Source organism: Ixodes scapularis, unplaced genomic scaffold, assembly GCF_016920785.2.
Source record: "Ixodes scapularis isolate PalLabHiFi unplaced genomic scaffold, ASM1692078v2 PGA_scaffold13__105_contigs__length_92229423, whole genome shotgun sequence".
NCBI classification, from domain to species: domain Eukaryota; kingdom Metazoa; phylum Arthropoda; class Arachnida; order Ixodida; family Ixodidae; genus Ixodes; species Ixodes scapularis.
This window is the reverse complement of record NW_024609839.1, coordinates 53,156,484-53,228,572: the sequence shown is the minus strand read 5'-3', so window position 1 is coordinate 53,228,572 and position 72,089 is coordinate 53,156,484. Positions and strand designations below refer to the sequence as shown.

At 47.6% G+C, this 72,089-nt stretch overlaps 1 protein-coding gene across 1 annotated transcript; it reads left to right on the top strand.

The window, feature by feature from the left end:
- The first annotated feature begins 14,050 nt into the window (after positions 1–14,050).
- Positions 14,051–67,740, top strand: LOC8033367 (neuroendocrine convertase 1). Its single transcript, XM_029995556.4, has 15 exons — positions 14,051–14,234; positions 34,677–34,781; positions 38,707–38,820; positions 41,152–41,260; positions 44,052–44,089; positions 44,280–44,356; positions 45,116–45,204; positions 45,738–45,920; positions 46,352–46,554; positions 46,667–46,767; positions 56,329–56,584; positions 56,951–57,065; positions 57,118–57,251; positions 59,844–59,990; positions 67,389–67,740. Exons 1-15 carry the CDS (start codon positions 14,070–14,072, stop codon positions 67,458–67,460), a joined length of 1,908 nt encoding a protein of 635 aa, XP_029851416.3. The 5' UTR covers positions 14,051–14,069; the 3' UTR covers positions 67,461–67,740.
- The last annotated feature ends 4,349 nt before the right edge of the window (positions 67,741–72,089 follow it).

Genomic DNA, 72,089 nt, shown 5'->3' with positions numbered 1-72,089 from the left:
CGCGGTGACGTCAAAATGTCGTCACGATTGAGTTCGGCGATGGAGATAACTTTGCAGTAGTCGGGCAGCAAAAGTTGCCAAAGTCAATGAAGATGGCGACGTTCATGCCCGCGGACGGGGCGGACCAAAGCGGACTATCGCTACGTTTTTATGTGTTCGCCGTTCAAGGTTCGTCAGGGACGTAATCGGGGAATACTGCCCGACACTCGCTGGTGCTGACATTTGCCGTGGAAGCTTTGGCGGCGTCGCGAGGGGCCCCATATGGTGACCGCCGAGCAGCAAGTGCTCTCTTTGAGCGTTGCTGGCGGCACGTTTTGCTGCGACGAAGACGTCACCGTGCGTCGGTGTGCTGCGAGTCGCATTCTTTGGATGCTACAGAGGCGATAATCGATAACCCGGGGCTGAAGGTGGGTGGGCTTCGCGCGCCAAGTGAAGACGGAAAGACGACGACCAAGAAGTTCAGCGATGCGAATTCAGCGGTGTTGTCGGTAAGTGCTCAATACACATTTTCTCAATGCGCTTGCACGAGAGCTCTCGGTAGAAAACGGGTGCCTCGTTCACCGTGATGAGTGTCGTGTGAGATAGTCGCACGGATTCAAGCTTACTCGTGATTGCATGTGTATCATCCAAATGTCTCGGGCCTCAACATCTGGAAATTGTTCTGCTGCAGCACGTTGTGTACGTTTTCATTTTACGATTGCAGGTTCAAACTGGTACAGTATCTTGTTCTTTGCTTGTGTTGTCTGAAACGTTTCTGCTGCTTTTCTGCCACACCGGGTAGGGCGCCTCGTCAAGCTGCAAGCCATGCAGCTTGACGTTTGACATTATATGCCCCATCTCCCACCTTTGTATATAAAGAAAAATAAAGAGATTATAAACTCAATTGACACCTCTTTGCTCTGAAGGCATAATTTTGGGTATTGTGCAAGACAAGTGGAATATCTCCACTTTTTTTTCAACTTTTTTATTATTACATTTTCAGCCTTTTTGGGATGCTATGCAACTACTATCTCCAAGTAGAGGCTGCATTAGCATATAGAATTTCTATCTAGTCTTGATGTGCTTTTGGACAACTGAAAAGGTTATGAAACATTCATGTCAGATACCGCCTCACTGTTGTGTGCAGGTGACAGCGACAAAACCCTGAAGCCGTGCTTGCACACCAATTCCTCGCAACCCCAATGGATGCCCTGCTGTTCTGAGGCCAAGCTTAACAAAAAGCATTGCTTAGGATTCTGTCGTAGAGCAGTGAATAGGATGCTGAAAAGCAGGTTCCGGGGGTTGCAAAGGTGCTGGGCACAGCAACATCATTTGACTTTCTGCACAATGCGGGCTTGTATAGCTCTATTTTGGGGCCTCTCCCTTGAGCCCCAAGAGTCCGACCCCGAGGATGGTTTAAGCTTTGACAGCAGAGGACACGCTGTGCAGTGCTGAAAATCTGAGAGGTGGCCACCCCTGCAAGTATGTGCTGCCTACCAGGGTCTCCCTGCTCAAACTTGAAGCCTGGCAGCTGTTGAGGCTACTACAAGCTTTGTCTCTCGTCACATCTGCGAAATATGCTTGTGTGTATCTGCTTGCAATGTTTTGTCATACTTTGTAACTTGCCAAATTAAGTAGACACGGTAAGTCCCTTTGGCTGCAGAGTGGTCTACCTAAAAGACAGTTCAAGCAGAGTTTTGGTATGGCACCTAAAAATGGAAGTTTGTAATAAGGTGATGTTTCTGAAAAAGCTTTTTAACACAATATTTTTGGCAGGTTAACCTTGCAAAAATGCAAACCGCATAACTGAAACGTCGAGGCATTAGAATAGAGAATAATAGAGGGCCTCCTCATGGGTGGCATCTTGTTTCCCATTGACTGCATAAGCATTCTGGCTCTAACAGTACATTGTTCCAAGCATAGAGGAAGAAAAGGTGAAGAATTAACTGTGGTTGCTGGTATCTGGACGATTGAACTTGCACCACCGTGTCACCGTTAATTGTGAAATTTCTGGTTCCCTGTATATGAAATATACATCGACATCTGAAGTCGAGATACGAGTCCCGGCACATAAACAATTGCACCGAGATTTCCTGACCCAAAATTTGTATTCGATGTATGACAATTTTGTCGGGTATGACCAAGGTAGTGCTGCAAACCTTTATTCCATGCTATACTGAAATCATGACAGACGCAAAATGGTGCCTAGGGAGCATGTTTTATTGTGCATGGAAATTCTGCACCCCCATCAGGGGCAGCACGAGTGTGGTCAGTGAAGATGACTGCTGGCTATCTGCAGCTGCTTGTCCCTCCACAGCCTGCAAACAAAGTACACGAAAAGGGTGAATGTTGATAAAAACAAGCATTTTTAAAGACTATGTTACAGAAATTGCATAGAACAAGAGAATCCCAGGGGTGTGGTGAGCAGTAGTGTATGGCATACCGCTGCTTTTATCTTCTTTTAGAACTCTTATGCAGTGCTGGAAATATCAAGAATGCGAGACTCCTGTAAGGCATTTTGTTTATGCGGGCACCTCCCTAACCAAGGAACTGCTCAGACCAGCAAGCTCATGCTGTGGGTCTTCCAGTACAACACGCAACCTATGAAGCAAGCAGCCTTGAGCAATGTGCACCTAGCATGATCCAATTACTTTGCAGCAGACAGGCCTGCTCTGTCCATCACATGAAAAATGGAAAGCGAAAAGTTGGAAATCACTCACTTCGAAACACAACACAAGGTCCGAAAATGAAAAGGAGCAAAAACAGAAGAGTCCTGCATTCACTTTCCTTTATGCTATAACTGTCTGTCATAACTGATTCCCAATGACAAGTTAACTGTTGTTCCCGTCAATGTTTTTGGTGCTGTGGAAGTCCAGCTCTTCCGCATTGCATTGAGCAAACAACAAAGACTGTGAGCCCAAGCTGCTCTGGGTGTAACTCAATAAAGCAAGGACGAAGAAACTTGGCCTGGAATAATTCATTAGTGCCATATGACACAGGTTTTCTTTCGACGGTTCTCCAAACAATGCTTGCCAGCCAATTTTAGACCTTGACTGCACTTCTCTACATCTAGGGCTTTCGTGCTGTAATGTTGGGTGCCCAGCAGCATGTGCAATGCAACCAGCTGCTCCCTCTGAGTGGGCAGGAGGTCCTAAACAGTGCAGCTGGGGGCAGTTCAGGCCCTCACCATCCAGGGTGGCAGTGTACAGCTGCAGCTGAAAAAGATTAGCACAAGTGACCGATGACCGGAGTAGCAAAATTGCGACAGGCAGCGCTATTGTTCCCGAGCGCGCCGATAGCAAGTGCCAGTCATGTTCCATGTCTCAAGGTTGGTGGCTGCCAGAAAATTGAGGGATAAGATAGCTTTCGGAATGCAAGCTTTAGGATGGGCTGCTTTGTGCCGGCCACCACCGTGTGTCGCGAATTTGCTGCTCCGGTCGTTGGTCGCTTGTGCTTATCTTTTTTCGCTGCAGCTCTACCTGATGACTGGTGCACAGCTGACATGACACAGTTTCAGTAGCACGCATACATGGTTTGCAGGTAATGTCATGTCAGTATAAAAGACAAGACCTTTGAGTACTTCCAAGGGCACCGTGTTGGTGACCACCACTTGGTACATGTCAGATGTGGTTAATGGCAGAGGCTGCTCATATTGCCATGCACGTCTCCGAGCAAGCTTGCCCGTGGCCGAATGGTTATTGTGCTTAGCTTGCACACAAAGGGCTGAGGTATGATGCCTGGCCGCACATGCACCTTTTTGTTATTTCTGTAAATGTTGCATTCTGGTTTAATTCAAGAATCCCATTGCTTGTTCAAAGTCAGAATGTTCTACGCACCAAACTTTCTACACGGATGTACATGAGGGGCTCGATCGTGCTAGTCCGCCGACCTTCGATGCCTGTGATGTTACCTCTTTGTATTTTTGTTTTCGGCACAAGTTTGCCAAATTAAACGTTTAGTTTCTGTTCATTCATCACCTGAGCATCTGTCATTCACGAAATTTTGGTGGATGTGCGGGACATTAACAAAAAGGTGCATGCGCGGCCAGAAATCGAACCTTGGCCCTTCGTGTGGGAACCAAGTATGAGAACCATTCGGCCACGGGCGCGCTTGCTCGGAGACGTGCGGGGAAATACGTGCTAGTGCACGCACTTGGGCTAAGCCTAGGCATAAGTTTAAACCGTCAAGTGATGATGACAAAGTTTGTCCAGTTCAGTATGCAGAAAATATTGCTCTGTGTGGTGGCGAGAACCATCTGCTACTTACTCTCAACTGTGACAGATTGTGATATCTAGCCAAAGGTGGAGGACGTGAATACCTGAGTGCAAAAAATGAAGAGAAGTATACGGAACTGCACACCAATGATTTTGCCGAGTTCGACAGGCAATGCCCAGCCAGGTGCGTCCTGCTTCCACAGCCCTTTGCAGCAAATATTTTTAGAAGTGGACCTTTTATATAAATAGCAGACACCGGTTTTGGAATTGGTGAGCCAGTTTTGTCTTAGTGTCATTCCCTTGTCAATTTCATGGCAGTGGGTAGATGTGGTGTTGCCGGGAATGTTCGGTGGAAGCAGGTTGCTGTTGGGAAACAGGACCGGAGGCACCGTCTTTTTCCTGACACAGTCTCATTAATTGGATCTGTGTCTTGTCCGACACAAAACTCAAGTAACCATGTGTGGATTGTCTCTGCGCCATGTGTACACTTAAGTTTTTGTAAGTCTTGCTGAGGTGTCACCTTGCTAGAAACATCAACACGGTTGGACCTACAGTCACCTTGGGAGCTACCGACCAGGCACAATATGTTAATGACAGCATCTTCTACATAGTTATGCACAGTGCAGGTCATGTTCACATTTTTGTGCAATTGCTGAGATGGGTACAAAAGCTGTCACTTTGGGCCACTGGAGCCAGCGCAGTTCACCATGATCACAGTGTAGCAAAGCTGCAACCCCACAACATCAATGGCCACCAGCATGAGGCTACCGACGACACTCATGCATAATACATGTCCTGACACAGGCGCAAACCACGTATTATGGAGATGAATCCAGACTGTTTTGTATACCTACCATTTGGTGGTGGTGGAGCTGCCATCTGTGCTGGGTCCTCACTAGCACCTTTGGCCACAGCAGATGAGTCCTGCATCATCCAATCAAACACAAGTTAATGCACAACAAATTGGCAGCCTTTCTGGTTCCGCGTTGATGTAATGCCCATTGCCTACACTTTAGAATTCAGGTATCGGAGTGCCTCATGCACAGCTCTAGAGAAATTAACTCGTCAGCTTGAGCGCTACGATCCGAGCTTTCAAAGAAACATCACGAGGCAGCACACTCGTGCAAAGTCAATAAGACCAAAAACAACACAGTGTCTGTTTACTACACGTAGCAAGTTTTAGGAGACCGTTACCGTGTTCTGCGGTGGCCACGGTACGGCTGGTAAGGCTTTAAGCGCGCTGAAAAGCGTGCTTCAAAGTTACAGCGCGAGCTCCCAGTAGCAATTTCGGTGCGCACGGCAACGGTACGCTAAAACCGCCCATTGAGATGCCATGCACTTACTTACCGACACTGCAGCCGAGATGCCGTGTGGCGACGGACGAGGCGCGTCCGCCCTCGAAATCATGCGCCTTCTTCCGTGTCTTAGCGAGGAACCTTTCTCATATGGGCCAAGATTCTGTCCTACTCGAGTTCAGCGAGGACACTTGGTTCACGTCCCCCACCAGACTGCCGAGTGGTAATCGTGACGTGAAAAAGCCCGACTTGACAGCAAAAATTCCAAAAAAATAGGCAAATCTTCGTACAGACACACGAGCACTTTACGTGCGACAACCACCGTCGGCCATGACGATTCATCACGATCGCGATGCAGCTCACGCATTGCGATCATCTAAATTGTTTCACTTACGTAGAAAGACATGATTCATGCGACCTAGACTTGACACCGGTAATTATATTTAGAATGTACCGCATTATACATTTTCAGAAGTTAAAAATGTTGCTTTTACGAGACCCTTCGATGCGGCGTTGCGCATTTCCCTCTAGGGACATATTTTGGGGACAAATCCCGATGAAGTTTCAACTCAATCGCCACTCTCCGTCGACGTCATCAACGCGCCGCGATGAAGTTCCCTGCCAGTTGAGTTCGCCGCCGATTGAGATTAGACTCCTCCCACCGGCGACGTCACGATGAAGTTTCTTCATCGCTTTTTCCAGCATAGACAGACAGATCCGGATTGGAGCACAAAATCCGAACGGGGTCGCGCCGCCTACGGATCCCCAGTGGAACATGACCACTGCTCCAGGATCGGCGGATGCCTTCCCGTCATTCAACTGCCCTGGAATCAGTCTTGTACACGTTACTAAAAAAAAGTAATCGATTACAATTACTATTACTCTTGGCTAAAAAGTATTCGATTAGATTACTTGATTACTCGACGGCAAAAGTAATCGGACATTACTTAAAGAAGTAATCGTTACTTTTCCGATTACTTTATTGTGTGAAGACACATCTTTAGCGCTCATAACAATGAACTACTTCCAACCTATATTTCACATTCGCACAAGTATTGAAGAAGAAAAACTGGCTCCCTCTTCGTGGTCGTTGCACTTTCACAATGCGGACACAAGAATAGAATTTGTTTGAAGACATTTAATGATTTGGGCGTTCGCCAGTGTGTGTGCGTGTGTCTGAAAGGGGGGGGGGGGGGGGGGGGAGCGGAGGGGGTTCTAGATCTTGTTAAGCTTGAGCTAAGGTTGTCGCTCAAAATTTCCGTCACTCATTTTATTATTCACATGTGGATTAGCTCGCATGTTATACAAAAGGGCAGCAGCTCCAGGATTTGAAACGGATCATGTGTAGTATCCATTAGTGGAAGAGATCGCCCCGACCACTTCTCAACTCGAAACATCGCTTGTCACAAAGACCACGTAGGGGAAATGGGGAAATATTTCAACTGCTTTGTTATATTTTGCATCCGCTTTAGGCATTCTTCGGTTCTGGTTCTCCTACGGGCTGCGAGTAGGTACCCTAAGCAGGATTTTTTTTATTTTTTATTTCTGTTTGTGTGTGCGTGAGGGGCTAGTTTGAACGAAGGACTCACAAAGCTACATTCTGCTTCCTCAAACTTCGTCCTGAATGGCCTTTGTCAGGCACTGTGGCTTCCCACTCCCAGTCCCAGCTCGAAAAAAAAAAAAAAGAAACGAAAAAAAAAAACGGACATTCCACAGAAATGTACATAGAAAGAGGTTGACCTCGTTTTCTACAGCTCCGCAAAAATCTTTCTTTTTTCCGTTCAAAAAAAAAAGCACATTTTATTTTTGTCATTTTATAAAAAAAAAGGCGTGTGCCCGGGGGGGGGGGGGGGGGGGGGGGGGGGTCCCATGCACAAATTGTAACGGTTACAAGTACTTTTATTACTTCAAAAAGTAATCAGATTACTCTTGTGATTACTGCCTAATAAAAGTAATCAACTGATGACAAAATTACTCCAAAAAGTAATCGATTACAAGTAATTTGATTACTTGTAATGCGTACGGTACAAGTCTGCCTGGAATCCCCTTTTCGCGGCCGCCGCGGTCGTTTCGAAGACGTTTTCGCTACGCGGCGCTAATACGTGTTCGACGCACGAGTGGCAGGAATGACTCAGGCGCTTCTAGCAAAGATTGCCGGAATGCCCGTAGCGCGGCAAATACCTTCTCTTCTCCTTCCTGGAAAACGAACCGGCTGTCGAGCCAATGGGTAAGCAAGCGGCCATTACGAATTCTTTTGATGTCGAGACTAGTGCCACTAAACAAGCTCTAGTCGAAACAATCTAGGAGCCCAGCCCGCCACGTGCTTCTTCTTCTTCTGAGGCGAGATGCCCCACGAGAAAAGAAGTCACGTGTGTGCTGTGTGTGCGCCGAGGGCTGGCCCGGCTGGCTTCCGGTTGAATCCGCCGAAACCTTGGGAGCGGCTTTTCTCGTGGCGAGTTCCACGGGTCGTTTTGGACCGCGCCGGGATCGACTTCTCCGGAGCGAGCCTATTTCACTGGGCGATCGGGATCGAGACGAACGTGTTCCACGGGTCGTTTTGGATTACCTCCCGCTCCAGATCTCGATCTGGATCCGAGAAAGTCGCTCCCCCGATTGTGGTGGATTCAACCGGAAGCCAGCCGGGTTAGCCCTTGGCACACACACGTGACTTCCTTTCTCGCGGGCATCTCGCCTGATCTCGCCTCAGAAGAAATGGTAATGGCCGCTTGCTTACTCCTTGGCTCGACAGCCGGTTCGTTTTCCAGGAAGGAGGAGAGAAGAGAAGGGTTTTGCCGCGCTACGGGCATTCCGGCAATCTTTGCTAGACTCTCCTGAGCCATTCCTGCATGCCGCTCGTGCGTCGAACACGTGTTAGCGCCGCGATTGCGAAAACGTTGATGCTTGAAACTTGGAACCAGCCGCTACCAGACACCTGATTTGTTTCAAAAATACCCAGGACGTTTTGGGGCAATGAATCGATCACATAGCAGGCGGTAGACAAGTAGACAGCGTTGAAAAATATTTATTCCACCGATTGTTATGAAGGCCGATGGTGTCGGTGTCGCAGTTTTGAAGCACTGTCAGTTCAGCTCAACACCACGTTACAAAAGACGGTTTGGGGTACTGCCGGTGCTAACGCAATTTCACAGTAGAAATAGGAATTGCATGAAAGAACCGGACAGAATCACTTCATACGGTGGCGTAAATCCCGAACATATATCAGCGATGTCACTTTCCTCGGTTAGGGCTATCTGCTTTGTCAACGAATGAAGAACATCTCGATAAAATAAAGAGCGGAAAATACTCCCCGTGTCAAGTTTTCTAATTACAGCCACTGGTTGATGTCGTACCGTGGTAATACCCGGCCCTTCGAACGCACTAGCACTTTGTAGAGTCACATTTCCAGCGATTCCGCGGCGCACACGAACGAAGGTAAACAATCAAGATGGCGGAGTGTTCCCCACCCCGTGTCGTCCTCGCCGTCTGCGCGGTGTGACAGGGTTGTCGGACAACAAATTGGGTAACACTGTTGCCGGGCGGCAGCAACATGTTGCCCGACTGTTGTTGTTGCCGCGATGTAACAGGGTCGCCGGCAACACGACTTCCCCGTGTTGCCGGATAGAGTTGTCCAACTGTCCTCTCAGTGTGACAGGGCCTTTACCCCTTGGCTCGACAGCTGGTTCGTTTTCCAGTAAGGAGAAGAGAAGGTTTTGGCCGCGCTACGGGCATTCCGGCAATCTTTGCTAGAAGCTCCTGAGCCATTCCTGCCGCTCGTGCGTCGAACACGTGTTAGCGCCGTGATTGCGAAAACGTCTTCGAAACGACCGCGGCGGCCGCGGAAAAGGGATTCCCCGGCAGTTGAATGACATGAAGGCAAATGCCCATCCCAGAGCAGTGGTCATGTTCCACGGGGGATCCATCACCGGCGCGACCCCGTTCGGATTGTGAGCTCCATTTCGGATCTGGTGAACTGATCTCGGCGCGCTCCAAAACACCCAGTGGAATTCGCCATCGGATCCAGATCGAGATCTGGAGCGGGAGCTAATCCAAAACGACCAGTGAAACATGTCGGTCTCAATCCCGATCGCCCAGTGAAATAGGCTCGCTCCAGAAAAGTCGATCCCGGCGCGCTCCAAAACGACCAGTGGAATTCGCCATTAGGGTCGCCATCTTTTACGATGCAGATTGATCTCTGGCTTCGTCTCGACCACTCAGTTAACTGCATCGTCAAAGTGCATCGTGACGACATTTTGACGTCACCGCCAACTGCATCATTTTACGAGCAAGCTCGAACTGCATAGGGAAAAACTACATTTCAACGTCATGTCACGTGACCCGAGAGAATAGCCAATCAGTGCACGATGCAGTTTTCTACATCATTTAGTTTGCGTTCCAGCATAGATAGATGGGAAAAAGAAAGCACTGCCATAGCCTCCTATATACTGACAAAGCCTGGCAGATCACCACAAAAAGCGGCCGTCGAAATTGAAAAGGTAGAGTGGCAGACAACGAAAGAGAGGAGATCCACGGGACGGGCGCCCCGCTGCGGCGAGACGCCGAAACACACTTGTCCCGAGCGATGGAATGTCCGCTTGTGCTCCTCGCGTTCCTCGCGCTACCGCTTCCTTTCTCGTCGGGCTTGAAAACCACGTTGCGGGTCTTCGCCGATGCAAAAACTGTGCGCTGACGACCAGGTTTCCTGAGAAATGCTCTGTGCCACCAGATCCTCGCGCTCCGTCGTCGAACTGCCAGGCTTTGTGAGTACAGAAGAGGCTATGGCACTGCTTTCTTTCACCCGGTCACAGCTGAGACGCTGTTCTAGCAAAACGGCCCAGGATCACAACTCGTGAAGTTTCCTCGCGCTTCGTTTTTGTGAGCCCCCCGAGATCAGTGTTGCGAAATAAAATCAAGCGAGATGCTCAGGGCTGGGGTGCTATGTTGCGCTTTTTGCACTCCCAGGAGACTTGGAAGAGGGAAGTGACGTCAACGACACAGGAAACGCAGATTGGATGTTGACAGAAGAAAACGAAATCAACACCCAACCTGCGTTTGCTGTGTCGTTGACATTACTTCCCTCTCCCTAGTCTCCTGGGAGTGCAGAAAGCGCAACATAGCCCCCCTGCCCTGCCATGTTTTTCCATGACCGGGATAGAGAGCGGTTTTTCTTGTGGCCCTCACTCTCGCTTTGTAGCAACGGGACTTCTTTAGCCGCGTGGGGGTGCGACCACACTACCATGCCCAACACTACCTGAACCATCCTTAGCAACTGTTCCCCGACCACTGCGAGTGAAAATGTGGGCAATTGTACTTGCTTGAAATAACTGTAGTGAGCCTATTGAAAAAAGCTTCGACTTAAGATAATGAAATTCTTTTCAATACAAACTCGCTTCTTGAGGAGATGAAGAGAAATAAGTGTTCCACACAAGTCCCTGCAGGCAGCCGGCCTTTTGAAATGTGGGTTTAATTACTCTAGAAACTTGTCCAACTCAAACCCGCAGCAAAGAAGACTATAGTTCCCGTGCAAAGGCCGCAAAGAGATCGCACCTGTTTCATGAAAACCATGTTTCGGGTCCTCACCGTTGCAAAGCTGTGTGCGGACGTCCAAGTTACCCGAGAAATGCCCTGTGCTACCAGATCCTCGAGCTCCAAGTCTGCGACCGGGTACTCTATGGGTACGTCGTCGAACTGTCAGGCTTTGGGAGTATAGAGGAGGCACTGCAAAGGCTGGGGCACACGAGCGTCTTGACTCAGACGCGGTTGGAGTCCCGCTCAGTTCGTGCGCTGGCTTTGGCAGTTTGGCAAGGTTTTCTTTCACCCAGTCGCAGCTGAGACGCTGTTTCTAGCAAGCCAGCCCACCTGTATAGCTTGGAGGCTGAGGAAACTTTTGGGACCTGCAGCAGTGTCTCTTTTACCTGGAAATGACAATTCAAACTAAACGGTGTATTTTCCGAATGCACAAGGCTGAAATAAAGAATATCAAGAAATAGTATAAACGTTCCAAATTACGGAACTATTGCTGTGCATATTTTTTGTAGTTCAATACATCTCATACAGGCAACTGAGGATAATTCGGCCGTTTTTCTTGCTACCAAACAAACTCATTTCCAGTAATTGTGCGTGTCCTAAAATATAAAACATGCCTGCATACGTGTATGAACTATATAATTAATTGACGAAGAAGCTATAGTTATGTAAAACAACCCTGTTTCAGGAGCACTTCAAAGGCCTTCAGACCCATGACCTTTAAAACATCTGCGAACCAGCGCATGCAGAGTGGCACGCGCAGAGTCGGGCTCGCAAGATGATTTACCGACCGTTCAAGGGCCTTTGATATAAATGCCATTTTAAATGCCTGCAAAAGGGTGTGTAATATTCACCTAGCTCATGGACATGCAAGGAACAGAATTTCAGCGTCGGAAACACTTACGCCGCCGTTTCAACGACCCCTCGCACGATCGCCTTGTGCCGTGAGGACCGACAGGGAGGTTCATCGGCGGAATTGCCTCCGTCGATAGCTTTCGGGATTTGTAACATAATTATAAAGGTAAAAGTGACAAACACGCTTAGAAGGGATACGGAAGCACGTCGGTATCGGCCTAACCCAGCGTCTTGTACTCCGGGTAAACAAAGTACCGCACGTCGAAGTGCTTACGGCACAGAACGGCCAACGTTGACGGTGCCTTCACCATCCTTAGTTTCATTGTCCGTGCACTTTTTAACCTCGATATCTTTGGGGGTGAAACCATGATACCAGCTTCTTTTCGGGATTTGCATTGCGGCACTAAACAGTAGGTCAGCATGATCGTAAACCAGGAGCGGGGGCAGGGAAGCGAGCCGGATGCGATATCGCAAAGCGGAGTCCTTCCCCTGACGTCATGGTACACCTCACCCGATCAGGGCGCGGCGACCGCAGCGGGGCAAAATTGTAAGCTTTTTCGAGGTGGCCCACCGTGGAAATTTAGCCTTGAAAACTCGCTTCAGCACCCGCGCAACATGCATGAAGCAAATGCTCGGCATAGTCCATTTCTGAACAGCCCGCTCGACCTGCAAGCAAGCCTGCCTTCCCCTGACGCCACGGAACTGAGAAGCGCAGGTATATTGGAATGTTTGTTTTGGCATCATTTTCACTTGCCGATTTTACAATAACTATTCTGAATTTCGTGATACTAAATTGCATACCGGAAAGGGTAAAGCCCGGTGATTCCGGAAGTATACTTAGTTGCAGTAGCTAAAAAAATCGCCTTGGCAAGGGATACTTCAACGAAATTGAAATATAACCGTCGTGCTCAGAATTAGGCTGAATATGATCCACAATATCCGTAAATGACAATCGCACGCTTGTATTTTCAGCCCGATGGCTGTATTTTTCGTTATAAACGGCCCGCTCTGGCAAGCGCTCGGAGAGAAGCCAGCGGAGAGCACGTGACATATGGCGCAATCGTGACGTAGATTGTCTCGGGACGAGCAAAGCTGCGGCAAGGCTGAAGTCCACAGGATTTCCAGCCACCAAAGTGGCCGAAGCACGCAAGCGATCGGGCCACCGCAACTAACCCCAAAGTTGCTTTTGTACGAATTTTGAGTGATGGTGTAATATTCTATTATCTTGTAGAGGTACAATAGGGACGCCTCGGACACACAAAAGAGAGTCCCAGTGAGAGGGGAGTTCCTCCTTCCCGTGTTCTCTCGTGGTGGCTGGAGAGCTCGCGGGCTGACGTCAGGTTCAAGGCATCGCCACTACCTGTCAAGGTTCCTAGACGGGCATTACAAAGGGGACTTCAGCGACATCCACCAGGGGCTCCTTGCTACTCGTTTGACCACGAGAGAAGAGGGGAGGGGGAACTCCCCTTTCCCTAACACTCTCTTTTGTGCGTATCAGATGTCGCTGCCCCTCAACAAGATTATAGATTAATCCGTCACTCAAAATTCGTACAGAAGCAGCTTTGGGATTAGTTGCGGCAGCCCGCCCTCTGGCGTGCTTCGGCCGCTTCGGTGGCTGGAACGGCTAAAACATCCTCTCGACGTGAGCCTCGCCGCAGCTTCGCTCGTCCCGAGACAATCTACGTCACGATTGCGGCGGATGTCACGTGCTCTCCGCTGTCTGCTTCTCCGAGCGCTTGCCAGAGTGGGCCGTATATAGCGAAAAACACAGCCATCAGGCTCAAAATACAAATGTGCGATTGTCATTTACGGATATTGTGGACCATATTCTGCCTATTTCTGAACACGACGGGTATATTTCAAATTTTGTTCAAGTCTCCCTTTAAAGAGTGTGTTTACTATCCGGCGTTTTCTCGGGCGTTACCGCAAATGCTTTTATAAGTTAGGCTTAACATACCGAGTTCCTCACTAATGGTGGAAGAGAGGAGTTCCTTTTTTGGGATGTCCAGCGATGTTCCCCGTGAGCAGGGTGTTGAGCGAGCCGGGGAGGGGGCAGGGCGTCCCGGCGGGCCAATGAGCGACCCGTGGCCGGACTCTCCAGACGTGGGTGCGGGCCGCGCCGACGGCGTCACTAGGGCCCGCCCCCACCTCCCCCCTTCGGACGGTTTCCGAACACCGCGGCGCGAGTGGCCCAGACGCCGTCATGAACGCCCGCACCGCCGCCCGGACGACGCTCCTAGCCGCGCTCCTGGTCGGAGTCGCCGCGGAAGAGGCCCGCTACCTGAACGCGTGGGCCGTGCGCGTACGCGGAGGGCCCCTGGAAGCAGCACAGCTAGCGCAAGAGCTGGGATACCGGTACCTAGGACCCGTGAGTACTAATAGAGGCTGATGGCCTCTACTCGTATTCACCGTTGAAACTGCAGAAAAAAAAAATATATGCGGTTCGTCGGGGAACGTTATTAATTTCCCCTGTCACGTGAAGATAAATCACATGTAGGTGTTCATCTTATAATAGTTTTATGTTTTTATTATCAAGACCTACACGTTTCAAACTCTAAAAGCATCGGTTCCTCCTCCGACAACCAAATCTAGGAAGGTGACTATACTTCGCGAAGCGTATCAAAATTGCACGAAAACATTTTTTCCCCTCAATGTGACAACGAGTATAGTCAGTTAAACGTCACAAAAAACAGTCAGTGCGAAAGGCAAAGGACACGCACTTGTCAACAGGTTAATAAAGCGCGAACAAAACGAGGACGATGAGCACCCAAAGACGTCAGGACAGGCGCTAACTCTCAACGACTGTCTTGTCGTCTACGTGTCTTCTTCGTCCTCGTTTGGCTCGCGCTTTTTAATCTTTTATTCAGTATACGTCAGACCCAAGTTTTAAAGGGCTTGTCGTGTCCCTGCCCGATGATGTCTTTCGGGCCATTATCTCCCGTGAGCACTCCCCCAGCGCTGTCCTTTATGCATCTTCAGTGCAGCCGACAAGTCACGCCCGTATACATATTTTTATACTCGTTTTCATCCCAACCGTAAAAAAAAAAAAAAAAAAAAAAAAAAGTTTGATTTTTTGCGAAGCATTACTAATTTGTCCCTTTGTGTGGAGAGGTATATATGTAGGTGAATTTTAGATTAGATGTTATCTTATAGAAAACGTAACCGTTTAAAACGCCAAAAGCATCTCCTTCTCCCTCCGACAACCAAATCTTTCAAAAACTAATTCGCGCGGCAAATAAGCAATGCGCAAAATCTTTTTTTTTTTTTTTTTTTGCGATAACCAGTATAGCTGCGACATCTTATCAAACGCAGGGTGTGGTCTATAATGATCACACGCGTGGTGCCTCGTGATTGGTCCTTCGACGTTCTTGTCGACCGATGCCGTAACCTGATTGGCTGCGAAGCGAAAACAAGAGTCACGGGACTCGCCGCGCCATCCGTTTCTTGGGCTGTCAGTGACTGGGTACTGCACGGGATCGGGCTTATCCGAAAGCCCGGACCGGCATTTTTGCTTTTTGGTGCGACTTTTTGGTGGATCTGGGTCGGGCACGGTTCTATCTGCGGGCCCGGGTCGGGCTTGGGGCTAAGGCCCGAGTCCAGCGAGTCGTGGGAAAACAGCTTTGACCTGATGAAATAATGAAAATCTCAAAACAAGGAATCTTTTTTTTTTTTTTTTTTTTGCCAAGAAGGTTTTATGTATTCCTGCAACAAGGTGCTAGAAGTGAAAAGAACTTTACCTCCGCGGGCTGCATTATTCAAGAGAGCAGAACGTGCTTAAAGCCAGATTCATTGGATAAGCTATTTTGCTCTGGCTCAAAAACCCGTACTCTTTTTATTCTGCAAATGAAATGTTTGTCGGAAGCTCACTTTTATTTTCTTCCCTCGCTAGTCCCTGGCAATTCTGCGGAATAAGGAAAAAGCAACGATTTTTACCGTGCCGCCCTAGAAGAAATACCGTTTATTTGTAGAAAGCTTCATGCGAGCAAATTGAGAGTGGAAATATAGTTGATCTGACATTTGTATATAGTGCCCTTCAACTCGTCTCGGGAATAAAAGTAAATCCACGTAGAAGTTGTCGTCTGTTGCTTAGCTCTATAGGCCGATAGATTCATTGCCACCTTTTGTTATTTTTTATTTGTTAGGCGAATATCACTCTGTGGCGTCGCAATTGCACTAACCTAGTTAATTTTAACACGAGTTATTCGTAGCTCCGTCAGGTACTAACATACAATTGGAAAAAGTTGCGTACCAGCAATACTTTCTTCCCTACTCCACGCGGCGAAGTTTAAACAACATAACATCAAAACCGAGCCCGGGCCTGCTCTATAAGGGGACGGGCCGTGCCGGGCCGGGTTCACATCAAATTCGGGTCATGGACCGGGCCTGTTTTAAAAGGTGACTGGCGGCCGGGCCCGGCCGGGTAACATAGAAAATGCTCGGGTTTGGGACGGGCCCGGTTTCACACACCTGGGCCAAGTTCGGGCGGGTAAATTACCATTACACAAGGTCCGGGACGAACCTGGGATGAAAGAAAAAAAGAAAGGTCCGTGCAGAGCCATAGCCTCCTCTATACTCACAAATCCTGGCAGTTCGACGACGGAGCCATAGAGTGTCCGGTCGCAGATTTGGAGCGCGACGATCTGGTAGCACAGAGCGGCAAAGAGCCATTTCTCGGGGCACCTGGAAGTCAGCGCACAGCTTTTGCAGTGGCGAGGACCCGAAACACACTTGTTCGCTCGGGAGAAGTGTGTTTCGGCGTCTCGCCGCAGCGGGGCGCCAGTCACGTGGCTTTTCTCCCATTCGTTTTCTGCCGCTCCACCTTTTCCATTTCGGCGGCCGCTTTTCGTGGCGATCTGCCAGGCTTTGTCAGTATATGGGAAGCTATGGCAGTGCTCTATCAGTGAATATACGGGTAGACACCGAGGGAGAGGAGAAGGTGAGAGCGGAGCGGGGACGGCGGAGCACAGAGCTCCGGTTGGAACGAATAGTGGATACACTCGAAGCTATAACTGCCTTCGTCCTTCACTTCCTACGCGTGCAGTCAGGTGCACAGTGACACTACCCGTACATGTTTGCTGCAGACGTAACGACAGAAGTATGTGCGCTCCAAGCATCTTGTAACCATATTTGTTTCATGTGAGCTTCGGACGTGTTTGCAGACAGCTTTTGTATACGACCAGTATGACACCAGCGTGATGCGAGTGAGAGGCAGACAGTTTCTATACACGTTGTGTTTTGGATGACGTATTAATAGTATGAATGCGCGGTTTTATTTAATCCTTCCAGAAGATGTGTGCAGCTCGTGCACACGTCAATCGCATGTTTTCGACAGCTGTGCTCACACTCTTTGTTGCTGCGGAGAGAAGTGCCCCGACGAGGGAAACAAACAGTGTGCAGAGCCTGGTAAAAAAAATCGAAAACAAGAGGCTATTCGGAAGGTTATTGTCGGCACTCAAAATGGGCACCGCAACGCGAAAGTGGTGATTCCGTCGATCCCGGCTTTAAGTGTAAAAGTGGAAACGTTTTGAGCTCGTGAAAATCTAATGTTGTCGGAGTTTTACCAGTGACCTTGAAAACCACACACACACACACACACACAAACACACACACATGACAGGAATAAACGAATTGGTGAACGGATGGAAGGGGGCAAAAAATGCCGAAACCTTACGAAAGACCGTATCGGAGCCAATTCAAGGCCGTATGAGTGTTAACGGCGATTCACACACCTGCGTCGAGTCCGACCGACGTACCGGTTGCTATGGTGACGCTTACGACGAGCCAATGGGGAGGAGCGGTGCTGAACGGCGCAATGCGGCTCAACGCCGTTGATGCAGATGTGGGAACCAGCCTTTGTGAGAAGACTCCCAGATAGACCATACAAAGGTGTGTACAAACCATGTCAGTATACGCACAGTTGTCCTTGAATGACCTCGTTAAAAAGCGAGGAATTATCACCTACGACGAAGCGGCTTCGTAAAAACGACACATTCAGGGTAACAAGAACGCGTTACTTTCGAGTATCGAGTTCCTCTTGAATCACGGTATCGTGTAACTCACCTAGTTACTCTTACAGTGAGTAACGAGTGACGGTATCTAGTTACTTTATTTTGGTAACGTTTACACGTCTGGATTTTGGGACGGCTCCGGGGGCAAGGGGGGTGGATGCTACACCTTTCCACAAGGGCGCCGCCATTTTGAATGTCGTCACTTTTGGTATCCGTGAAAAAATCGTTTTGATCTCTCCACGCCGCTGGAACGTGTTCACGAAAAAATGGTGATCGCCACACATTCTTGTTTTGCCTCACCTATATATTTTCTCGCATATTCAATGTTGGAATTTGTTTTTTTTCATCCCGCGTATTAAATACGGAACGTTCCACCTGACTGAGAACCAAAGGAAACGAAAACAACGTCTATAGATGTGTTTTGTGTAAAATATTTCTGGGAGATTGTTAAAGGGTGTTGGTGGGTGCGTATACAAATCTTTGCTCGGGCGCCGTGCACTAGTCCTTTGTTCGCCTTCTCCGGGACGCATATTGGCCGGCAGCCACGCAGTGTGCGCGGAATGCGCCTCACGAGGAATGCAGTGTCCGCTCACGGAGTCACGTCACCCGAGCAGGGTAGTATATATACATGCGGCCGCACGCTGCTGTTGCTGCTGCTCGTGCGGAAAACGGCCCCAGACGGCCGAGTCACCGCCACCGAGCGCGCAAACACGCCGACCGACGACAGCCAACACCGCCGACGGAAAGCAAGCCGCACGCCCTGACACGAACACCGGAATATAGTCTGTTTCACTTTATGCGCGAGCCAAGTCAAAGCTAAAAGCATGAGGTATCGTGCAGGGACGCTGAACGATCGTTCTTGTGGCTGCACGCGCCATATTCGTGGACTCATGAACATGGCACAATCGAAAGCATTAAAGTCACTGGATGCATCGGAGTGTAGCGCCATTGCCTTCCCCTAAAGCCTTCCCCTACCTGCTAGACGGACACAAGCAGATACCAACACACACATGACGAAACCTCACAATGTGATTGGTTGATTAGTGTCAGTTGCCATGGCAATCATCATTTGGTGATTGCCATGGCAACTGATTGCCATGGCAACTTCGGAAGGTCGTTGTGAACCAGTCGCACCCAAATCGTGGATCATCGTATACTGAGTGCATTCCTTGACATATAAGCGTATTTGTCGTTGCGCATGCGATCCACTTATCAATCATGCCTATCTCCACAGCTCTTTGACAATGGTATTGTTGTTCTTGCGTGTTTAAAGAGGGAACATAATGTTTCAATGCCTCCAAGCACCCACGCCGCGTGTGCTGGCGGTGCGAGCATGTGCTCTTGTCTCGCAGGTGCGTGGATAACACAATTTCGATATTCAAAAAGCGTCCCTCCATAGCTATACCCGTCACCAACGAATTTAGATCACCAAGAATGGAGAGGTCAAGGAAAAGCTGCCCATTCTATGAACCAAAATGGCGACCGGGAAGCTTGGCGCTACTTATACTGTAGCGCTACTTTTACAAAGTCCAGTAACATTAGGTCGGGCCAGCTTCGATGGGAGTTCAGGTTGGGCAATCGCACGTGTGCCCATATATGCTCTATTTCACCTTATGATGTACCACAGGAAAAGCCGCAAGCGCGAGCTCCTTCTGCACATCTCGGCGGCACAAGCTATGAGCTCGCGCTTCTTGCCTTCACTGTGGTACAACATAAGATGAAACAGAGTATAGCTTCGACCACGTGGCTTTGACCAACGTGGTCAAAGCCAACTGTACTCGGGGACAACTTTTCTTGGCGATGCAGTCAAAGTATTTGGTCGAAGGTACGGGCAAATACTTTACTAGGGGGAATACATTCCACTCCTCTCAATTACAATAGCCTCGGCGCGGACAGGTTCTCCGGGCTTGGCGAGAGCCATTTATCGTCAGAAAGGTCTCGGCTATCGATGATATTGATGCTCTATACGTACCAAATTCATTGTTGTGGAAATGCGCGAGACACGTGCCGCGCGCCACTTCTAAGAATAACATGGCGTCTAAACTCCAGCTCAGTGGTACGCTAAATACTTTGCTGCGCTGTGCCGCCATGATCTTCCCGAGGGTAGCACGTTCCACGTGTCTCGTGCATCGACGCACCCTGCACTACTTTTGAAACATGAAGGGGCTTTAGGTGGAATCGGAGACGACACCGACGCGGCCGCCGCGAACATCCACGTGCACTTGCGCGTGGACTGACGCGGACCTCCACTCCGTCAGGGCTGGATTCGGCGCTGTAGGCGTTCTGTCTCATGCAAATGAGCAGAGTGGAATGTATTCCCCCTATAGTAAAGTATTTGGTACGGGCACGTGTTCCCTTTCCCATTTGAAGCGCCGATTAAATCTTTTCTGCTACTTTCGGTTAGCAACTTTTCTGCTTACCGCAAGCAATTGCAAAGGATCGCCACCTGTCTGTGATCTGTGTTTTATTTGTTCTGTGTTAATTTGGCGTTTACTCGTTCTTTATGCACCAAAGCAAAGAACTTCGGGTTGTTTTTTGTTCACACGAAAATAAAGATAATTTTATTATTATTATTAAAGCTGCGCGCGCGCTCTCCTCCTCGCCTCGCAAGTTCCTGGGAAAGTCCCATTTTTTAGCACATTTTTAAGGCCCATTTTGAAGGCCCATTTTCAGGGTTTCAATCTTGGTCGTGTGTTGTCCGCCATAGTGCAGTTCTTCCGCGAATTCCCAGAAGGGTGCAGACTTTCGAAGGGAGGCACTCACTCGATCGAATGACGTTTTAGCGAACGCCCACGTTTCATCGAACGACACTTTAGCGAATAGTCGGACGCCGCGAAGCGGCGATTTCGGGTGGGCCAAGCGAGTTCATATTTTTGTAATGAGTTGCCGCAGACTGTCGCCGCGAAGCGGCGTAAAGCGCAGCGCGACGGATGGGTTAACGCGCGCCCCCGTTATTCGCTAAAACGACCATTCGCTCAAATGTCGCCGTTCGCTAAAATGTCATTCGCTCTTGTGATATGGACCCCTTTCGAAAGGAGCATGACGATGGAAATCGATGTCCAGAGAGGCTATTCGCGCGGTTGTCACAGCGAAGACTCGCCGGCCCTTTGCCACGCTTATATATACGGCGTTCGAAGGCGGGAAACTCTATACATATATACGCTTGCTTTTTCTGGGTTGAGTGTCGCGCTGCTCGCGTGATGTTGACCGTCTGCGCCCTCGGAGAGGTCCCGCCTAATCCCGCTCTTCCGGAGCAACTCCGCGCAACGGTGCGCCGAGGGCCACTCGGGCGCTGTCGCGCGATCGAAACACGTCGCCTCCTGAAAGCTCCACACCCACGCCACCGAACGCGTCACCCTCAAACACATCACACAAAGGACGGTCTGCAGAGATGTTCGAATCAAACGAGCGTATGAAGCACACACGTGCTTATGGAACATATAAGCTCGAGGCGCCCCCGCGCTGATAGTCCTGTAATCGTGTCATCATGTCTTTTGCATGATGTCTAAAAATTATCATTTTGTATGAGCCGACGTCCACCTAAGTCTAATATCGTCAAAGCAAGAAATTGTGAACGCTCGTAGGATTTATATAAGTGAAAAACACTTGTCGGCAAGAAAGATAAACATTTTTTGTCCTTGCTGACAAGCTTTTTTCTCTAAAATAAATGCTACAGGCTCCCGCAATGTATTTTTTTTTACGTTTTGCTTTGATGACATTACGCTTAAGGTGGACGTCGTCGGCTCATAGAGAAATCCTGTTTTTCTAAATTATCTTTTGATCCAGATAACGTCATGTTCTGACACATCGCGCGCTACGCAAAACGCGCACGTGATTGAGAGGGTGCTTATATATTTTGTTTCGCAAATACAATCTTTTTTTTTTTCTTTTTTGAACGAGAATTGTTTTTGTTTTTTTGGGCACGAAGCCAGCAAAACACTTTTTTTTTAATCAAAATTAAAAATGGTCGCCGGACGTGGTTGTTCCATCTTTTCTGGAAACGCCCTACTGCTTCTTTTATGCGATGAACGGCAATTTTGTGTGTCTGTGGGCTGGATAAAAACAAAGCACAGAAGGGCGCGTCGCGGAACCATGGCTGCGTTTCCATGGATACTACGCGTGTCGATTCCAGTTAGCGTATCGAATCGTCCCATGTAAACGCCTCGATTCGCTAGCCAAGCGCGTCGAATCCAGTACAATCCGATCCCTTTCAAGAGGTTGGTTTGAGATTTTCAAGCCGAATAGAGACCTCCATGTGAACTCTAGTGAATCGAATCGGGTGTCTGAAGGACGGAGGAAAATGGAAAGGGAGGGAATGAAGAAAGGCTAAGGTGGGGCCTTCAAACTTTGCTCCCCTCCTCTCTCAGTTTTGTGCCACCGTCCAGACAGCGTATTCACCGCGATGGACTCCATGTTAGTCAGGAAAACAAGCGTTCTGATTGCCGCTTAGTGGCGCATCGTTATATATATATATATATATAAAGAGTGACGAATGTTGACAAATGCTTCCGTTGATATATGGGCAAAAGTGATGTGCGCAGACACAGCAGCCGTAGGATGAAAAGAATAAAATTCTAATTTAATGGCGAAAAAAGTCACGCAAGAAAAAAGGGTGAAGTGCCGAAAAAAAGTTGTATTAGTTTACGGGAATAATGAAGACTAGGCACAAGAGCGCTAATTACGCGGGAAAGAAACTTTTAAACAGGACGGAGTAAAAGTCAAAGTTAACAGACAAGAACTTACAAAAAATAAATTGTTAAATGAAAAATAAAATAAAGAATTGAAAATAAAAATTGTATAAAAAAATAAGAAAAGGGCCTGACGTCCGTCGACGTTTCGGCAGTGGCACTGCCTTCTTCAGGACGGGCTGCCGTCCTGAAGAAGGCAGTGCCACTGCCGAAACGTCGACGGACGTCAGGCCCTTTTCTTATTTTTTTATACATTTTTTATTTTCAATTCTTTATTTTATTTTTCATTTAACAATTTATTTTTTGTAAGTTCTTGTCTGTTAACTTTGACTTTTACTCCGTCCTGTTTAAAAGTTTCTTTCCCGCGTAATTAGCGCTCTTGTGCCTAGTCTTCATTATTCCCGTAAACTAATACAACTTTTTTTCGGCACTTCACCCTTTTTTCTTGCGTGACTTTTTTCGCCATTAAATTAGAATTTTATTCTTTTCATCCTACGGCTGCTGTGTCTGCGCACATCACTTTTGCCTATATATATATATATATATATATATATATTGGAAAACGTATTTTGTAAACTAGATTTCAGGATATATATGGCGTAGACGTCCCGATTTCACAATTTTATGCACTGTAATTAATTTCTAATTTTAAGAACACAACTAGATTCGACTTTCAATACTGCGACACAAAGTTGTATCAATCACGGGTATTTTAGGCGACCTTTTGATTCAGGTAAAATATATGCGACTGAGGTAAACAAATAGATGTTGAGTCGTATAGACACGACGTTTTGTATGTTCATCTAGATTTTCGTTTACTGCTTCGTCGAAATCAATATCGCAATTTCTTATTTTTGGTACCTGGAATTAAATGTGAATTGTAGGAATGATAGAAAGCTACATAGTTACTCGTTTCACGGTTGAGATAGTGCCTATTTCCAAAACAACGCGGAAACTATATTCTCAATTTAGCGGTTCAATCCAGATGGAACCGTTATTTTCACTTCCCGCAACTGAACTGGAACCGAACCGAGAGCCGTGAACCGGAACCCGAACCGAACCGGTAAAAACTTCGATTCGACACTCTTGCAGTGGCTCCAACACATTCCAACCCGATATCGTTTCATGAAGCCTTTAACATAATTAAATTATCTTTTTTTACAGTTACATCCGAATACTCAAAAGGAAAAACTCAAAGAAAAAGGCGAAAAATAAAAGCCCGCAAGAATTCGGATGACTTGGCACTATAGGAGCACAAAACATTGAAGTGTAATTTTTGTTTTTACGTTTGGGAATATGCAACGAGGAACGTAACTACGTTACCCGTTATTCAAAATAAGGAACGTAAGTACGTTATTCCTCCCTGTTTTCGAAAACGTAACGAGTACGTGGCTACGCATACCGAAAAACAGTAACACGACTACGCTCCGTTTCAGCGGTAACGACTGAGCATCGGTAACGCCGTTCCTTGCAACGCGTTACCGCCGACACTGCAGAAGCTTGACGTTTTTGTCGCGTGATGCGCACACAGGCGAGAAACCCCCAACATTTTTTCGTGGTGTGAATACCGCTGAAAACGGTGCAATTCTGAAACTCACTGATTTTGCATCAAAATAGGTTCAACACATGAATAAACATGCGAACTGTTTTCTGAAAGGGTGCATGAAATTGAGCGTCTAGAGCTGTAAATAAATTTTCCCAAAGACTTTTAAAATAATTTTCATCGTTAGAAACACGCTGAAACCGAAACCGAAGCTAGCTTTCAACTCTTCTGATATCTTCTTGTTAAGTCAGATGTTGTTTCACTCAGCGTCAGAAGCAGCCCAAAAGGCCTTTGCAATCATCCATAGGAAATAATGTACGATTCAACAATCTTTTCTGAGTCAAGCAATAACCAGCAAATGTTATAAGATTTCGGCCCAAGATTTCAGACGATTCACCGGTCGCATTTGATCTGCCGGGATCGCCTCCGAGGGGACCGCCTGTGGCGTGCTGCATTCGCGATTCGCCGACATAAGGACCCGGACGTTACTTCAGAAGCAAAACGGTATGGAAGATTGTTTGCTAGAACGGTGCGAAATGTTTTCTAGCACGAGCCAGCGTTTGTGTCGTTTACTGCTCGGGCCTTGAGTCTGCTCGGGCAACACCACCTGGACAGAAGGCCTCCACACGCGTCATCATAGTCAGATCGACCGAGGCGAGAGATTGGGCACGAGTGCTGCGTCAGTGTTCGGCTGCGGCTCGTGGCCAATCAGCGCATCGAAGGTCGGGCTCGGGTCCAATAGCCGACCGAGCGCGATCCGACTGTGATGACGTTTCATAGAGGAAGAGGAAACCATGCGGAGGCCTCTGTCTAGGTGGTGTTGGCTCGGGCCGACTTCCGTCTCGTAGACTTCTCGGACGGGACCTAACCTAACCGACGAGATATGTCACTCTGCCGCAATTTCTTCGTGGTTTTATTGCACTCTACAGTGCTTCAGCAATTCTCCCCACCCTCCATCGCGTGCCGCAAATAGCCTAAACCAGACACAATCCGCAAAACCACCCCTTACAAAAATCTGTAATTAAATTCTTTTGAATTTTTGTTGAAAATTTTCTGGAGTCGTATTGAATTTCTTTTTAAACTTTTTTGATGTTTTTAGACTTATTTAACTCCTAGTTAAAATTGGCCACTTAATTTTTTTAGAATTCCTTCTTACATACATTCTTTTGAATTCCTTCTTACATAAATTTTGTTGAATTCCTTTTGACGGAACCTCAGATTAACGTTTAAAAAAACGCTCAATTTTTTAACTATATTTTTTAATTTCGTTAGGAAATAGTGTACATACACATCCCACAAATAAGCAATGTAAACAAACAGAAACACCATCGAGCACTCAACACCAGAAACACAGTCCTGTTGAAAGCACCAGAGCCTTATATAGCCTACATATTGAAGGTAATCATTTGGCCGGTGACCACCTCAGCACTTACTAACTTTTCAAGTCTCCGGTCTCCTTCTCGCAAGTCTGTCAAAGGGTAGACAGTGTTTCGAAGTTCGTGGACTGTATCTCTTACTAAAAACATTGGTACAACTAATAATAATTTCGTGTAGTCGCTAAAATAACATCCACAAAAACGGCTCACAGAACAAATGTTATCGCTTCTCTGCATAGCACCACTCAGGACGAAACCAGTCAAGGCGGTTGCTCCACTTTAAAATAGTTATTTTGCTCTTCTTTACTAGTTGAATAGGGCCAATAATGCCACGATAGTCATTTACAAAGTGAGAACGGCTGGGCGTGTTTTTCGAACGCCTGGCCTCCAGCACGAGCCCCATGACTTCCGTCGTGCTTTGACTGCGCAGTCGAGCTCGAGAAGCGCGAGACGTCGAAGAGTGGTCAAGGATAGAAGGTTTGCGCTGGAGGCAGGAGAACGGAAGCTCCTCCCTACGGTTCTCAACTTGTCAGAGACTATTGAGAAACTTAGTGACTTTTGACAGTTAGCCAAGATGTATACTGTTCAATAAAAAGTCTTCAGAAAGTCTGTAGCTTTTCTTTTGACACTGGCTACAGAAAGTCAACTGAATAATTTGAACACGAAGTAAACAGAACGTCTGCGGTATTTCTGATAACACTTTCAACGGGAAGTCAACAGAAAAAGATCCAACGTAGAGTTAATAGAAAGTCAATAGCTTTTCTTTTGTCTCCAGGCAGAAGAAAATCATAAAAGAAGTTTCAACACAAAATCAACAAACTTTCTGTTGACCATGTCAACAGGAAGTCAGTCAAAAGAAAGTAATCAGAGTGAACAAGAAGTCAACACATTTTCAATAAAAAGTAAAAAAAAAAAAAAAAAAATCCGTCATATCGGACCCCGCACACGACCGCAGACCAAATAAAATAATAAAAAAATGTCTCTTTTTATAAAATAATATAAAGAAATAATGTCAATAAGTTTTCTTTTTATTTTTTAGAAAATAACTAGGGCTGGGCATTTGATCGATTAACCTACCGATTAATCGATTAATGCTTTAATCGCGATTAATTTTTTTAACTGGTTAATCGGTAATATTTTAACGAACCAAAATGAAGTAAAAAGTTAACGCTTCCACCACGCAGACGTGGACGAGAACACCTCTATGAAGGGCAAACAAACTTTAGGTCAGAATTTAGCCTAAACTGTACGGGGAAGGTTTCTAACTCCTGACAAGGTGCTGAAGGTTACACGTCTCCCGGCCACTTCAATAGCGTTTGAGTGTCCGTCTAGCGCAGCAGAGAGAGACTATAGTGTGAACAATCAAAGGAGGTCGCTCTTGCCGGATAATATCACCGAACCTTTTACCTCATGCAGCTGAAGTAATAATGTGTCAGTGCCTTCAAACTGTTCTTAACTACACATCAAGGTTGATTCATAACAAAACTTGTGTATTAGGCCCTTTACCTCATGTTCAGCAAAGGCAAAAACAGAAAACAAATATTAATTTCTGACTTTTTAGAAATAGTATGCGTGGAAATTAACGAGACCGATTAATCGATTAATTAATCGATTAAAGGGTGGCGATTAATCGGGTTAAATCTTTTAATCGACGCCCAGCCCTAAAAATAACCTACAAAAAAACGTCGTTACAACTTCTTTTTAATTTTTTTTATAAATAAGTCTACAAAACAAAATGCATTATTTTTCCTTTTGAATTTTTTTAGAAAACCTGCAGAAAAACGTCTTTACAAGTTGTTTTTAATTTTTTTATAAATAAGTCTACAAAAAAATTCAATATTTTTTTTTTAAAAGTTTTTTGACAATAGTCAAAACAAAATGCGTTTATAAAGGAATTCAGTAGGATCGCGGAAAGTCAATAAGAAGTCTAAAAAAATTAAAAAGAATGTTGAGACCCGTTTTTGTAAGGGACAAGACGCTCACTATCAACTCACAACGAGGAGGAAGCGTCGTCTGCTTTCGGATACAACCTATGATGTCACGGGCCGTCGTGACGCAATCTAGGCCCGAGCAGACGGCGTCAGAAGTGCACCTTCATGGTGTTCCTCATGTTTCTGTGCGTGTTCTATACGGAGGGCAAGTTCGTCTGCTTCTTTTGCGGAGGTTGTGGTGGCGTCAGAACACCGAGCTCTGACTGGCTCTGATTGAAGGATGGTGGGTAGACATCAAAGCAAGCTACCTCGAGGTCTACGCACTATCCTCCAATGAAAGCCAATGGCTGTGTTCCAAATCTTACCCAAACGAATCCCAGTTACCCCGGCGGGTCGTGTCACGTGACACCACAGATTGAAAAATGCTGGACGCGGGTTGGTTTTAGAACGCCAAGGTACGAAACCTTTACCCTGGAGTAGGATCGAGTAAATTTTAGAACACGGCCAATGAGAGCTCGGCATTCTGACGTCACCAGAACCTCCGCAAAAGAAGCAGACGAACTTGCGCTGCGCATAGCATCGCTGAACCAATCATAAGCAGAAAAGGCGTACAGTAATTTGCGCTTTTGTGGTCCCTTTACCTCGCAGCGTCGGCTGCGTCTGAATTTAGGCTGAGACGTCCCGTCAACGAAAGGCCACCGGCGGACAGATGGGCGCCGCGGAGCTCTCTTCCGCCGACGCGAGGCGTCCAGCACGCCGGCGGCCCAGAAAAGAGGCGCATTTTCAATCCGGCTAATCCCCGCTGCGATCCTGATTAAACTCCCTCGGCGGTCGGGGATAATCAGGTGGCGCGACAGCAACGCGGGACATCGCAGACGTCACGGCCCCGGTGCTCGCACTCCGGACGCGACACACAAAGGGCACAGCTGCTTGAGACGGCGGAGCCCGACGCGTCGACGCGCGTCCCCTCCCAAGCCTCCTTTCGTCCGGGGAAATGCTCGCTGAGGCTGCCGTCTTTTTGAGGCTGCTTTCGTGTTCGGTCGCCGTCAACCGAAGGGTCAGGCGCGTCCAGCCACCAGCTCTTATATTGCGAGGCTGTTGCAAGGCCGTTTGTGCTGAAGTTTACACGTCATAAACTGTCCGTTGTGTGGGACAGATCGGACACTCGGTCAGAGTCTTCGGCCGAGGTTTCTGTCCCGAGTCCCAGCCCAACTCTTGACTCGGCACTCGCGGATATACTCTGCGCAGCGCGTTGGCCCGCCGTTGATGACGTAGAAATTCCAGCAGCAGCTGGGCCTTGGTCACGCCGTTCGGACAATCATGTTGCAGTAATCGGCGATTGCTCGCTTATGGCCGATCATTTTTTCGGACAGCCCGAGCATAGTCGAAGGACGCCTCCGTCCGAGCGTCTGCTTTCGAGATGGGATCCGAAAGCAAACGTCTGTTGATCGATGGCGCGCTCGCGTGGGAATGCGCAGCAGTTGCCGAGCGGGCGCCTACCCAAAGAGGGCCCGTCTCAAGCATCAACGGCGTTTATGCTCGTTGAAGACGCTGGTATCAAGTAAACACGCGTCTCCATGCGATGGGTACGGCCGCTCTCCGACGAGATCCCTGAAAGTCTTACCTCAAACGTGTTCCCTTAGCCCCGAGGCTTGGCCAGACTCGCGGACCCCGTCGGGCGTATACATGTATACAGTGGCGTACACATGCATTCCTTCAAGCCTCGAAGACTTTCTCACATATCTAAAGAGCACATGCGGTGGGAACCGGTTTCTTATCTTGGGCAGTAACAATGTCAGATACGAAAATGCAGTTCCTTAAAAAAGGGTCGCTTAGGCGTTGACACAAAAAGTCCGGAGGTGCTGCCGCGGCCATTTACCAAAAGTCACCACACGAACATTTTGATTCACTAATAATTTATTGGGACAACATTTCTCTGTGGGTTCAATCCGACTGTAGTTACAAAGTCACAAAACACAGTCAGTTGGTACAGGAAGAGAGAAACTGTTTATTTTCTTTACTTTAGCTCTCAATTAGAAATTGTAATTGTAATTGTAGTCACTCCTTCTGTAAGTTTGTCCATACTTGTTCCGTACTCATTAAAAGTAATCGACTTACTTGTAATCGATTAGTTTTTGGAGTAATTTTGTAATTATATGAATACGTACATTCAAGGAAATGATCTCAAGAGTAATATGGAAGTACTAAAATTACTTGTAACAGTTACTATTTTTTCCCCTTTCTATAATGGCGTCATTTGCACACGTTTCCTGCCAAAGAATCCTCGAACCAGGTTTCGGACGGGAAGATAGTCTACTGAAGGTGGTGGATTGAGAAGATAGGTAGTCTATAGTTCGATGATTCTAATCCAATATTGGACCTGTAGAAAATGGCAATTTTGAACCCGGCTGAAAAAAAGTTTTCGTTTTGAAAATCCGAAGTAATCGGAAAAGTAACTATTACTTTTTCTATTACATTTCTTCCGAAGTAAACAATGAATCTAATTGAATACTTTTTCACCGAGAGTATAATTGTAATCGAGTACTTTTTTTCGATTAATGTGCACGAGGCTGGTCCTGCCTTCAGCGCGATCTTCCTTCGATGTCCCCTTGGCGTCTCGTCAACCTGGAGCGTGCACACGCAGCAGCCGAAGCAGGACGGAAAACAAAAAGGGCATGCAAAAAGTCGGGCACCCGAAAAAGACGCTGTGCCGTTCTCATCCTGTCAGCGATTATTGGACTACCCCCTTCCTGTTTTTAACGAAACGCCGACAGCAAAAAAAAAAAAAAAAAAACAGTTTAAATTATTTAAAAAAAAGTTATAGTTCGGTGTTGATTAGCAGCATAAATACTTGCGCACGTGTTCATGACAATCAACTTCATGCGCATACTCCCCAGCTGTCTTGTTAACTTGCCAAAACCTGACGATATCAGGTCGCGCTCAAAGGTATGTTCAGCTGACCGACGAAGGGGTTAATTGTGTCACTCACTGGCAAGATCTTCCTCAATTTCCACCTCGAGTGTATCACACCAACTTATCGTGAGGCCGTGTACAGTTGGGGAAAGTTCTGCTCAAACGCACAAATCGTCACTTCGCAAAAGGAAAAAAAAAAAAGCCTCAGAAACTGCACAATTCTGATATTTTAAAGCACAAGTTACAATATCTGCGACAAAACTAGCGTTCAAAAATATAAATGAGAAATTGCTAAGCAATGGTGTTTCATACGTGAGACGTTCGAGCCTCACAAACATTTAGTGATAGTCTCACTGCGCTCTTCATAAGATAGTTTAACCATCTGTACACTCGTTACTTTGTTCCTATAGAATGAAGCGATACTGCCGCTAATCGGGCTGACAAACCCGGCGATCTTCCAGAGCCTTTCATACTCTCGAGCTCCTCTCCCTCAGTGCGCACAGGTGGTCGAGCTCCTCCTCACCTAGCCCTCTGGTCACATGACCTCCCCCGTTAACCAATCAGCATCGAGCTTCACGGCCACGCTTATCAGGCTTTACAAAATGCTTAACACCTACAGTCAGTTACAGGTCCTCTGGGACAGGGCCGTACCCAGAAAAAAATTTCGGGGGGGGGGGGGGGGGGGGTTTCGGGGACAACGGCGGCCATTTTGAAAGTGTCTATTGTCTTATTTTTGCCTATGAATCATGTGCATCAGTGGCATATAATGGAGAGTTACAGCAAACCGGAGAACCGGTCCCGGTTTGGTACCCGGTAGCCGACCAGCGCCACTGCGCGTGCGCAGAGGTGGAGATTAAAATCGGCTGGCTGCAAGTGCACCGACCAGGGCCGTACCCAGAAAAAAATTTCGGGGGGGGGGGGGGGGGGTCAGAACCCCCCCCCCCCCCCCCTGGTTACGGCCCTGCTCTGGGAGTTCACTACTCTCACGCGTCCTTGATCGCCCGAACTCCCGCTTTGGCTATTTGGCGAGACAGTTCGAGGATCTTACAGGACCACCCGGACCTATCCCTCCACTCTCGTAGCCCTATCTAGAAGTACCACTGACGATAAGTGAAACCCTCCCTTACATGCATAGCAAGGCGAGTGTTTCTGGGACAATTTCTCGCCTTTTGACCCAGGAAGTACTCTACACAGAGTATATTGGATGGCTGCAAGTATACACCGACGGTTCCACTAGCTCGGCGAGAGGAACTACCACGACAGCAGTCTTCATCCCAACTCACAATGTCTGCATTGCAGACAGACTGAACATCGCCACAACCTCTACTACTGCGGAGCTGGTGGCCATTTGGCGGGCTTTGGAGCTGCTAGTGTGAAGTGGAACGCCAGGGAGAGCAGTCATCCTCACAGATTCGAAATCTGCTCTTCATCTTCTCCAGAACCTCGAGACTGGCACTCCATTGACTGCAACAACTGTAGCATCTGCCAAGTCGGCTGAAAGAAAGGGCTGGCAACTTGCTTTTCAGTGGGTTCCTGCACATACTGGAATTGCGGGAAATAGGAAAGCGGATGCCCTCGCTACTGAAGCCCATGGACTTGAGACCCCAACCATTTCCCTTCGCCGGTACAACGAAGCATGGCGATTTATACGGAATTTCTACCAGAAGCGCCACCCACACCGAGAGACGGCTGAAGGACGCCCCCTCCAGCAATCCCCCGCAAGCTGTCTAGAGAACAAGCGTCAATGTTACATCGGCTGAGGGCAAACTGCGCAAACACAAGATCAACTCTGCACAAGCTTCAACGAGTCAATAGTCCTGATTGCCTACACTGTGGAGCCCTAGAGGATATTGAACACGTGCCACTAGTATGCACAGAATACGAAGAAGAGCATAAAACCTTGTTTCAACGCTACACTTTCAATAGACTACCTTCCTCCACGACTCGGGAACTCCTCATCCCGGAAGCCCCACGTCGGCTAGTCCAGAGGGCTTACGAAGACCTCATTTTTTGAGTCAGACTGGTTTGGCAGACCGTCTTTGACCAAATACCGCACTCCGCAAACAGCAAGGTTGTTAAATTGAAACCCGCACTTGTGCCAAAGCCCCATCATTTTATTGGAGTGGTTTCAAAATTGCCAGACCATTTCTTTTAGCCACCCTACGGCTCCTCCCCTCTCCCCAAGCCGTGTAGCGACTCGCCCCGTACAGGAGGCCAACATCTCTCCCGGCTCTCCTTTCCTTCTCTGGACCTCATAACAAGAAGTTACAGGTTAAGAAAAGTTTTCGAGGGAAAGGAGGGCTGGGGGAGGAGGAAGCGAACGGAACGCCGGGGAGGAGAGGAGGAAACATCCTCCCCCCTCCAGCATTCCGTCTGCTTCCACCTTCCCAGCCTTCCTTTCCTTCAAAAACTTTTCTTAACCTGTAACCACCCATAGCAAAAAAAAAAAAAAAAAAAAATATTAAGAGTTTTGTCAACGCCACCTAGAATACGAGGCCTGTGCGCGCTCAGGATTTTGATGCCATCCCAGTGAGGTGGAGCGCAGACACAGCTTGCTCACGAGTGCTGCGTCAGTGTTTGGCCGGTGTCCAGTCAACGCGTCCAAAGACGCTGTGACGTGACTCGAAGATAGATGAGACTGTTTACCGGCTTTGGTTATGCTCTATACTTCGTTTCACCTTAAGCCCAAACGCAGCTGACGCTGCGAGCGCATCAAACCAATCAGACGGCGTCAAAAGCGCACCGTCATGGTGTTCGTAATTTTTCTGTACGTGTTCTATCATCACCGAAACAACAGTACACGGAAAGAAAGGCATGGTGACTTGCGCTTATGATGCTGCTCGATCGGTTACATTACCTCGTAACGTTGGCTGGTGTTGGCTCTACCGAGGATCTCACGTTTGTCACTAGCGCTGTGACATGCCAGAGCCGGCCAATAAAATGCTGAGTCACCGAACCGTGGACGCAGCGTCTGATATACCGCACAACACAACAGAGCAACAGCTCGCGCAGGCTCAGAAAGCGTTCCACGGGCCCAGCAGACAAATATGGCAGTGCGCTGAATGCTATCTTTGGAAATTCGTTTGCCTGTTGACGCCGCCGCGATAGAAAACGAAAGGATCGATCACAGTCTTCTCGAAAATTCTGCAGATTTCGTCTTCGATTCGTTGCTTTTACGAGAACCATGAGGCTCTCGCGGCGCAATCTTCGGGGCCAATTGAACCTTTCAAGCGGTCGCTTCTTAGAGCGAATACACGGGCGCACGTTGGGACGCGCAATAATCGGATTGGCAGCATTCGTTTCGGCATTACCACATCGTGTACAGTCTCCAACAATACGAAAGACCCAATTGGAGTGGCAGTTTCAGGCGACATTGCTGGATTTGTTTCGGCGATAGCTTAAGGCGAGGAAAGAAACAAATCATCGTTATATTCTCCCTCTAAAAAAAAAAAAAAAAATTCACAGGGTTTTTTATGTTATCCGTGAAACGACTTGAAGGCGAAAGATAAGCGCTGATGCATTAAGGACAGACGCATGATTTACTGTTTCACGTTCACTTTTTTCACATTCTCTTAAGTTGTTTCACATGTTATTTCCAGATTTCACGCACACAATTCCTCGTACTCCCCTGACTTCTCTTTAATTCCTCTTCACTTTGATTATTCGTAATTCACTTTGATTCCTCTTGTTTCGCTTTGTCATCCTTCTTAATTTCATTGCCTCTAAATCGCCTGAGTGGTCACGTAAACGTTTTGGTAGCTTTTGTGTCGCCGACGTGTTTTTGCTCAAGGACTTTAAAGGTCGAATGAACGATGATACATATAAGGATTTCGCCTTAAAAAGATTCTCTGGTAAAGGAGTGTTTAGCACCACCGCATGAACTGCCTCATATACGAATGAGCATCTTATACTGTGTGCACAAATCGTACGAGGGCGAATGTGGCGCAGCTCTGGACAGAGCCCTTTGTGGGACTCGCACCTGGCTCTGGAAGGCATGCTCTAAAGAAAAGCTAGACAAGCTCATTCCACAAAGCACTCCTCTCTTTCCACTTTAGCAGAGCGAACGGCCGGAGTTGAGGCGACTGGACAGCAGGACACCACCAATCACGGCGAGCATAGAGCTCCGTGGAAGCGCCACACTGCGCATCATCCTTCAAAAACCAGAGATGTTCGCCCCACGCATGAGGACAATTCTCCAGACAGTTTTTGTATTACCAATGATACAAAACCGTCATACGGATGGATGGATGTTAATGGCTATAACTTTGTAACGGGTGGTAGCTTGCGCCACCTTGCCTAAGTCTAAAAGAAAGAAACAGTCAGTGTCTGCAGACCGTCTTTTGTTTTCCAGCTGCGTGGCTTCGAGGACACCTACATGCTCCGCAAGATGGACACGCCGGACAGGTCCCGGCGCTCGGCAAGACGCGTCACGAAGAGGCTTGCAATGGACCAGCGGGTAAGCACCCTAAAGGCCCGTTCACACTCTTGCGACCGAGTACGACTGAGAGAGACGAGATCTCTTACAACTTCTTAAATGTTTCTAGAATGAGGGGACACAGTGACATTGTGGCGCCATCTATGCGGTGACCCTAGAACTGCATTTCACAAAAGCGAAGGTTTTGCGGGATTTCCGAGGTCAAATGTGCGTAATACCCATAGAAAGGCTCGTTTATAACATTGACAAAAGTTTTCCGAGCCAAAAAAGAAAAAATATTGCGCGAGAAATAAAAAAAAAAAAAAAAATATGCCGGACCGCCGAGTTTACACTGCTTCCCAATAGATGGCGCCAGTGTGTTCTCTGGTTTAAGAAGTTTTAAGGAACCCAGGTTTAAGAGGTCGCAAGCAGTCGCAAGAGTGTGAACGGGCCTTTAAGCGCGAAACACATGTACGACAAAACCGTCCGATCCGACGTGCGGACTGCCGGAACGACCTTGGGGGGAGAGGGTTTTCGTAGCCTCGGAGAGCGTTGAAAACCCTCGCCTCCGACCGTCGTATTGCGCGGTCGGACGTCGGATCGGACGGTTTCGTCGTACATGTGTTTCGCGCTTTATACGAGAGGGCCCAGCGGCGAGCTGCAGGGTTTCCTTCGTCCGAAGCAGTGCGAGTCACGCACAAACTGTAACAAGAGGCGTGTTTCTCGTTGAAAAGAGAGCTCATGAGAGCCGAGTCACACACTATAGACGCTGGGCTGATACATTAGAGCAGAGCGCTGCACAGGCCCGGGCCAGCCAGAAGCTTCGAGCCCGACCCGGCCCGCAGGCTGGGCTCGGGCCGGGTAGCAGGCATTTTTTCGTGCTCTGGCCGGGCTCGGGCTTGAACAAAACATTTTACTGGCCGTGCCTGGTAGTCGTGTGCCGCAAATTCTGAATTGTTAAGAACAAAAAGTGTGCTCATTGATCTTTTAACTTCAGTGAAAACAAGCAGAGCGAAGTGCAAAATCCCTAAAACGCCGTTACAAAAAAAAAAGAAAAAAAAGAAAATCAATTTGTAAACAAAAAGTGAAAGACGTTTAGAAATATTTGTAATGCGAAATTAGAGCGTCGCTCTTGAAGTATTGTGATTTTGCGATTAACCGTGCTAAACAATTTGAAAAAGAAAGAAATATATCTACAAATAAAAACCACTATCCTCACATGCTCTCCCAGTCCTTGATTGTTATGAAGGAAGCCTTGTGATCTGATAAGTGGCAGGATATGAGTTCGAGGTGCTGGACTAAGCACTGATGTTGAAATACGAGGTCTGTGCATGTGTTTCGAGAGGTCGTCACAGCAGTGGGGGGAGGTACAAGGGAGAGAAATGGGGGAGGGTATGCAAGAGGGGAGGGTACGGAGGAGGAGGTGGGGAGGGTCCAGAGGAGGAGGAGAGGTGGGTGCTGAAGAGGAGACGGGGATCACGTGATCATTTTTCCGCACCCTTCTCCTAATCCGTGTCCTCTTCCATTCTCCCTCCTCTTCCGTACCCTCCCCTCCTCCTCCGGTTACGGCGACGGCAACGCTGCAAACTACGCGACCGAGCGCCTAAGAGCTGCGCTCTAAAATACGTCTTGCACTTGAAAATCCTTCAGTAAAAAACAGAAAAACTTACGGATTTTATTAGCATAGTGGAAAATGCGCACTTTATGCTTCGACAGATTTTAGGTTAAAGCCTGCATACTTTTTCGGGTTCATGCCTATAATTAGGGTTCTGCGTTTTCGGTTTCTATTTTTTCAAAATTCGGCGTACTTTTTTCGGTGTTTATTTTAAAATTCGATTTTCGGTTTTTTTCGGCGTATATTTATGATCACAAAAGTTTATCTGCTTTTTTCGATGAATATAAAATAAACACCAACGGACACCAGATCGGATGATCCTTGTAGCTCTGATATTTGTGATCACTCAAAAAATAACGCCACACGTATACATTGAAAAAGAAATGGACACTTTATTTGGCAAATATGTGCAGCTATAAAAGAAACAAGGAAAAACCTGAGAAGCACGAACAAGCCAGATATGAAGCCTATGCCCGAAAAACATAGAACTTTACCTTCTGTACATCAGGATTACGTTATCTTATAATAGTACACCCAGATGTACGTTTCCAGGTTCTCCTCATTGATGCGCACTCTTTCTTTCCTGTTAATATGACCCTGAGCTTCGGGAATGCCCTCTCAACGCCAACACTGGACAGTGGCAGGCTGAGGAGATGAAGCGCTGCCTGAGCCAAAATCAGCCAATCAACCAATTGTGACCGCCAAAAGAGAGACGGTGCGACTTTGTGAAGCTCAACACAGCATGCAGAACTTGCATCAAGTCAGTCTTCCTTACAACGAGTTCGAGAACACGCTCGTACATGGCGAAGTTATGGGGCATTTCGGACTTCACGTTCCGATCGATGATGCGCGCATTATTCCAAAACGTCGAGATGGCATCCGTATCCCATACATTCGGACACGTTTCGATAGACACTGTCGTTCCACGTTTTCGCCACGGCTCTGCGGTACGAGTGGAAGGTCAAAGTGACCTTTTACAGTTAAAACTGAATTTTAGGAAATTGATTCGACGTACTTTTTTCGGTTTTAATAAAAATGCCGAACCTAAAAACTGACCTTTTTCGGTTAAAACCGAATTTCCGAAAATGAATTCGGCGTACTTTTATCGGTTTTTATCGATTTAAGCCGAAAACTCCGAGCCCTACCTATAATCTGTCGGGCTTAAGCCGGGGTCAGACTCATATTTAAAAAAAAATGTTTTCGGGCTCGGGCCGTGTCCGGGCTGGGTCTCTACCGGGCCTAAAGATTAAATATTCTGTCGGGCTCTGGCCGGGCTTGTCTTTACCGGGCCGCGTCGGGCCGGACCTAAAAGTTACAAGTTCCTGTCCGTGCAGTGCTCTACATTAAAGGGTTTTAGTAGATTGTTCCGATGACTCCGATAACGATAACCAATACCCCGCTGCCACATTCGCGCGGGCATCGCATCGTTATGGGATATCGTTATCGGGGGTATCGGAACGGCCGACTGCCTCAAAATACGTAGAAGTCGGCCCGCAGTGAACTCTTATTAAAACTGTCAATAAATATCAACTGCTTTTATTCCATATGAAAATATGTAGCTCATAGAAATAAAGAAGGCAACACACGAAGAAAAGTTTAGTCTATAGCTTCTGTCGAACTCCATTTTAAAGGCTTCATGGGCGACGCTTCGCGCGCGCAGAGAATGGAAAGATTTTTTTTGCCACTTTTGCCACGAGGAAGAAGCCGGAACTAGCTTCCCGTCGATCGCGCCCAACAACGCCGTGCCGCGCAAAGACAGCGAAGGGGGCAGCTCTGGCGTCCCGGCAAGAATGGCGAGACGAAAGGAGACCCTTCGTGTCGTCTGCTTGAAAGACTTGTTTTCAAACATTACTCGCGTTATGCGAAATCCCACTTTGGCAGTATGATGTTGCATCGCGTAATGTCGGATGGTTTTAGAAACTTCCAACGCACTTACCCACTTACTTCACGAATCATTGAGCACTGGTGATAGTCGTCAGTGGCATCCAGGACGCCAACAACGACGGCTATGACAATTAACTACATTGCACCTCCGTCCTTAGGTACGTGATGCGGCACCATTCCACCCGCATTGCGCGACCGCGCTACTGCTATTGCTTTCGTTTCTTCGCACATTGTGGGCGAAAAATACGAATTTTTACAGCACAGGTTGGTTACACCCATAAATACATTCCCCCACACCAAATGCCTCTATGTCAGCCTTTTAACTATCAGAGACAAAGAGTAAAAACCAGCGATCGGGTACGTTCTTGCCGCCAACAGTTCAGGCGATCGACGAGAGCCATGGTGTCGGCGTGCCCTGTGGAAAAGCAGACCCGCAGGCGAAGTCCATCGTGTATATCTCTTTACCAGGTGCTCTGGGCCGAGCAGCAAGAGGTCCGTGTTCGGGACAAGCGGCATGGACCTACCGAGGAACAACAAGCCCTAAGGTTCAACGACCCGCTGTGGAGCCGCCAGTGGTACATTGTGAGCCCTCCCTTTTTTCGCCTCTGCTACACGGAAGAAGGAATGGCGCCCTCCTGCGAGCAAAATGTACATTGTTGAGGCTGTCTTACGCCTTATTCACATGATGTGAGAAAAAAAAAAGCGTGGTGGAAGTTGTTGTACGCGTGTCAATCGTGGAACCTACAATATCGCAAGCAAAATCGTGTGAATCAGGCTTTAATTTGTAGACATTTGCGTTTCACTGTGATCGACTGCGACGTGACACCAACATGGTGTTTACAAACAAGCCCCATTGCGCTTGCGCCAAACCCGATTCGCGTGAGAGGAAGAGTTTGCGCGTGCGCAGTGCCGACAGCAGCGCCACCGCAGTGATGTGACGTAAGAGAGCTCAGTTGGTGTGTGTATGCGTATATTTTCTTCAAGTCCCGTGTCCCCGTCTCGTCACTCTGGCTGGCACATTTAACATCAGAGGCAGGCCTCAATGCCAAAGCATCCGTTCTTCCCCTATAGGAACAGAAGAGACTTTGGGGGAGCCAAATCATTTAGGTCCATGCAGCTCAACAGAGTCAGCAGGAGCTTGCTTCGTCGGTCGGGGAATTGCCCGCGCTCGCCTGAGCACGTGTTCACACATTTTCACACCGGAACCTCCTGAACCCGGCGATTTTCTAAAATGGTCTATTAGGAGGACTCCTGACATAAGAAAACCCCGAGCTTCACGGGAAGAAATCTTTATATACATCCCATGCCCGTGTTTTGCTTTCTTCTACATCATCCCAAATAAACGCAGTTTCAAGTCCGACCCCGAAAACTGGCGCCACAAAAAACCAAATATGCAATAAAAAATACTCTCCCCTCCAAAAAATAAAAAAAGAAAGAGAAAAAAAAAAAATATATATATATATATATATATATATATATGCGAAGTCAAATAGGACACCTGAAACACGGAACCGTATGTTACGACTCCTTGCGTTTGATTACAACTCGTTCCGTGGACATCGGCTGCCAAAGCAACCATCTCGTCGAAAGCACGTCATAGTCTCTCATAATCAAACGCAAAAAAAATGTCTGAACCACAGTTTATCCGCGACAGCATTGCAAGGGAAACAAAAAAATGTGGTAGCTTGTCCGATATCTCGTTTTGCTTCGAGTATAAGGCCATCTGCCACTACGCTGTGCACCTTGAATCCACGTGTCAGTCACAAATAGGCCGTAGATTTTAAGGCCCGTTCGCACACTTGCAACCGAAAAGGACTGACTGAGACAAGAGTGGTTTTTAAGCCTCTTGCGACGTCCTATAAGACCGGATGTGATGCTGCGGAGCTGGTCCTGTGCCGTCGAAAGAGGCTTGAAAACCGGTCTTGTCTCCGTCGGTCCTACTCGGCTGCAAGTGTGTGAACGGACCTTTACGCTCTTTATTTACGAAACAAATCGGCGAATGATTTTCGGTGTTCTTACTTTTCAAATATCGGTTTATTTCGGTAATGTTTGGGACGGGGGCGAAAAACGGTGATTATCGATGAAAAAAAACAACAAAAAACTATTCATATCAAAAAAATGTTTAGGACAAAAAAGAAAAAAAAAAAGAGAAAGAAAGAAAGCAGTGGAGGAAATGTTTTTCTTCAGAAATCGGTGCTTTTCTGTTTTATATTGCATCTTGACACCGACGGATGTTTATCGGTACCTTTCGGTTACAGACCTTTCCAAAAAAGGGCTCCAGGCCGGTTCCATTTTCAGTGTTGGAGCGTATGACGCGTGATTTGCTCGCTTTCCGCAGCGACAAACTGCGCGTGCTTGGCTGAAGAAATCGCACGCTGGGCTGAGGATTCGTAAATATTAGAATGGCTGCCAAAGCTGCTGGCGCGAGCATGGGGGGTGATCTTGCAGATCATTTGCACGCGTCCTCGCGCACACGAAACCACGGATAAAGCCACGCGCTTGCGCCAATAGCTTCGACAGCGTTGTATACTATAGATATGAAACAGAGTATAGTATTAGTGGCGAGATGTTTTGGTGGCGCCCTCCTATGGTTCCCCCTTGTGACGTCATTACCTTGCGAACAACAAGTTCGATGGTGTTTGTAAATAGCATGGTGGAAGCCTGAAATCATTGCGCTCTCAAAGCAACACTGCCAACACCGTCGAAATCAAAGTTCTTTCATTCCTCTTATTTCCGTCGATGGTATACCCTTTCCGACGTCATAGTCAGCTTTTGGGCCAATCGTGGAAGGCCGACCACAGCGACGCTTTCGGTCGCACACGGGGCTAATAGGAACCACGCGACATGCCAACGAAAGTCGCACGGAGCAGCTCGCGGACAGATGTTTGCAGAAAGTGCGCGACGTTGATGCAGCACGACACGCGATCCTCCCCGGACCTTCCGGAGCTGGACCACCGGGTGACTCAGGTGTGGGACATGGGGTTCACCGGGAAGGGCATCGTGGTCACTGTCATGGACGACGGTGAGTGTGCCTGCCACGGCTGAGGCGCGCGTTCGGAAAAAGCTGGTGAAGTAAGTCCAATTGGCCCTTTGATCAGAGCGTTTGCATGTACGTCACATCGTCTGGTTCATAGGGAAAGAAAGAGAAGGAAAGGGCGGTAAGGGGGGGGGGGGGAGCGAGGCTTGGGTAAACACGTTTGTGATTAGCCCGCTAGCATTTAACCTGCTCCAGATTTGCTTACCCGATGTGCGTAGGCAAATCTTTGGGCCGGTGGTCATTGCGTATGCCGAAATCGCCACGGTGGTTGTTTGGGCATACGGAATAACCACTAACGTAGTTAGTGGTTATTCCGTATGCCGGTATACCCGAAATGCAGTACCCTTATTCCGTATTTAATACCTCTCAACTTTTTGGGTTGGCTTTCAATTTCGCGTAAACTAGGAAAAGAACGCTTCTCAGTCAACTCCTTTCGAAAGTTACGTACCGATTGATAGGAGATCTTACCATAGCCTCCTCTATACTCACAAAGCCTGGCAGTTTGACGACGGAGCCATGAGTGCCCGGTCGCAGATTTGGAGCGCGAGGATCTGGTAGCACAGAGCATTTCTTGGGGGGTGCGGTAGTGAGCGCACGGCTTTCGCACCAGCGAGGACCCGAAACATGGTTTTCAAACTCGACGAGAAAAGAAGCGGTAGCGCGAGGAACACCAGGATTACGAAAGGACATTCCATCGCTCGGGAGAAGTGTGTTTCGGCGCCTCGCCGCAGCGGGGCGGCCGTCACCTGGGTCTCCTCTCATCCGTTGTCTGCCACTCTACCTTTTCAATTTCGGCGGCCGCGTCTCGTGCCGATCTGCCAGGCTTTGCCACTATAGAGAAGGCTATGATCTATACCTACTGTAAAATGGTGTAACAACCGACACCGCGGAACGTGCAAATAGCACGAGCGAGTAACTTCGGCGCAGTCGAACGCTAGGAGCTTGCGCTTGTGGCCGCCATTGTGCAGGGGCTCTACGGCCTCTTACAGAGGGCAGACAAACTTTGGAAAGGGGTCTCACACGGCGGCAGGCGAAAGCAGAAAGGTTTCTTCAGCTGTAGTGCAATTACAGGCCGCAGTGTGGTGGCTTCAACAGTTCAAAGGCGAGAGACAGCCAATGGCATTCTTGCGATCGAGCGGCCGTGGTTGGGGCGACGGGGGTTCGTATCGTTTTATGTAAATACGTTCGACAGGCACCCGTTTCGTCATCACTGATGTTTCGTGGAAACTTGTTTCGTGAATCGCATGCTCCTGTAACGCTAAGGAGGCTTCACTTTGCTCGTTGGCGTATAGTTGTGCCTGTTATTGGGGGTCCTCGCGGCCATTGGTTGCATCTCTGAGGGGCCCATGGGTCCCAGCGCTGGTCCTGGGCCAGAACCGCGAATGGTCTAAGTTCGGCTTACAACAGGCCGCACTCTGCGCTATTACCTGGGAAGACTATAATGTCGGGCTCGAGCTTATGGCGAGCAGTTGGAACCCTCCAAGTTCGACAAGCGACCAGTTGAAAAAAAAAAAAAGGGTTTGGTGAAACGTCACAGGGTTGCTGGCTGGGAGACGTCGTTTTCTCGTGTTTACGCGAAATGCAGAACAACTTTACGGCTTTAGAAATGCCTATAGTAGTCCAAATAAACGTGCTTTCTAATCATTTCATCTCACATTAACACAAGGAGCGTTTCAGTCGTCTGTCGTTCTTTACGGGGTGATGGGTAGTCACTTGGGCGTGAAGGTAATGATGTTAAAATACCTGAAAAAAAAATACTGTAGTTCTTTTTTTTTTTTTTTTTTTTTTTTTTGCACACGCCGAAGCCATCACGTATACCTATGGTATAGTGGTTTCGAGACGTACGCAATAACGACTACCGCAGTGTTTCTGGCGTAGTAGTTGGATCAGCGTCATACGCCGCCTAAAGGCTAGCGCATGAATCACTGAGGCTTGTTTAACCAAGCCTCGCCTCGCCTCGCCCCTCCCCTTTCCTTCTTTCTCCCCCCTTAAACCAGTCGATGCGACGTACCTTATTTTCTGGGCTATAGTCCGCGGACTGTACATGTTTAAAAGTTGAAATTTTAGGCTGTGCAGACTACTAGTATACAGGATTTTTGTTTTTCAAAATCGTTAATTATGACGACACGAGACGGATTTTGTGAATGAAAGAGTATGTTAATGATGATTTATGTATAATATAGGCTTCTTTGTGAGCTAAAAGAGCAGACATTTGTTAAAGTGCGCCGTCTATGAGAAGATTTTCGTGTCGAATAAGCACAAGGTGCGGACTATGCACTGGGTGCGGACTATGTACCGGGTGCAGATTATACACAGGGCGCAGAAAAGCAAAATCTTTTATTTTTGACTCCAAATTTGCCCCTGCGGACTATAGACCTTTTCTGCGTACTCTCGTCTTCAGCCACCCAATAGGCGTATAATAGGCGTATCCGGTATGGGCGATGAAAAAATACTAAAATGTTTGAACCTGTAACTAGTAAAAAATAAGGGGGAGGCAAAAGGATAATGTGTGACGGTTACGCTTATATCCTAAGTGTCTTCTACTGGCGTGGCGAAGGCAACACAATGTTTTCGCCCATACTGGAAGTGACGACAATTCAAGATGGTGGCGCCCTTGAAGATAGGATCTAAACACCGGGTAAAGACTATAGTCCGGAAAATACGGTACATAGAAACACGCCGCTCAGAAGTGTTGAAATTGGCCTCTTTTACTTGACAAGTTTCTCCAAACACTTGGTCGGGGCTGTGTGTCCCCTTGTGCATTCCCTCCAACCAGGACTCGAGTGGAACCACACGGACCTGGTGCAGAACTACGTAAGTGACGCATTGCGCTGTGCCGCCATCTTTCTGATTGGGGTGCGCTTGGGCGCGGCCATAATCCGGTTACGACGCCTTAGCAAGGCCTCGTAATCGAATTATGACGCGTCCAAGCGCACCCCAACCGAGCAAAGACGGCGGCACCCTGAAACCGGACTTGCAAACGTGAACATTATCGTGGCCGCAGGCACCGGAGGCCAGCTACGACTTCAACGACGACGACGGAGACCCTTTCCCCAGATACGACCCGCAAGACTTGAACAAGTAAGACGTATACGTTAGCAGGTTTTCCCGAGTTTTTAAACAAGTGGGCCGGCTTGCAGAAAACAGAGAGCTCTTACTGCGTGAAAGAAAGCAGTCACAGCTATAGTGCACGGGCGGAGCGGCACGTGAACTCGAGTCTCAAGTGCTTGCTAACCCCAGGCCTTGACAGGCATTTCTCTCACAGCCGCAGTCCAACTGCTCGTAGTACATCACACAAAAGACAAAAATTGTTCGCTGCAGACATGACGACAGAATTATGATAACACTGACTTTGTTTCCCATCCGAGCGATGTGGGAGGTTGGGGAAACAAAGCTGAGGGGATCAGCTTGACGACCTCCCTCCTCCCGAGCAAGTTATTGAAGCGTATCTTTGGACACGCTTCAATCACTGTTCGAGGCATGGTTTATTCATACGTATACGTATAAGAATCCGAACATCTCTGCAGAGAGTTTTCCGTATGACCAATATGAGATAGGACCGCCACACAAGGATGAAACACGCCCCAGACTGTCTGCAGGCTGCCATAATGTCTTCGACCAATTATCAGATTGATCGCGGCTTAGCTGAGACGGCGTTTTCAGTAGCAAGCCGGTCCGGTGTCATTCTTGGTGTTCTTTCTTTCGTGGATCGAGATATTTCTTGGACAGTACACCGAATTTGTCAGTACGCCCCCGTATACTCTGCAAATGTTTGTCTCTCGATGGGCTAAGAGCGTGGCCCTTCCCGTTGTTTCTATGCGTCTTGTTTTGCCCGCGCAGCCACGGCACTCGGTGCGCCGGGGAGGTGGCTATGGCAGCCAACAACCGCAACTGCGGCGTGGGAGTCGCCTACGAGGCCCGGATCGGAGGCAAGGAACATCGTCTTTACAGCGCGCGCACGGCTGTCGCTGTTCCGCGAGCTGTTGGACCAGCGCGGTATCGTGATGGCCCGGACGCGTATTAGGAAGAGCTTGCGAAGTATTAGTCGACGGACCCATTTCGGGCCTTCTGGCTGGCGCGTTTTCATGTACGGTAAACTGCCTGGTTTACTAGTGGAGGGTAAAGAGGGGGGGGGGGGGGGGGTTGGCTTCGGCGAACACGCCTCAGTGATTCACGCGCTTTAGTTCTTAGCCGGTTTCCGGGTATCGATATGCTATAGTAATCAAATTTTATGGGAGTCGGATAAAGGTGCACACGTGAATTACGAAGGCGCGTTTGTCTAAGCCTGCCCGTCTACCCCCCCCCCCCCCCCCCCTCTTCCGTAAACCAGGCCATGTGACGTCTATGAAAACGCGTCAATCAGAGTGTAGAAATGGGCCTGTTGATTTACTTCAAAACCTTTTCCAAATGCGCGGCCCGCACTCGTCTCGACTGCCAAGTAGAGCGGGACCGCGTCGTGCAGGCATTCGCATGCTGGACGGGGACGTGGTGGATGCCATAGAGTCGACGTCGCTGGCCTTCAATGTGGAGGGCATCGACGTGTTCAGCGCATCCTGGGGTCCCTCGGACGACGGACGAACCGTCGACGGGCCCAAGAGGCTGGCCAGCGAGGCCCTGCGCAAGGGCGTCACCAAGGGCCGGAGAGGTGAGCCCGGCTCGGGACCCGCCTCTCTAGTCGAATCTAGCAACCCAAGCAATGAAGAGCGTTTAAAGTTTAATGGCCGACGCCTCCAGGGCGGGTGTGTCGCTAGTACCCTATACCCTGTTGCAGGTTAAGAGAAGTGGTACAAACTCGTCCCACGAAGCCCTCCACGCTTTCAACTTTAGCAGACCGAACGCTGGAGAGGAGACAAGGCACAAGTTCAGCCCACTCGTCTCCTCTCCGGCGTTCGCTGTGCTATAGTGGAAAGTGTAGAGGGCGTAAAGGCAGAGACGCTGGCAGACGACCAAGGTTTTCGTCACCTCTTCAGGGCTTTTATTGCAAACGCAGCTTGTAAACCACACGAATCCCTATCGGGCAGTTGGAAACACTCTGAAACCCAGGGACACTAGCCGGACCTGCAACCACTTGCGCAGGTAGAGGCTCCGTTTACGTCTGGGCATCCGGCAACGGAGGCGCCCGCGGAGACAACTGCAACTGCGACGGCTACGCCAGCTCTCCGTACACGCTGTCCGTGTCGAGCGCCAGTCAGCGAGGGCGCTTCCCGTACTACGGAGAAAAGTGCGCGTCCACCATGGCAGCCGCGTACTCTTCGGGCGCCTACACGGACCAGAAGGTGGTGAGTGGCGAGTCGGACCGATACCTCCTAGAAGACGAGGCGTGAGACGTAATCGTTTGTGGATGCTCGCCGGTCCCTTCCTTCCACGTGACGTGCTCGCCTGTCTGCGCAGGCCACGTCGGACCTGCACGATCGCTGCACGACCCAGCACACGGGCACGTCGGCGTCGGCGCCTCTTGCCGCCGGCATCGTGGCCCTCGTGCTCCAGGCCAAGTGAGTGCCGACCGTAACCGCTGAGCGCCGAACTCTGCAGCGACCTGCCCTCAATGTTCGAGGTGTTTCCGAAAATAAGTAAGGAAACACGTTACTCATTACTTGTAAATAATAGGAACAAGTGGTGGAACTGACGAGGGGGGATTTGGAGCAGGTCTTGTAGCAGGGAAAAACGGGTTTTGGAGCAGAGATTCCCACATTTAAAGCAGACAATTTTGAGCTTTAATGTCAGAAAAGATTGTATAACTTCTTTAAAGCGGCGATGCAACGATTTTTGTATTTTGCGCAAACACTGCTTAGAACGCATCCCTGGCGTTAATAACCTGTGAAATACCCGTTCGTTTTTCACCACACGCAATCGAAGTCGCAGAAACAATTAAAGAAAAACGAGCAGAGTTCAACCCCTCAACTCGCAGCCAGAGCAAGCGGCCTCGTGATCTGGAGCCGATTATATGCCACCAATGTAGATCATAGCCATGCGCTTGGGTTGGCAAGACACAGGACACGCGCCGAGTTCCAGACATTGTTATGGTTCGTCTGTTGTCTACACTGCAACGATTGGACACAGGACACTACCCGAATGCTTCTCGAGCTATCGATTATCACGAGCCCAAGTCGAGTGCCCACGCCATGCTCGGGTCCAATCTATGAACAGCATTCAAATATCATCACTGGGCGGTACTGCTACTGCCGAGCTACGTCATCAGGTTTTGCGAAGGAGAGATTGAATGAAAACACTCGGTTTTGTCATCGAAATTACAGCGCAACAAAAGAGTTTCTTGGTCAGTGGCGTTGCGTGTGAGTATCCTTGAGTCCCACTAGTGCCAGTAAGCTCGTGTAAAGTGAAAAACATTCCAATTGAATATCGTTGCACCGCCCCTTTAGAAGTTAGCCTGTGGAAAAAAAAAAAAAAACAACTACAGTTGTTGGAGTGTTGGGAGACAATTTAAAGTGCCATACGTACAGGGGACCCGGCCGCTATAGAAATTAATCTATTTATTGAACAATCATACGCCGATAATTTTGCGGATGTCTCAACTACCCTTTTAGGCGTACCGATGGCGTCTTCGGTCTGTGATTGACGTAAAAAGATATTCTGGCTTCTTTGTGGGGTTTGTATCACGCGAAATAATGGACTTAGGGTTCAAAGCGCATTCAAATTGAATACCGTATATGTTTTGGTCGAATATTTCTGAATCAAATATTAAATAGTTGCGGCACCTTCCCCATGCCTTTCACTACTGTTAGACCACATAGGCGGAAAGTTTTCACTTTCCCGCATAAAGGGCGGGAGGGGGAAAGGGCAAAGCTGAAGGCCCCCCCCCCCCCCCCCCCCTGGGAGATTCATTACCAAGATACGAATGCAATGTCGTCTAGCAAATAATTATTCGAAATTAATCCTTTTGCAGTGCAACAGAGTAATGAGAAGTCAAGCTCTAGACACAGGAGCAGCCGAATAAATATACGAGTACGTTTAATTTAGTTCTGTCATCTTGTCTGTTTTGACCGCAAACATTCCTCTATGCATAATACTCCGTCCTAGTACTAAAGTAGCAATTACTATCGCTTTGTTTGTGATATTTCTGGAACAGTATTAACATGCGAGGTCCCACCTCACTTCATGTCTCAGATGTCGGAGTTGATGGGGACGAGGACAGTGAGAGTATCGAAGACAGATATACAGAAAAAGACACAAAGGATTGTATAAACAAAAGAAAAAGAACGCGAGGCTTGCTTGATGCTGGCTTGGCTATCCCCTGACAAGAATGCCGTATTTTTAGCCCACAATGCGAGAAGAAAATAAGGCGATAGCATGTAGCACGGTCACGCAATGCGGGTGGAAGGGTGCCGTCTCGTATACTGAGGAGGGAAGTGCGGCGTGGTTAATTCTCACAGCCGTCGTGCATGCCACTGACTACGGCCACCAGTGATCGGCGATCCGTGAAGTGGGTAAGCGCGGTGGAAGTTTCTAAAACCGTCCGACGTTACACGCAGCAACTGAATACTCCCAAAGTGGGATTTCGCATAACGCGAGTAATGTTTGAAAACAAGTCTTTCAGGCAGACGACACGAAGAGTCTCCTTTCGTCTCGGCACTCTTGCCGGGACGCCAGGGCTGCCCCGACTGCCTTCTCCTCGCGGCAAGAGAGGAGAGAAAAATTTTTCCTTTCTCTCCACGTGCGGGAAGTGTCGCCCACAGTCACGCACTTTGTGCCACCAAAAGTGGCGATTATCAATGTTGCTTGACTGACTTTTGAAGTGCGTCTATTGTAAGGCAGCCGAGCTCCTTTTCCGTAATTTAATTGGACAAAAGCGCCGTCGCGATTGACTTCGCCGAGGAAGTCTATTCCTACGACTTTTCTGCCGTCTGCAGGCCTGTTTTCATTGTTATATATATTTTGTTCTCGCATGGCATAGTTTCCCAAAATGAAATTTTCTGAAATTCGTCAATGGAAAAATAAAACCCATTTTCAGCCGGCTTTTTTTTTTTTTTTTTTTTTGGTTTTTGGCGCCATAGAGCTTTGTATACTATGCGTGTAGAATGCGCGCGTCATAGCAATGGCCTCTCAACAAAATTGACATAAAAGGAAAAAAGATGTACGAATAATCACAATAAACGCACAAAGTATTCTAAACAAAGCACCGGAATTGGAATATATTATTATTCAGCATGATCCACATGTTATTGTCGTAACCGAGACTTGGCTACATTGTAACATTGCCGACTCCGAGGTGTTTCCAAGGGACTATAGCGTGCTTCGGAAGGACAGAGAAACTAGAGGAGGAGACGTTGCCATTCTTATAAAGGACTCTCTAAAGTATGAGGCGTTGCCTGGTATTAACGACCATGAGAGCGTATGGTGTAAACTAATCCTTGACGAGATGGTCTTCTTAATTGGTGGCGTGTATAGGGCCTCGGGCACTGGAATTAATTTCCTCGAGAAAATAGACGTTTATTTAACAGCTCTTATGAAAAACAGAACTAAAATTATCGTAACGGGCGACTTTAACCTGCCACATATTGGTTGGCACGAACTAAGCCCAGGCAGAGCGGTTAGATTACATGGAGAATATTTGTTTGATATAATACTTAAATATGGACTGACGCAGGTAGTTAACGAACCAACCAGAATTCAGGGATCATGCCAATCTGTATTAGATATCTGCCTGGTATCTGATTACTTTTCGAATTACAAAGTGTGCGTAGAGCACGGAATTTCAGATCATAAAATGGTTATCTTGGCTCTAGAGTTAGCCAGTGTACGCTTTCAGAAAACGGACCCTAAAATTGTTTATGATTTTTCACGAGCAGACGACACATCAATATTAGATTATCCCGAACTATCTCTAGACCACATAGATAAAAATAATGACGTAGATTATTTGTGGGGCTATTTCTCAAAAGCAGTCGCCTACTGTCTTGCAAGATTTGTTCCGAAAAAAACAATAAAAGGAAACAAGTCTAATCCATGGATAACACGGGACATAATTCACCTTAAACGTAAACTAAAACGAAAAAGAAAGCAGAAAAATAAAAAAATAAGAACGCTTTAGAGATTGCTAATCTAAGCCGTGAAGTACGATCAAAGGTCAAGGCTGCTAGAACAGAGTTCCTTTCGACTACCTTGAACGATTACTTAAGGGACTCGCCACGCAGATTCTGGCAGTATCTGTCATGTAAGGAACATAGAGTTAACGAAATCATGAAGGATGAAAAAGTATGCAGCAATCCAGCATTTGTGGCGACTGAATTTACTAAGTTTTTTCCTTCTGTTTTTACCGATGATAATGATCGTGGAAGCGTCATAACTAATATTACTGGTCTGCCTGAAACAGAGATTGTTGTCTAATATGAGGGTGTTCTTTCTATGCTACTGAATATCGATGTAAAAAAAGCACCGGGCCCAGATAACATTCCAAATGAATTTTTGAGGCGTTACTGTCTAAGAGCTGCTGACTTTCTAGTACTTATTTTTCAAGCGCCATTGAGTCAGGGGAGGCTACCTGAGGACTGGTTAGTTGCGCGAGTAGTCCCTATTCATAAATCCGGGAGTCGGCTTGATGTCGAAAATTATCGGCCAATATCCCTTACTTCTACTGCCTGCAAACTCCTGGAACATATTATTTGTAAACATCTCACAGACTTCATCGAACAGAATGGTCTGTTTTACGAAAAACAACATGGTTTTAGAAGGAAGTTATCAACTGTCACCCAGTTATTTGAAGCGACTCATTATTTCCCATCTGTTTTAAATGAGCGTGGCCAAGTAGATGTGATGTCAATTGATCTGTCAAAAGCATTTGACCGAGTCACGCACTCGAAGCTGCTAAAAAAACTGTTGGATTTAGGGGTAAGTACGCCTATTGTTTCTTGGATCAAATCTTACTTGTCAAACAGATTTCAATTTGTTGAGATCGCGAGGGAAACTTCCACGCTGCTGCCAGTCACTTCCGGTGTGCCTCAGGGCTCGGTTTTGGGACCAATTTTGTTTCATGGGTATATAAATGACATTGCAACTGAAATTCATCCATCTGTTGAAGTCCGCCTTTTTGCAGATGATTGTCTAATGTACATCAAAGTTAATTCACAACGGGACCAAATGCTATTAAATGACTCGTTAATGACTATGCACGAGTGGTGTCACAAATGGGATATGAAGATAAATTTTGAAAAGACAACTTTTGTAACAATCACAAAAAAGAGGTCGCCTAATATATTTCCGTATTCCTATAATGGTGCACTTTTGAAACAACCCGAAACTTTTAAATACTTAGGGGTCACAATTTCTAACGATCTAAACTGGACATATAGAAAATGTCTGTAGTGCGGCTTTGTGAAAACTTGGGTTTTTAAGATGGGCGCTCAAAAATACAACGCCTGAAGTTAAATTATTTGCGTATAAGACTCTAGTTTCATCATCTCTTGAATACGCGTACGTGATCTGGGATCCATATGTCAAATATCAAATAGAACAACTTGAGCGTATCCAGCGGCGGGCATTAAGATTTGTTTATTCAGAGTATCGCCGCACGGAATCGGTAACAGAACTGTTAAAAAAAGCGGGGCTAAAATTAAAAAGCGGGGCTAAAATTAAAAAGCGGGGCTAAAAAAAAGGTTAAAATTTTTCTATCAACTCTACAATGCGCATTATAACATCAGTTCGAGTGACTATATACAGCTTCCTGGTAGAAGGTCCCCGAGAGTTAATATTCAGTTTGGAGTCAAGCCGTATTTACCAAATCTCGATGTTTTAAAGTACTCTTTTCTTGTAAGAACAATTGAGAAGTGGATTAGTTTGGATGGCGACCTCTTTGTTGGGATTGGCAGTGCCGGTAAGTTTGAAGCTGTATTATTTGATTTATATGCGGAGACATACTAGTATTCCTTGGTGGTGGTGACTTTCGGTGGTGCGGTCCAACCGAAATTGTACTCAAATGATTGTATTGCGGTGATTGTTCTTGATCTTTGGTTCTTTATTTCTGTTGTTTTATTGCTGTACAGTCCTGAAACAGCCCGAAAGGGCTTTCAGTATTGTAAATAAATAAATGAATAAAATAAAAGGTCCTCCGGCCGCAATTTGCGAGCCACATTCAAATGTTTAGAAAATCACTTCCAACTTTTTAATGAGATAACGGTTAACGCTGAAACTTCGGCATCTGGTTCGAACCACTAGGGCTACATTTAAGTGGAGAATGAGCGTTCGGTGACACACAGTTCATTTTTGCGGTGAATAAAACCTTGTAAACTTGCTTTTTCGAGGAGCTCCGTGGGGGGGGGGGGGGGGGGGGGGGGGGGGGGGGAAGGGAAGGTTCCAACCCCTCTGTAGTCGGCGCCTATGTTACTCTATACTTAAACGAAAATTTATGTTAAATTTAGTCTAGGTAAATTTATAAACTGTGGTCTCGGGAAGTGCAATACCTACATTGGAATGGAAAGTAAACGACAAATTTGACATAAAATTAAATCTGTAAAGGAGCCCAGCCATACATGATTGAGGGGATTTATAAATTTGCTATTTTCTTCGATTATGAATTCAAAAGAAAAAATCAAAACAAGCACGAATAATGGGCACAGGTTGTTAGAACATCGCTGCCTAACATGTACCCTTGCATGATAGCTACAGCTAAATTTGAATGATTTTACTGCAATGTAATTATCAACAACCACAACGTTCTTTCTTTTAGTACATGAGGCGCGCGCGTGCACCAGAACATTTTGAAGGTGATTTTCGCCGCTGGACCGAGGCGAGTCGGGATATCGCGTTGCCAGCTCCGCATGTAGTGCTTCTCCGCAGTGTGAAAGTGCTTGAGGAGAAGCGCACTCAAGGGGGCCAACCCGCCGCGCTCAACATTTCGAAAACTAGGAATATCGCAGTTCATTTTGAAGAGAATATCAAATAGAGTATTATTTGAAACTACTATTCAAATATTTGCGCAACCCTACTATTCGCACGTCGTACTGAGGTATCTGAATAAAAAAAACTGTACTTAATTTTTAGTGGCATCGCCAACGGGTGTAGCCCGACCGAAACAACCCATTCACGTTTGAACCCGTCCCGTTTCAACCCATTCCCTAAACGCCCTTCCCATTTGAATCCGTCCTGTCTCAAACCGTTCCCGAAACATTCCCTGCGTTTGAACCCGTCCCGATCTGCTAAAAATCTTAGCTAAAAACCGTTGTCGTTCTAACCCTGGTCTGCGCTAATAGCTTTGATTGTATGAGATGAGCAGGAAAAACCGACGATCACTTGTTCGCGCTAAGGCTGCCTTCGGACTGGAGTTTAAAATCGCAACCGCGAAGCGGATCCATTCGTTTTCATTATCAACTGCGAGTGCATTTGTATTGCATCTTCAAGCAACCTTGTTCGCAACCGCTTTGCGGATGCAGATGAGTCGCCAGTGTGGTACTTTGTACAACAAGGAAGTCTTGTAGAGTAACGTACGAAAGCACTTTAACTAAACTAAAATTAGCGTCGCGATAGGATTTATACCGCGACGCTATGCGGGGCGCAAGTTCGTCTGCTTCTTTTGCTGGGGTTGTGGTGACGTCTGATTGGCTCTGATTGAAGAATAGTGGGTAGACCTTAATGCTAGCTACCTTGAGGTCTACCCAGTATCCTTCCAATCGAAACAGACCATAGTTCGGTGTCGTTCCGATGTTACCGCAACTCCTGTGCAAGAAACAGATGACTTACTCTCCTCATTTTTTAGGGTACCCAATGCGCCTGCGTAGGTTATTCTGAAACTCCCCACTAGTGAACTACTATGAATTTCGGAGAGCGATAAATCAGACAAGTTAAAAGGCGTACGATTGCGACTTAATTTTTTTTACAATTTCAAATACGCGCACACAGAAAAGATGATAGACCATAAAGTACCTTCGCCCTGATGAGGAAGTCGAACAGGGAAGTCGTGCCATCAGAGAGGCGACAACCTAATAATGATAGTTTGCGGTCCTTGCTGACCCACTTGCGACCCCAGGGCCGCACGACACCACCGTTCGCAAGCTGCCGAAAAGATATCCGTAAAGGCCCCTATCCCATTTGATTAGATCGAAGAAACTGTAAATGTTCGGGTGAGCCCTCCCTGACACCGCGTTTATCTTAACGGTGCTCCATGCGGTTGTTGGTCCGTTGTCTTCGGATTCCGTGGTGGTTCCGCTGTTGAATAGAAAAATGGTCATTCATCAGGTGTCATCAAACTAGTCAAGCACGAAGGAAGACGTCCTGCGCCGGTGAGAGCGATAACTGCTACGCTCGTTTCCAGCACTGCAGGCACCGAAACACCAGAAAGTGTGCAAAAAGTGACTGCTGGTTATAAAATCTCCAACATTGTTTCGGGAGAGGGTAACATCAGGTCATCCAGGAGGACATACATTGTACGGTCGGTTTGTTCGTTATAAGCTGGACCAACGTATAACGAACAAACCGGCACGACTGATAACGAGCAATGGTCGAAGGGGGAAGGTTGTTTCGGGATAAGGCGAAATGGAAAAAGGTGAAAGGAGAACGTTGTTTTGAGCCGGATCGAAACGGGAAGGTTGACATGTGAAAGGGTCAGAACAAGAACTACCCTCGCCATAATACCACGTGCCAGAAATTTTTGGTTTCCTTTTCGAGAACAGCTCCTTTTGTCACATACATGGCGCAAATTATGCAAAAATGGGGGGATCGGTGCCCGAGTGGGCTGGCGCACACCAGCTCAGACCACGTGGAGCGAAGCTCGCGAAAGCTCGCGTTGCAGAACCCAGGGATCCCGGGTTCAATCCCCACTTCTGCCCGTTTCGATCTGGATGAGCATCCTACCGGCGTGCGGTCGTGTATCACTACTGCGTGGTGCACGTTAAAGACCACAGGCTAGCGGTGGTCTCCACTGGCTAAATTTGCAGCTGGGAGATTCGTAGCCCGTTGAGGCAGACCAAGTTCTAGGCTGTATAAACATACACGCAGCCCAATTTTTTTTATGCAAAAATACAATTTTCGCAGCAGCATGTAGTAAGTTGCTCGTTCCGGCACAGTTTAACGCAAATAGTGCAGCAGTTCTACCACTGAGGAATGCATTAAAAACATACGTTACTTTTCAAAAAAAAAAAAGCGTTAGTATTACCGGTAGAAAGTGACGCGCGTTCATTTTAATTTATGAAACGACAACGTTTAAATATGAATCATTATTCGGTAGTTTCTCCGAATTTCGTGAAGCCGTGGCCTCTGACGCCACATGATTGATTTAACGAGAAAATTGACGTCACGTGACGTCAACACCAGTTCAGTTTTTCCACTAAATTTAGCGGGAAAAATGATGTCACACGACTCTATCTCACGTGACCTAAACACAAAATCAGTTTCCCCGCTAATTTGAACGGAAACATTGACATCACGCGAACTATACTTAAGCTGTTTTCCCGCTAGATTTAGCGGGAAGATTAACGTCACGTGGTTTAGACATACATTTACCTTACCCGTTAAATTTAGCGAGAAAATCGACACGTGTCCGGCAGCGGGCCGTAATTCCCCAAACTCAGTGGACACAGGCCGACCCGGCGGGGAAAGTCAATGGGGTGGAGAGGAGTAATTGGAGACACCTGGAGGCACAGCTCAAGAAAAAAAAAAAAAAATGCCTGGAGGCTACTACTTCTAAACAAAGAGTGTTTCACATAGCAACACAATTGCTGAACAATTTGCGATGCATTTTGCGATTCTGGGAGAAAGGGCGTGGGCGTTGTTTTTCTTCTTCTAAAGTAGGAGCGTTTACGTGGGGAAAAGAGAGAAAAATATTGAATCTATGTGCAATGGGAGCAAGAATTCAAGTTATGTGCAATGGCGCCTAGAAACACGAAAAAAATAATTGAAGTCTAATTTTCTTCAAGTTTCGGAAAGAAAACGTAGCGAGTAACATATAGCTATATTACTTGAAAAAAAGTAACGTAAGTTTGTTATACTTCACTGTTTTAAAAACATAACGGGCATGTTACTACGCTACCGAATAAAGTAATGCTTCACCGGTCACGATCGACGTTACTTGGAAAGCGTTGCCGCCAACACTGCCTGCTCCGTGGGCGCAGCCCAGGCCTCGGATGGAGGGACGTGCAGCACCTCGTGGCCTGGACGTCAGACTTCGCGCCCCTGGCCGCCAACCGGGGCTGGCAGCGAAACGCGGCCGGACTGCTTTTCAACAGCCGCTTCGGGTTCGGCCTGCTGGACGCCCACGCCATGGTGCAGGCGGCCCTGAACTGGACCGCCGTGGGCCCGCAGAGAAGCTGCCTCCTGGAGCCACAGGTCCCCTTGCCGTTGCCCATGGAGTCCGGACAAGAGCTTCGGGTGAGCCCAAAAGGGGTCGACCTTTGGGTACTATGGTGATCGTAGCGTGCCTCCCGCTGAACCGTTTACCCAGTACCACCGGAAAAACCACCCAGCCCAGCCTTTCTCCCCCTAATTCCCGCCTCCCTTCCCCGGAAACCAGGCGATGTGACGTCCACGAAAACGTCCTAATCAGAGTGCCAAAAGTGGCCTGTTGAATTCCTCCACAAATGTTTCCGAATACGCTGGTGAAATAGGACGCTGAAAACAGAAGTCCATGTCTGCTTTTTAAGCGTCTTGTTCCGCCAGCCTATTCGCTGGCGGAATAGCGCCATTGAAGACCGGGACACTGTCGTACCCCGGGCTTCACCGATGTGCCACGCGCAGGTTCCCTTCTCGGCGGACGGGTGCGCGGTCTCCGCCCTGGAGCACGTTCAACTCCACCTGGACCTGGAGTACTCGCGGAGGGGCGTCCTGGACGCCTACCTGCGGTCACCGGCCGGTGAGTGACGGCCTCCTCGTCCTCCCGGCCCACCGAGATCTCACGTGCGCAGGTTCGGAGAGCGTGCTGCTGTACCGCCGAGCCAAGGACAGCACGGCCCAGGGTTTCCGCGGCTGGACATTCCTCACGGTCCACTTCTGGGGGGAGGACCCCAGGGGAGTCTGGACCTTCGTCGTCAGGGACAAGGTGAGGGCGGTCGCACTCTCGGCGGCGGCTTAAGGGATGCTGAACCGATATTTGAAATCTCATAAATATTGCCCGAGCGGGCTTCACGGGATGGTACGGTACCTAAAAACGATATTCAATCAGACGGATGGGGCCCGAATTATTGTATTTCTTTGGATGAAGAGCGAATCCTCGGCCGGAAGCCGCCGGCGCGAGCGAGTCCTTCTGAGAGCAGGCGTAGCGGAACTGACGTGCGCATTCTCGGCGCCCCCAGCGCCCCTGGTGCCTCCACGCATTCTCCTCGTTCGTTGGTGCTCGCCTTGATTCTTCGCTCGGCGGCTGTTCTCAAAGCGGCTGGTACTAACAATAACGAACGCCACCCGGCTTAGCGCCTGGCTTGGCTCCGTCTGTCTTTTGAGGCGAATGAGAATGCGCACGTCACGAAGCAAGCTTTCCACGACGCTCACCAGGGGTCGCGTAAAATTGTATGTTTCGTGTTTATTCAATTTTATACGCCTTCTCGCTCAAAACAACGTCATTTATAAGTAAAGGACATGCTATGTATGCCATTGCGACCAAGAACTTCCACCCAAAATTTCGGTTCAGCATCCCTTTAAGGCCCGTTCCCACACTTGCAACCCAATACGACCGAGACTGACAGGACCTCTTAAATTTTTTTCGGACGAGAGAACACACTGGCACCCTGATGCGCCATCTATGAGGTGACCCTGGAACTGCATTTCACAATAGCGAAGGTTTTGCGGGATTTCCGAAGTCAAATGTGCGTAATACCTATAAAAAAGGCTCGTTTATTAACGTTGACAAAAGTTTTTCGAGCCACGAAAGAAAGGATAATGCGCGAGATAAATAGAAAATATGTCGGACCGCCAAGTTTACACTGCTACCCAATAGATGGTGCTGCAGTGTGTTCTCTCGTTGTAAGAGATATTAAGAGCTTCCAAGACGCTCGGTTCTAAGAGGTCGCAAGTGTGAACGGGCCTTTACACTAAGCAATGTTACACCCTTAATCCTTTGACGGTCTTCTCCATACACGTACGGCGACGATTAAACATTTGAAAGTGGGTGCCTAAACGCGAAACCGAGCACAGCGTTTTTATATCCTTAACCTTTGGACGGTCGAGTTATTTTTACCCTAAAAAGATGTTTCCCAGGGGTCGGGGTTTGCTCTAAGGAAATATCCGAAGGAAAGGGTCAGTGCGCAGGTTCTCAGTTATCTAGCGGGAATACGTAGACTGCTTGCAAGCCGTTCAAGTTTAGCAGCATCGAATGGAAATATTGAAGGCGGAAAGTTTCCACCTTTCGTTCATACGGTTTCGGCGGTAAAACATGCGGCGGAGTGCCTGCCTAAACGCGATACCGAGCACAACGCGAGAGGTGCTGTTTATAAGCGTCCTATCAGCACGACGTTTCCCTTTGCTGTGGTGGCTATTTATAGTTTCGAAATTAGACGCTGCGCGCCGTGATACGCGCGAGATGGTAACTTCGCATGTCGGCTGCTCTGACGGTAGTGGCAATCGGAGTGCCGACCTTTCCTATTCAGACTTTTAATGTCTTTCAGAATTAAATTAAGAGAATAAGAGCTTACAGCCAACGCCGAAGCTTTTTAAAGTACTTCCCGTTCGGAATCTAAAAGCGCCAGAATGGAACCGTATAAAAGAAAGGTGGAAAATTTCCGATTCCAAACTTGAACAGCTTGCAAGCACTATGCGTGCTCCCGCTAGATAATTAAGAAAGAACCCGCTCAATAACCATTTATTTAGATTGTCCCTTTGGAAACAAAGCCCAACCGATAAAACAACACATTTTCGAAAGAAAAAAAAACACAAAAAACTAAATTGTTAAGGAGTTAAGGGTAAAACGCTGTTTCAAATGCTTACACCGATGACAACACCCGTTCAGCACCCTTATTTCGACCTAACACACCCTTCTCGATCGTGAAATAGGGAGCTGTTGAAGTGAACATCCTTCATTTTGAAGGGTGTAAAAAGGGTGTAAACACTGTGCTACGGTGGAGCGGGGTGAACAAATTTCTGAAAGGGTGTTTGCCATACTGACATCCTCTGTAGCCTATAGGTTGTTGTTGCTACAATCTTGAATAATTTTTGTCTTAGCAATACTTTTTACATGGACATTCCTTGAATTTAGATATATTATGCATTACGCGAAAATTCGACGAGAACAAAGCAACATACGTGTAATCTTCGTATTGTCGAAGGCGGCGCACCTGGAAACAAGTATATTTGAATTGATTATATAAGATACTATAGCTTAATGATTCCTGTCTTGTGAGTGACCCATAACGCCTGTATTTGCTGTCCCTGTGTATTCAAAAACTGTATCCGGTGCTCGTTATTCGTAACTTACAACTCGTAAAAAAATATCCCTAGGGGGCTGCTAAGATCGCCAACACCCCATCTTTCAAACGCTCACCAGCTTCCCGAAGGATGTTGGGGCTACACCAACACCTTATGGGAAGGGTGTTGTTTTAACTCCAACACCCCTGGGGTGTTAGCCCCGGAACTAGCTGATTTACATACTTAAAGGTGTAAAACTTTTTAGTGTGATCGGTTCTTGAGGGGAGTCCTTTCTCAGCAAGCTCAGGGACACTCCGGCGCGCTGAATGCTGTCTCGCTGTCCCTCTCCGGAACCCGAAAGCGGCCCCGGCACCAGGAGGAGCGCGGTGGATGGAGACACTACGCCGACGAGCTGCTCGCGCGTAGGGCGCTGGACCCTGTGCCCGTGAGTACCCCTCCCTCACTGCGGATGGTACGCCATCAGTACGGGCACCCTTCTGTGTGGATACGTCGCACAAACGACTTGTGCCCGATTATCCGCCGATCCGTTCAGAGTTAGAAGACTCGAACTGCGCAGCGTCACATCGTGACGACCTCACTATACAGGGTAAAACAAGGAGACGCCAGGCTCTTTAAATCAACCGGAAAATTCGGTTTCTTAACCTATCGCGCTACGACCTTGTGCAGCGTTGCCCACAGATGGTGCATTTTCTTTTTTTTGTAAAATTTGCGAAGAGCGAACTTACCTGAGGAAAAAGTAAAGAAAGAAAAAGACTTAGCTCGTATGGAAACGCAGCGACGCCACCGGTCTGCAAACAACACGGCGCCGTTTCGCACGGGAGACAAGAGATGGCGCAACAAACACCGCCAACGAACGAGCATACGGCGCCGAGAGCAGGCCTTTTTAGCAGACAATCTTTTCGACTCAAAAGCGGCGCGCGTTCCGCAGGCGGCGACAGTCGCCGAAACAAAAAAGACAGGCGCGGTAACAGCAAGGAACTGCAGTTCCTTGTCTGCAAAAGGGCCGGCTCTCGGCGTCGTCTGCTCGTTCGTTGGCGCAGGGGCGGCGCGAGAATTTTTTTTCTGGGGGGGCGCTGCATGAATATACTGAATTCGGGGGGTGGGGGTCTTGTTTTCGTTGTTTATGTTTACCTTCATAAATCTTTCTGCTGACGAGCAGAAATCTCACCTAAAGTATACTTACGCAATTGTGGAGGGCTTAGCGCTGATTATAGGCATCATCCAATAGAAATTTAGATCGAACGTTTTCATTGGATTTCGTTTAATCCATATTCTCTCTCTTTTGTACTTAAAATTCCCCTCTTTTGTTTCTTCTGTAATTAATCCAATTTAGTATAATGAGAACCTCATTATTTTTATGGCGTTTTGTTTGTCGCAGTGAATATCCAGATTATTTAAAAACATTGCAAACTCTAAAAGAATGTGTCCTTAAAAAAAAAAAAATGTTATCTTGGACGTGCGCAAGTTCGTCAGCGGAAAAACCACGAGGAGGATCGCACTGCGTTTTCAAAACGCAAACTTGTTCGATTCACTCGCCTGGTCCTCTCGACTTCATTTCTATGTAGGAAACCCACGAATCTCGACATGACTTATGCGTGACTGAGGTTTCGTGCTTTCTAAAGCCAGATTCTTTGTCCAGAGATTTTTTCCAGTAACTGCAGCCACAGCTGCCAAACGTGAATTTCTCATTCGCTTTGATAGAGAACATTCTACTGGGATATCAAAAAACGGAATCAGCTTGGGTGCTGTATCTAGCCAAGCAAATAACCTATACCAGTCAGACTGAAAGCTTACAGTCTTTTTTCTTTACTTTTTCGGTGGGAAAGAGTTCACTATCGGCTGCCGCGGCGACTCTAGCTGTCTTATACTTGGAAATGTCCAACTGACCTGAAATATCGTCGTTTCCCTCCGATGCGGTGCAAGTTCGTCTTGTCTCACACACGAAGAAGAAAACTCGTCGCTTTCACTGTTCCTTGTTCCGACGAAGGATGATGGACGTCGCTAGAAGCGCTGGGTAGGCCATCAGGAAGACTGTACGGATGGGGATGATCCTTCCGCTGCTGCTCGATCTCCAGGTTTTCTGAACCTGAAGAGGGCGGTTCGGAAGGGTCGCCGTCCTGCTTCTTGACGCGCTTGTTGGAAGACGAAAAAAAAAAAAAAATCTGCGGTTGATCTTTGCGATTTTGTGTCTCCTTTGGAGTCTTGAAATCGGGCTCAGCTGCACATGTTCGGTTAAGCAGCATAATTGTTGGGGCACTTTTTTCGTGTCCGTCATCCTGGTAACATTTGGCACCGAGGCTGAAAACGTAGCAGAGCAAGAATGGCCCTTGAAAATGGCTTGTTATGTTGAGACCGTCAGGGCCAGTTTGGTCCAGGTGATAGTTTATGGCCCCGCCCCTGGGACTGTCTTTGTATCCTTCTGAATAGTTTCCAAAGATTCTACTGGGGAATCCCAACAGACAAATAGACAAACCGGCGTTGTTTCCTACGGCCTCGCTTAGAGTCCCGCTCACCTCTTTCCCCCTTGCTTTTGACCTTTCGTGTTTTGAGCAGCAGTGCACTCGATGCCGCCGCAGGGCAAGCGGTGCGTTCCGCGAGCACTGTGGCCGCCGTGTCGCCTCCGATAGGTCGCGCGGCAATGGCACACACCCAAAAGAGGAAGAACCTTCACGTTTCCTAGAACAGATTACATTCCCCAGGAAGTCAGTGGAACAATCGAGGGCCCACTTACACCAAGACAATCCAATTGAAGGAAGGAAATTACGCTGGACGGTGGGATGATACCTACAAGGTTGAACTCCTGGATCTCGCAGCCGCGCTATGGAGTGTGCAAGCCAAGGCATTAGAAAAATCCTTTCAGACGAACAGCGAACCGGCATCGTCTACCAAGCGAGGTATCTCTCACCTCTTTCCACCTTACTTTCGGCTTTTCCCGTTTAAGCAGCCATGCACATGGAGCCGCCGCGGGGCGGTGTAATCCGCGAGCAACATCAGCGCCGTGCCGCTGCTGAAGGTCAAGCGGCTATGGCACGCACCCAAAAGAGGGAGACGCGTCCGGATTTCGGGAATACTTCACAAAAACCAGAAAGCCTATTCTCGACGAAGGGGTCCTGCAGGGTCCGCTTCCACCGAAAGAAGTCAATCAAAGTTAGAAAACTACGCTAGACGGGAGTGGTATGTCTCTCGTAAAGCTGTTTCTTCTAAAAATAGTGTCGTACGTGCTTCTCTAATCTTATATTTTATTTGGCTGCTTTGGCTTCCAGGGACGGATGGCTGGCTTGAAAGGACGGATGCTCCGCGTCCATTGCTAAAGTGCCCGTAATGTGCGACGTTAACTTTCCTTTTGGGAAACCACTACCTTTGCTTTGCGGACTGAACTCCCCCCCCCCCCCCCGACAGCTTTTTTGGGGGGGGGGCAGGCAGAAATTTAGGGGGGGCAGCTGCCCACCCTTGCCCCCCTGTAGAGCCGCCCCTGCGTTGGCGGCAGTTGGCGTCGCGACCGCTTGCGCCATCTCTTGTCTCCCGTGCGAAACGGCACGGTGTTGATGGCAGACCGGTGGCGTCGCTACGTTTCCATAGGAGCTAAGCCTTTTTCTTTCTTTACTTTTTCCTCGGGTTAGTACGCTCTTCGCAAATTAAAAAAAAAAAAAAAAAAAAAAAATTCACCATCTGTGGGCAATGCTGCAAAAAGTCTTAGCGCGATAGGTTAAGAAACCGAATTTTCCGGTTGATATTAAGAGCCTGGCTTCTCCTGGTTTCACCCTGTAGAAGACAGCAAAATTGCCGGCTCCAAAAAGCGTATGAACTGCCGGGTAAATGAGCGAATCTATTCATAAATACGTGTTTCCTACGCAGCTGGAAATCAGCCATTGCTGTCCAATTAATGCACACACGACGCTGCCATGCTCTTGCACAATTCCTCTGAACCCGTATACCCTTACGCCCCCTGCCAGTCTGACGGACTCGTGCGCAGTGGTCAACGGCGTCTTGGTTACTGCTGCGCAGTGCTCTTACAAGAATACCTACAGATCCGGACCCGTGTATATCCAATCCGATGATGGATATCCGTGGATATCCATAAATGTGTGCTACCGTACAGTGTATAGACTGACTGAACAAGATAGCAGAAGAACGGGGATAGATTCTCCAGGATTTCCCGTAAGTCTGCTCGCTGATGCTGGTCAGCGCGCTAAAAATCATTTACTTGTCTACAAATCTGAAGCGTTCAGGGCAGGAGCAGCTTACTGGTGACGGAGATGTTGATTCACATTTGAAAAACAAGCATGTTGATATTTAAAAGTTCCGGAAACCTCAACTTTCGAAGCTTTGTGGAAGGTGAGCACGTTTTGGGCACCCACCACGTCGCTGTTTGTGGCAAAATATTTTTGAGGGTACTGAAGATATCGCGTGCGTTTGCACTTTGCCTGGCCGTTAGTGCTCTAAAACGTGAGTCGCGCACGGTGACCATTAAGCTTCGGAAGAACAGCGTCCACAGTACTGATGTCTTAGTGTTCCAGGCTCCCAAATTGCTGCTCACTGTCTCGGTTTTAGTGTATTGTAAGCCGCGCTATGACTATTGCTAGAAAGTATTAGGATAGCGGGACCGCAGACTACCGTACAGTGCAGCATTGCAACCGGAAGCCCGCCTTTGATGCATAATTTTGAGCGCGCGGCAGGAAAGTTGTCGTGCTCACGCTAGCCTGTGGTAATGGCCAAAATTGACTATTAAGGCCACCGGCGTGTTTAGGGGTTTTATTTATTTTTAGCTATCAAAAATAAATATTTGAGTATACCGTACATTTGAGTACAGTGTTATTTGCAACGTTGCGAAACTGCCCCATTTTAATCTCGTCTGAAACGGGTGCCAACACAAACGCGCTTAAAATGTTTCAAGCATTTCTTTATTTGCCTTTGTAATTACCTGGAAGCAAGTGCGGATATTCTGTCTTTTGAAAGTGTTTGGAGCAAATGGTCCCGTTCCTTGTAACAGCCTTAAAACGCGAACCTATTCCCGGTGTCTATTGCTCGACATACCCGTTGCGCGACCAGTTTTCTCCTACTTAGAGCAAAGAATAAACTTTTCGAACACCGCATACGGTAGAGCTGTCGACCACAAGACTAGACATCTGCAGCGCATGCGATATACAAGAAGTCTCTAATGAAATCAGACATCCCGGTCCCTTCGTGCAACGCTGCTGCGACTTCTTTTTTTTTTTTTTTTTTTAGAACCCTTTTACGCACGAACACAGCGACCAGAATCATGCGGTAATAGTAGCGCCAAGGCACCAAGGCCGACAGTCCCACCGTCTCCGTGCCACCGCCGCTGATGCCGTCCACGCTCCTCTGGTTCTCCGTTCGTCCGCCAGAGGGCGAGCGGCGGGCTCATCGAATGTACTGCGGGAGAAAACTACAATTTTAGATTTAAAAAAAAAAAAAAAGAAAGCCAATTGGAGAGAAAATTGTCCTTTACGTCAAGAAAGATTTGATTCTCACCAAACATAGATTGAGAAAGTTCTTTCTCGCCAAAAATGCTGTTCCTACAAAAAGTAAAGAATGCAGGAGCATCAGAAGCGTGTTCTTGTTTGGCAGGGAAAGAGCAGAAAACATTCTTTGGGCAGACAAAAACCAAAACGTACAAGCTAAAAGACAGTAGAAGACTTCTTCGCCTACAAGTATAGATAGAAAAGATCGAATTGGAGTGGTGGAACTTGCACCAGCACGAGTTTCCCCACCTTATTTTTATACAGCAGTTCGTACATGCCATCCTAGCATCAAGTGCACCAACGGAGAGAGATTTGCCGTCAGCGGGTATGAATTTAAGAGACGCAAACTGGTCTGAATCCGTCCATGTTGACGATATTCTGTTTCTTCTATCACAGTAACCTCGACAAGTGAAACGTTACGAGTGTTTGCGTTTTCTTTTTTTTCGACAGTTGACAAGTTGTTTTTAAGTGTATGGTTCTGAGCACGAAGTTGAGAGTTAGTGTTTAAAACTGAACCCGATAGAAGGTGCTACCAGTATTGGATATTGTGATATTTTCCCAGTGGTGTACTCGCGCCTTACCACATATACACGAGCACTTTGCTGCAGTGAGTGAGCACCTTTTCTCTTCAACTGTTTTATTGTTGGGCCTCAATAAAATGACACACTGCTATTAGTCTGTCTGTTATTTTTCATGTTTAGAAAATATGCGTCTGTTGGAAGTGGGTTTTACGAAGCAAAAAGGAAAATAAATATTAAAATGTCCTTCCTTTCGGGCGCATCTTCTGGACAGAGTGTCAGTGTCACAGACTGCCAAGACGATCTCATAACTGCGATCGTCTTTCCAGCGATGCAAAGTTTCTCTGGAAGGATGATAGGTTACCTATTTTATAAATATGATAAAACAGAATACGATTAACTGACATTCACCACAGTATGACACAAAGAGTTCTCTGTACAAGGGTAAGCAGACGGCTTAAATGATACCCTCCAGATGCTTTCTAAATTTTTTTATTCATACTTGACTTTATGATGTAAAATTAATGCGCAGATTTAGGGTCAGGTGCGGGCCGGATGCGGATACAATGTCTGCGGATGCGGATCGGGTGATCAAATTGTTATCCGCGCAGTGCTCTACTCATCTGCGATCCGGCGACACCGCCTATAGAGAGAAATACGTAGTGCTGAATTGTATGCTTCGCCTACCAAGGGCCACCGTGGAGCAGACATATGGAACACGAGTGCTACACAAGCGTTCGACTGTAATTTGCCTTTAATCAGTCAGACACGAGACACAGCCGAGGGCCGACCAAGCAGTCGTGTCCAATGCGCTCTCCTTGACTTGATTACGTAAACAAATTTTAAAAAAAAATACACTACAGAAATATGTTAACATAGGTGACAATCGAGGACTCCTGCTCTGTTTGTACCGGCAAGACCGCCCTCGTCTGATCCCCACACAGCTAGGAATGGCTTGCCGAGGGGTTCTCTTTGCAGGGGGAAACAAAAGTGCTCAGAGCGGCCGCAGCGAGTGGCATTGAGCCCGGCGGCGCTTACCAGCGGTCAGAGCAGACTTGTAAGGTAGTCATTACGAGTAATCAAATCACTTGTAATTCATTACTTTTTGGACTAACTTCCTAATCATCTGTATACACTTATTAGGAAGTAATCGCAAGATTAATCTCATTACTTTTGGAAGTACTAGAATGACTCGTAATCGCCTTCCTAATGGCGGAAGTATAAAAGGTTTCAATCTTCGAACTAAGTCTCTGACAGGAGAACGGTTTATTACCGAAATTAGTAGATTACGAAGGTAGACAGTTTATAATTCGGTGGTTTTAATCCAACGACACTGGAGAGTACAAGAGACCCGTCTTCAAACCGGCAAAGAAATCAGTCGATCTGAACATTTGAAGTACAATCGGAAGAGTAACGGTTCTCTTTTTCCAGTAACGGCCAATGACAAAGTCGGTTACAACGAAATAGCGGATACAGCGAAGTGATTTCCGATTCCCGATGACTTCGTTAGAACCGGTCTCGACAGTAATTGAGTAATCTAATTGAATACTCTTTAATCGAGAGTAATCGTAATTGATTACTTTTTTTGAGTTACGTGTACAAGACTGGGTCAAAGAGATTGCACAGCTGGCAGGAAACAAGCGGGTGTGGCGCGAGGCTCGTGTTACGTCAAAGAATTGCTCGTGCCCGCTGGGCTCTGCCTCCAGCCACGAACTCGTGAATCTCAGCTGTACCATTGTTTCTACGCGTCTCCCGGTTAAGCGGCGAGTCGTAACGAAGGCGGCAGCGATCAAGCGGGTCGTGGTACCCGTTTCCCCGCAGGAGTACGAGGACGAGCCGAACCAGGAGGACCCCCGTCGCTGGCAGCAGCTGCTCGGTCAGGTGTGGGCTTGAGCGAGAAGCAATAAGGCCCGGCCGCCAAAGGGCACCGAGCACCGAGGGAACCCCCCGCGCTCGCCAAACCACCGCCTAGGGACAGGCGAAACGCGGATGGCCTTTAGAAATTTCGTGAGACTTCGCTCAACCCTCGGACCAAGCATGGCCGAGCGACCGACAAGGTTGCCAGCCTCCTGTTTGTACTGTTTGCACCTACCGTCATAAAATCTGGCAGAGAAAGATGGTCTCCCTCCTTGGCCTTGCATGCGTGCTTGTTCTCTCTTCTACCTTACGATAGACCGCGCAGGACACCTGGAGCCATCGAAGCCAATGCGGAAAGCAAGTTGTCTGCTTCTTGAGCAGGAGTTGCGGTGACGTCAGAATGACGTTGAGCTCTGATTGGCTCCGATTGAAGGATAGTGGGTAGACCTCAAAGCAAGCTGCCTTGGAATCTTCCCACTATCCTTCGTTCAGAACCAATCAGAGCTCGGCGTTTTCACGTCACCACAACCCCTGCAAAAGGAGCAGACGAAATTGCGCTCCGCATAAAACGGCGTTTGAGTACCACGTGACCTTCCGGAGAGTAGCGGCGACGCGCGTGATCACGTGATGCGTTCACGGTGCTAGATTCGCTGGGATGGCTCGTGGCGCCCGCGCTGCGTTTCACAATAAGATGAAACGGAGTCGTGGTTCAACTAAGTTCCATTACAAGTGGGTAGGCGCAAAGCTAACTAACTGCCTTTGTCTCAACACGCTGTTCGAACGTGTTCTAAGATTGAGTGGGCACAAAAGCAGCTAACTCGGCGTCTACCCACCGATCCTTCCAACCAGAGCTTGGTGTTCCAACGTCCCTAAGCACTCAGGTCTCCTCTTCTCTCTAAATTTCTACCGACACGCGGAGCGACTCTGTTTACCAACACGGCCGCAAGGCCGCGCATGCGCGGTAGCTGTGTGGGCAAAAGCAGCCCGGCTCTTCGTGTTTTCGCCATTGCGTTTAAGGCGTGCGCTCGTTGTTGACGTTGTAGCGACGCTCGTATCTTTATTTGTGCGTCGTATTTCCTCACAACATATGTCGTATGCTATGCCCGACTATTTGAGCTCGCTGCCCGAGCCTGAACGGCAGCGGTATCGAAACAAACTGTGCGTGGACGGGGTTGCCTACGAGGATCCGTACGCCGTAAACAATGCCCGCTGGACTTTCGATGTAAAGTTGCTGCCACCGAAGTCGACGGCTCACGTCGTCGTTTATTTGTTTTTTTTTCGCTACGCTAGTTCACGGCCGACACGGTGTAGGCGTAGAAGTCTCGCGAGGCCTACGATAACTTCAAGTCGGTTTCCACACTGCCGACGGGATCAGCAGACTGTGGGTCTGCGGAAGTGTGTGTATTCATTAATTGATTAAATACACACAGCGTCTTCAAGTCGAGGTAGGATATTTTTCCTACCCTCATGACCATAAGGCATGACAAGCAGTAACGCTTTGTCCGTTGTGCAGTCTTGGTGGTAACAGGTTACAAGTAACGGCGTTGTTGGTAACGCGTTACTTTTTTCGGTAACGTAGTAACCTACTCGTTACGTTTTCGACACAGTAACGGGTAATGTACTTACGTTATTGCGGAATTGTAGTAGACAGTTTCCGCAGCCCACTAAGCACCCAGATAGCGCTCCGTAATCCGCCACAAGACCTCGAACTACACAGACAAGGCTGGCGGCGCGTATGCGCAGCTGTGGCGTTTTCTTCAGGGATACCGTAGCGGAGGAGAAAAACGGTCTACTACAATTCCCTATTATTTCAAGTAATGTAGTTACGTTACTCGTTACTACTTCCCAAGTCTTAAAGAAATTACGCTTCAATTTTGTTCCGTGTTTTAGGCGTCAAGCCATGTTTTTCTTTGCGTTTTTTCTCGTGAGTATTTAGGTGAAACCGTAAAAAGGGATCAAGTAATTATGTTCAGTTTCTGCATGAACATAATGTTTCTTGATATATTACCTGTATTGTCAAAACCGTAAAATGTGATAAATCACAATTTAAAAAAAGTAACGCAGAAGTAACGTGCGTTACTTTTTATCGGTAGCGCTAACGGGTTCCTTTTATTTTTAGGTAACGTAGCTCAGTAACGCGTACCTTTTATTTGCAAGTAACGAGTAACGTATTTCGTTACTTTTTTTTGCTAACGCCTACAACACTGTCGTTCTGTCGCCGATCCCCTTCTGCTGGGTAGCACGGGCGTAACGAGCCTCCGACGAGCGCTTGGCCGATGCTTTGTGCACGAACACCATGGGAACAAAATCAGGGTGGTCTCGATCAGACAACGGTTTCCCTGCACATAATCAAGGCTTGGGACGGAGATTGAAATAGAAGCCGCACTTGCCTTCAAGGAAGTGCTTGCCGCACAAACGGTCGTTCGCGCGAGGCGACCATTCTTTTCGATCCACGGATATTATCAACCTTCTATGCCTTTCAGAGGTTGCCGGGAACTTGTGTAAACTCACTCCTCTGCTTTTCTTGTACATTTCGGTGCAATTAACGGTAACTCAGCTTTGCGGCAAGCTAAAATGCTATGACGCCCATGCGAAACGTGCGCGCTTTTGCCCACACCCCCCGGCTCCGGCGCGATCGCAGCGCCGCCGCAGCTCCGTGACGTCAAGCCCGCGTGTCGGTCTATAGACGTAATAACCAAAAAAAAAAAAAAAAACTAAAAAAAAAGAAAAAAAAAAAAAAGCTTTTAGAGCCGTTTATATAAACCTTCTCGCAATTCCCCCGTATTCTCACTAAATCCCGAATCTAAAAAAAAAAAAAAAATGTCGTCGGAGTATCGCTGACTATCCTATACTCTAGCCGCAGTTTTATTCGTAAATACTTACTGTAAGGTAGAGTTACTACATCAACACGTAATAAAGTTTTTTTGTTTTATGTCTGCCGCGAAAGTTCCGCCCTAGAGGAATGTTTTTTCCTTAGCACTAGGGTGCGCTGCGGGAAAGCAAGATACGCAAAATCTCGATGCCTGCTCTGCGGTTCTCACTTCACTGCCGTACACCAGCGCGTGAAGAGAAGAACGGTTAACGAAACTCACTATCTAACGGACCAGAACAGACCACACAACTTTCGAGTACTGTCAGTGTTCGATGCAGAGATACAACCGAACAGTTTGTTAAATAAGGCGATAGTCTAAAGTTCCGAAAATTCGCACAAGCCTACTGTAACAATCCGGCCATGTATCGGGGCCTGTGCCCCGATACCCACGAACGGATGTTTAGTAGTTTTCTTCATCAATAAAGCGAAAATAAGATTTAGTGCAATGTTGGCGCAAACTTTCCTCACATTTTCACGAAATATGTGGCAGGATGTGGCAGGATGTAGCAGGGCAAGCACTTTGGCGCAAATGGCGTAGCAAGCACATCGCCGTTGGGTCCACCTCCGTAATACGAAACTGGCGTGGCGACGCACGTTAGTTGCGCGCATTGTCCACGTGGCAGCAGGACCGCTGGCGCGGAGATGCCTTCTTGATAGAAAGCCGAAACTTCAAAACGCGTCCAAATTGAATCTTTGTGTGTGTGTGTGTGTCTTTTGAACACCGTAAAATGCTTTTTGTGCCACATATTTTTTGTGAAGTACATTGATTTGGTGATTTTCGATGACGCCTAGAAAGAAAAAAAGTTACCAATTGTCTGTTGCTGTAGCCATACGATGAAGTTAGACGTTCACGTGAAGCGTCCAATGCAGGAGTAAAGAGGCCGCATCTCCACGTGGTGAATGATGTTGATTGGGGCGAAGCTCTGGTGGTGCTGATGATACTGATTTTATTGTTCATAGGTAGTGCTGATGGTACTGCTTTTTTTTATTGCTCATAGGTAGCGCTCAGTTCCTGGTTGCCGTTTCGACTTCATTATTACTGCTTTGTGGTGGGTGAAATGCAGGGCCAGTGGTTCTTCTAGCGGATCAGCTTGAATTCGCTAGAAGCCGTGGGAATGCATCTCGACCGCTTAAGTCAACGGTCCATGTCAGAAAGAGAATAGGTGTGTTCGATTCGGCTAGAAAGTTCTGAACTCGCTCTGACCGAGTTCAGAGGAGTGCAGGAGTCGTGCTGGGTGTCGTCTGAATCTGTTGGCTTTGGTTTCTCCCCGCCACGTTTTATGCAACACTTAATTCGTCGCGGTTTGATGAGACCATTCGTGTTTCCTTAGTTTTAAAGTATAATAACGGAATCTGTTCTGTGATTCTTTTTTATTCGCGTGAATTAAAAACGTTTTCTGCACGAAATGTGTTTCTGTCTGCATTTTTAACGGCCGTTCAGTCCCTCTCGTTTCCATTAACGTTTGCGTCCTTCACATTCATTTAGCAATAGTATATTCATTCCTTGCCTCTCGAGTTTCGCATTTCGACGATAAGTTCGCGGCATCAGGATGATTTTGCGTCGAGGGTCACTGGTGGCAGCGCGCGGTCGACTGCGGTCACCTCGAAAACGAAGGCCTGACGATAGCGTTTTGGCCAATACAGTTATCGACCGTAACTTTGGCGTCAAGCTGAAGCGTTTATATTGATTTTCAACAAAGACCTGGCTAAAACTACCAAGCCAATGCCGATTCTCGGCGTCGTTTTTCTTAGGCCCGTTAGTGGGCCCCCAGATACCAGCGGACAAAACATGC

Excerpts from the sequence above, each read along its gene's own strand:
- LOC8033367 (XM_029995556.4), top strand. The coding sequence starts at position 14,070 with ATGAACGCCCGCACCGCCGCCCGGACGACGCTCCTAGCCGCGCTCCTG. Across the intron at positions 44,357-45,115 it reads GACCCGCAAGACTTGAACAA|CCACGGCACTCGGTGCGCCG; the intron begins GTAAGACGTATA and ends TTGCCCGCGCAG. Across the intron at positions 45,205-45,737 it reads CTACGAGGCCCGGATCGGAG|GCATTCGCATGCTGGACGGG; the intron begins GCAAGGAACATC and ends CGCGTCGTGCAG.